General features: G+C 35.9%; 6 protein-coding genes and 1 pseudogene across 6 annotated transcripts; 3 read left to right on the forward strand and 4 right to left on the reverse strand.

The window, feature by feature from the left end:
* Positions 1-12956: 12956 nt before the first annotated feature.
* Positions 12957-13923, forward strand: LOC121255732 (NADPH-dependent aldehyde reductase-like protein, chloroplastic). The gene has a single exon (XM_041156221.1). The coding sequence runs from the start codon at positions 13097-13099 to the stop codon at positions 13898-13900; it is 804 nt and encodes a 267-aa protein (XP_041012155.1). The 5' UTR covers positions 12957-13096; the 3' UTR covers positions 13901-13923.
* Positions 13924-28901: 14978 nt separating this feature from the next.
* On the forward strand, positions 28902-30725 carry LOC121256528 (probable galacturonosyltransferase-like 9). The gene has a single exon (XM_041157369.1). It carries the CDS (start codon positions 29292-29294, stop codon positions 30450-30452), a length of 1161 nt encoding a protein of 386 aa, XP_041013303.1. The 5' UTR covers positions 28902-29291; the 3' UTR covers positions 30453-30725.
* Positions 30726-30857: 132 nt separating this feature from the next.
* LOC121256529 lies at positions 30858-32108 on the reverse strand (annotated as a pseudogene).
* Positions 32109-35022: 2914 nt separating this feature from the next.
* LOC121256530 (germin-like protein subfamily 1 member 1) lies at positions 35023-35801 on the reverse strand. The gene has a single exon (XM_041157370.1). The coding sequence runs from the start codon at positions 35769-35771 to the stop codon at positions 35076-35078; it is 696 nt and encodes a 231-aa protein (XP_041013304.1). The 5' UTR covers positions 35772-35801; the 3' UTR covers positions 35023-35075.
* A 1366-nt stretch (positions 35802-37167) lies between these two features.
* Positions 37168-42365, forward strand: LOC121256531 (protein WVD2-like 7). The gene is made up of 8 exons (XM_041157371.1): positions 37168-37503; positions 37709-38371; positions 38487-38894; positions 39067-39131; positions 40135-40228; positions 40373-40444; positions 40631-40741; positions 42257-42365. Exons 1-8 carry the CDS (start codon positions 37462-37464, stop codon positions 42284-42286), a joined length of 1485 nt encoding a protein of 494 aa, XP_041013305.1. The 5' UTR covers positions 37168-37461; the 3' UTR covers positions 42287-42365.
* A 1376-nt stretch (positions 42366-43741) lies between these two features.
* Positions 43742-46719, reverse strand: LOC121256532 (formin-like protein 8). Its single transcript, XM_041157372.1, has 2 exons — positions 45393-46719; positions 43742-45296 (listed from the first exon to the last, which is right to left on the reverse strand). Exons 1-2 carry the CDS (start codon positions 46550-46552, stop codon positions 43988-43990), a joined length of 2469 nt encoding a protein of 822 aa, XP_041013306.1. The 5' UTR covers positions 46553-46719; the 3' UTR covers positions 43742-43987.
* Positions 46720-63609: 16890 nt separating this feature from the next.
* Positions 63610-65265, reverse strand: LOC121256628 (two-component response regulator ARR5-like). The gene is made up of 5 exons (XM_041157471.1): positions 64714-65265; positions 64547-64626; positions 64355-64432; positions 64195-64265; positions 63610-64078 (listed from the first exon to the last, which is right to left on the reverse strand). The coding sequence occupies exons 1-5, from the start codon at positions 64862-64864 to the stop codon at positions 63766-63768; spliced, it is 693 nt and encodes a 230-aa protein (XP_041013405.1). The 5' UTR covers positions 64865-65265; the 3' UTR covers positions 63610-63765.
* Positions 65266-72089: the final 6824 nt, after the last annotated feature.

Genomic DNA, 72089 nt, shown 5'->3' on the forward strand with positions numbered 1-72089 from the left:
GCTTAACATATCTCCTTGGTCCGTAAGGAGGTAGGTTGTTCAGGCAGTTTGGAACTATACTAGCTCCTATCCGTTGGCGTTGTGCAGTTAATCCTTGATTGGAAGATAAGAACGTCATCATGATTTTATCCTTAGCTTTGTAGGAGTTAGACTTCCCTGATTTGCTTGGCGTTTTTGTCGGGTTGTTGATGCCTGCGTTCCTTGGTGCAGTATTCGAGCGATCGAAGGATCTGGCATGCTCTCCACCAGGGAGAGGTCAGGATGCCTTAGGCCAACCTGCCCTTTTAACCCCCTTGACCCCCGAGGAGGTAATTTCTTTGGGCAGTCGTGGGCCAGCTCGCTCTTTATTGTGATGGGAGTTGGGGTAAGTGTTCAGGCAACTTAAAGGCCGGACTCGCTCTCCTTTACGGGACGGTCCGAGTGGACTCTGGCTCAACTTGCCCCTACTACCCCGCATGTAGCTAATTTGTTTAGACAGTTTGAGACTAAACCTACTCCCGCTTGTTGACATCATGCAGCTCATTGCTTCGACGCTTAATCTTTGGAGACCTTTTTCATGTCGGATAGCCGAAAGACTAGACCCGCACTCCATTAGGGAGAGGTCAGGATGCCTCAAGTCAAACTTGCCCATTTGATTCCTTGAGGAGGTAACTTCTTCGGATGGTCGTGAGGCCAGTCAGCTCTTTCGCTGATGATGGGATTCGGGATAAGTGTTCAGACAGCCAAAAGGCTGGACTCGCTCTCTTCCATGGGAGGGTCTAAGCGGTCTTCGGCTCAACTCACCCCTGCTACCCCTTGGGGTGAGAATTTGTTTGGGTAGTTTGAGACTGAACTCGCTCCCACTAGTTGACTTCGCGAGGAAAGTCAGGCTGGCGCTGAGCCCACTCTTCTTTTACAGCGGAGTTCGGGGTAAGTATTCAAACTACCAGAGGCTGGACCCACACTCTTCCGTAGGAGGGGTAGAGCAGCCTTAGGCATGACTCATCTTATTGAATCCCACAGGGAGGTAAGTTTTCGGGCAGTTTGCAACTGGACCCGCTCCCGCCTGTTGACCTTACGAGGAAGGTAAATCTTTGTCTTCAGGTAGCTGAGGACTAGCCCGAACTCCGTCGCGGGAGGGATATAATAGTTTTAGGCATTACACTCATCCTTTTTGTACCCTGCGGGGGAGGTAAGTCTTAAAGCTATTTGCTTAACACATTGAAAAAAAAAAAGCAACTCTTTTGGGCAACGGGGAAGCCTCATACGCGGCAGCTCTAGGAGTGAGGCTAGCTCAACCGTGAGTGCGCCCCACCCGGGACTCACTCACTGCAAGCAACCCAATTCTTTCTGTTTCTTTTAAAAGAGGATTTCATAGGTGAAACGAAGGCTCTTGGGGTATACCGGAGGTGAATTAGAGAGGCAGGCAGCCCTCGTAGTCCTTCGGTCGGGGAGGGGAGGGGTTCTATAGGAACACCAATATGTTACAGAAGTGTAAACACTCAAGTAATTTGGACATCGATATAGTTAGTCCATTCTCTGCCGCAATAGGGGTCGAGGTAAGTTGTTCGGGCCACCTGGGGAGCATGACCTGCTCTCTGTTGCGGAATGTGTAGAATAGCCTTCAGCCTAGTTCTCCCTTTTGGTCCCGTAGGAGATATGCTATTTGGGCAGTTTGAGATTAGACCCACTCCTGCTCGTTGATTTCTCAGGAACTATAAGTGTTGGGTCAGGCTGGCACTGAGCCCACTCTTTGTTGTGAAGGAGTTGGGGTAATTTGTTCGGGCCATTGGAGGGCAAGACCCGCTCTCCATCGCAGAAGGAGTAGAGCGGACTTCAGCCTAACTCTCCCCTTGATCCTGCGAAAGGTACGCTGTTATGACAGTTTGAGACAGTACTTGCTCCCGTCTGTTGACGCTTGCAAGGAAGGTAAGCCTTTATTTTAGGCGACCGAGGGTTGGCCTGCACTCTGCTGTGGGAAGGATGAAGCAACCTTTGGCTTACTCCTCCTTTTGGTACCCCCGGGGGTAACTTGTTAGGACAATAATGTGGCTGGTTCGCTCCTCGTTGTGATGGGGGTCAAGATAAGTTGTTTGGGCCACCGAGGGGGATGACCCGCTCTCCATCGCAGGAGAGGTAGAGTGGCCTTTGGCCTAGCTCTCCCTTTGATCCTACGGGAGGTACGATGTTCAGGAAGTTTGGGACTGGACTAGCTTCCGCCCATCATCTTGTCAGTGTTTTGTCGATAACATGAAAGTTCAAAATAGATGTGTTGCATTATCCTGGAAAATCATGTCTTTCATTAAATAATAAGAATTTATAGTAGTTAAATAACGCATTACAAAAGAAAGGGAAATAGAGCCTTCATCTGAAGAGCTTTCGTCCGTTCTATGTCTGCCTCTGGGACCATGCACCTTCCCACTCCCCCTTGAGCCCAGCAGGGTGAGTCGTAGACTAAGGCCTGTCAGGGCTCTCCAAACGGTGCATGACCTATTCCTTCCTGGAGGTGTCGTCCGAGGTAACCCCATCATCCTTCTACTTCAATTCCTAGACGTAGCATTCCCTCGCTAGGACATGTTCATCTCGAATTTCTCCCACTCCATGGAGAGTCGGAAACTTCATCTTGAAGTAGTAGGTCGATGTGACGGCCTGTAAGCTGTTGAGGGTGGGCCTTCTAATGATGGCGCTGTAGGACAAAAAGGTTTTCACGACTAGAAAGTCGACCATGATTGAGGTCGTGCAAGGGCTCCACCTGCAAGGACCGACAAAGTGATGGTTCGCACAGGATGAACCCTGTTCTTGAATAAGCCCTTAAGCAGCGTGGGGGTTGGATGCAGGTGGGTAGCATCTATTCCCATCTAGGTGAAGGCTTCCCAGAACAGGATGTCCGTAGAGCTCCAGTTGTCAATGAGGATTATGTGGGTGGTGAAGTTGGCCACCAACATGGTCATCACCAGTTCATCATCATGAGGGTACAGAACCCCTTCTTCGTCTGTCTCCCCAAAGGAGATGACCAGAGTCGTCATTGCCCTTCTGTGCTTAGTGGGGTGGTATTCTGCCGAATACACCTCGTGGTACCAAGCCCGCCTGGCGTGTGCCTTTTTGCTAGAGGAAGAAGTGCCCCTGCCTGGAAATCCGAACCCCTGAGTTGAGGTCCCCCCACAGTGGTGAGCGGGGCCGATCTTGCTGCGACCCTCGTGATGGTGGTGGTCGTCGAGGGCTTTCTTCCCTTCTGCGCCGATCAACTTGGTCCACTCTCCTTTCCTTTGACCTAACCATTCTTTCCTGTTCCGGTCTAAGGGCGAGGGGATAGTGTTGCCTCATCCGCTCCGTATGCTCCCTTATCCCTTGTTAGGAGAAGCAGTCATCGGTGTTGTGCGAGATGAACCTGTGGTATGTGAAGTAGTAGCAAGCAAAGCCTCAGTCCTCGTCTTCACTGGCAGTGGAGGTATTGGCCTTGTGGATGGCGAATGCGGGTCAGTCGAGTCGAGGTCTCGATCCTCTTGTCGAAGCTTCCTCCCTTATCTTGTCTTGGGAACTCTTCTCCTGCTTCTCATGGGCCTTAGCCTTAGGTGGGGCCCTTACCTTCCTCTACGCTCGTTCTAGCTTCTTTCTTGGCTTCGTCAGAGCCCGAAGAGTGTCCTCGGCATTGATGAAGTTGTCACTGATCCATGAACTCCCACAGCGTCATGAGAGTCCTCCCCGCCAGCTCGGCCATGAACTAGGATCGTGATTAGACCCTTCCCAGAAACACCACTAGGGTTATCTTCTCATCCTGGTCGTTGGTGGCCATGCACTCCTTGTTGAATTGGGATAGGTAGGTCTTCAGGCTTTCCTCCTCTCCCTACTTGATGGTGAGGAGGTATGCTACTAGGAGCCACCTTTTCTGACTCAACATGAACTGGGTCAGGAATAGTCAGGCCAGCTCGCCAAGACTGTCTACGGATTTGAGTGCCAAAGACCTTAACCATACTCATGCTGGCCCCTTTAGGGTCAGCGGGAACGACCTGCGTGCCACTTCGCCCAGGAAACTATGCAACGTCATGTGAGCCATGAAGGTTTCCAGGTGCTCAAGGGGGTCCCTCCCTCCATCGTACATTTCCATAGTTGGGACCCTGAACTTCAACGGTAAGGACACGACCATCACCTTTTATGTGTAGGGTAGACCAGTGCTCGTGAGAAATTGGTCCACCGACGACGGTGTGTCTACTTTTTCGGCAATCTCTTCATATTTCCCTTGAGATTGCAGAGCTTGCCCTGCATGTTCTTCCTCTCCTCTTCCACGTTTGTCCCAGCTCCCGTGTTTCGGGACCCCAAGTGCTTGTTATCTCTAGGCTCCACTCCTCGTTCTGCCCTCGTTGAGGCTTTATGAGCTCCTCGTTCTTTTTGCGAAGTGTTTGCACCTCGTCAGTCAACTTTGTCACCCAGTCTTCCATAGCTTTCAGCCTTACTTCTATGGCTTCCTCTGCGTCTCTTCTGAGTTGTCTGAAATGGATTGTCACATGCATACGAAGTACACGCATGACCTATAACGATCTCACAGATGGCGCCACTGTTAACTTCATGTTTCGTACACCTTTGGTCTAGGTTCCAGCAACTCGGGTCTTTAGAACTAGGCCTGTGAAAATAGAAAAAAAGGCAACTGGGACGGGTGGCATTGGGGCCGGGGAGTCTCTAATGCCAAAGTTAGTATCATCTTTTGGAAGTTTGTAAATAAGTAAGAGAGTCTAGGGATCAGAGCGAGGTTTCTTGTACTTGGGAGTTGCTATTTATATCGGGAATCTGGAGGACAGATCACTTCTGTCCCCGTAGAGTCTGTGTCCTTCATACTATTCCTTTTGTTAGAGTCCTTTAATGAGGCATGACTTTGTGACGGCGTCATTAATATGGCATGTAGCTCGGAAAATACTATCATTAATGCAGCGTGGTTCCCCGATTTGCCTCACCCCGCTAGCGTCCTGGTTCGTCGATGTCTCCATGTCAAAGGATCAGCCCTTACTTTCCACCCATTTACGCGGACAGGTACTCAAGGGTTGGACATTGTTCGAGGGGTCTCCAGGTCGGTGAGTCCCATCCCCTACAATATGCTCCCTCATGGTGGTTACGTCCAGGGGAGTCTACCCGTGGGCTGGGCCGAAGAGTCTACTTGTTTTGAGCTGGGCCTTCGCTTCTTGATCATTTAGTTGCCATTCTCAGGCCTGCTAAGATATGGGGGAATCCCTTACAGGGTCAATGAGAAACTAACTTGGGTCATAGAATGAGAAGAGAAAGATGGAGCCACTACCATATTGGATTGCAGCAGATGCCCCATTTTTCTTGTAGGTACTCAAATCACTTGGTTTGTACTTAGCTTGGGAATAACATGTCACTGAGAGATGGCACTTGGATGATGGCACCCAAATATTAGAGCTAACGATGTAAAAAATTACAGATAAATTTTGAGGGGGAGTACTGATACCAATCACACCATAGTACTGAGCCTCAACGTAGTTCTTTACAACAACAATTTCTGTGTTCTGGAGGGTCCCTTCGTCATCAACCTCAATAGCAATTTCTGGGTTCTCATAGATCGAGCAAAGAAGGGTGGAGTCATCGCCAATAATCTTCAGCTGAGCAAAGAGACTATGAGGTGGCTCTTGATCAGCTTTACGCTTGGCGTACATGGTGCAGTCGAGCTCCTTCGCACTGAATGCAGCTTCTCAATTTAATGAGTTCTGGTTGTGCCAGGTTCGTCTGTACCTTGCTGACTGTAGCACTTTGACGGGACAAGAGGTGAGAAGCGGCAAGGAAGTTAATGGAGATGAGGAATCAGATTGAAGAGGTTGAGAAACTAGGGTTAGGGATTTTTTTTTTTGTTACTAGGAGAGTGAATGACGCCTCCTGGCCATGGAGGATGCCATACGAGATGTGGCCCTTTCCCTAGGTATACCTTATTTCCCCTAAAACGACATAGCTAAGTTGTGGTTGAGCGATTTCCCCTTATTGACGCCGGATCCAAATAGAAGATTATTTTGACGGCTAGCTAAATAACGGAAGTTAGAGATTGAATATAAAATAAACTCTAAGGTTAAGGTTTTAATATAAAATAAATCAATATCCATTTCTGAAGCCTACAAGTCAGGCTTAAATAGCTAACGAAAAATGACAAATCAATAATTAAGGCAAAACAATAAAATATGGAAAAAGATAATTATGATTAAGATCTAGCTAAGAATTCGGAATAAAATCGTTACTAAAGATAAACATTACCATTAAAAAAAAAAACTAACCAAAAATGAAAAAGTTGACATTTCGGAAGTATTAAAAAAATAAAAAAAAAAAAAGTCTAACTTTGGGGTAAACAAGGTGCCCACCAAGCGGAGCATGGTAACTACGACATGCGCGCCGAATAGAGCTTTTTAGATTGGGGTCATATGCGTGATTCTCACACCTGTAGCCAAAGTTATAGATAAAATACGGATAACGCCACTTATCCTCGCCCAACCAAAGGATAAGTCTCATCGCCCATTCGAGGGATAAGTCTCCTTGTTATCGAAGGGATAAGTCTCCTCACCCAAATCTACCGTTCCTCGCCTAATTCTTTATCTCTTCCCACCAGTTTTGCGTTGGTCTACCTTATCAAAATAGTCAGTCTTTAACGTTGCATTTGTCAGCTGAGCCTTATCAGCCTCGGATTCAACTCAGATCCCCTTGCATTAGCCTCCCCTGGTTGAAAAGAACTCCCCGAGTTGGAAAGAACTGACGCCGGATCAGAATATAATATTATTCCGACGACTAGCTAAACAACAGAAGTTAGAGATTGAGATTGAGAAAAATTGAAAAATAGAGATAAACTCTAAGGTTAACGTTTTAATATAAAATAAATCAATCCCCCTTTCAGAAGCCTACAAGCCGGACTTAAATAGTTAACAAAAAATGGCAAATCGATAATTAAGGAAAAATGATAAAATATGGAATAAGATAATTATGACCAAGATCTAGCCAAAGAATCTATAATAAAATCGTTACTAAAGATAAACATTACCATGAAAGAAAATTAACCAAAAATGAAGTTGACGTTTCGGAGGTAAAAAAAATAGCTATTTTGGAGTTTACAAGGGACCCACTAGTAGGAGCATGTTGACCACAACATGCATGCCGAAGAGAACTTTTCGGATTGGGATCATATGCACGATTCAGACACTTATAGCCAAAGTTATAGTTAAAGTACGAATGTCGCCACTTCTCCTCACCCAACTAAGAGATAAGTCTCATCGTCCATTCGATGGCTAAGTCTCCTTGCCCAAATCTATTCATCGCCCAAATATTTATCTCTTCTCGCCAGTTTTGCGCTGGTCTACTTTCTCGAAGTAGTCCAATGCTTTTAACGTTGTATCTGTCAGTTGAGCCTCATCGGCCTCAGATTCAGACTCAGATCCCCCTGCATCAACTATTCACATGGGATAGCGGTTTAACCGCCCTGACATCTAGTCCACTGTCAATGAAGTGCAAAAATATGCCAAGTTTTACATTAAAAATTCTGCAATGAGCTAGCTAAAATTCTAAAATCTCAAAAGTAGGACTTTGGGCTAAAGTGAATGGAAGGCAAAAGTCATATTTGGCGTCTACTGTTTGGGAGTTAAAAGTATATTTTATTTAATTAAAATCATTATCTGCTTCTCTGTTTTGTCTCGCGTAATTCATTTATGGTGCCTTTCTCTCACTTTCTCTCGCTTTCTCTTTCTTTCTCTCACTTAAAAATTAAATTATTAATTAATATATAGCCAGTATAATTTCAAAATATAAAAAAATAGAAAAAAATTATTATTATTAAAAAGATAATATTTTATTATTATTTTAGTTAATAGATAGATAATCTAATGTGAGATTCTCTCTTAAATGACAAAGACAAAAGGCAATATATGTGATTTTAATCTAATTTTACTTTTATCTTTGTGTACACCATTACTAGTGCTCTTAGATATAATAAGATTGAAGTAATAGACAAAGGAAAATAAAAAAGTCAAACATAGACTAACATTTTTGTTAAGGATGTGTTTCACACCACCAACCCCACGGATGACACCTGCAGCAACGAAGAGAAGACACTGGTCGCCCTGTGTAAACCCTTATACTTAAGTCAGTAGCAATATAAGAATAAGTATATAAAAAATAGAGATCATAATAGAAGATGTTACCTTCACCGAGTTATTTATAGAAAGATGTGGCGTGGTGGCAAATAACTTTGATCGCCAGTCCTTTGTGCTAATCCTTCATGATCCATCATTTAAACGGAGAGGATATCTCCTGTTTTGTAGGAGTTATGCAAGATATTCGTACTCTGTCTTCAGCCTCATCCCCATTCTTCGGGGTTATCTCACCCATAATTGCGGTTGTGAGTCCTTTACCTATAGGGTTCTTAGCCTCAAGCCTTCTACAAGTCTTCCCGAGCATGCGGATGGGCTCGACCTCATATATGAGCTTGGCCTTAGACGGGCACTCAGCCCAGGGGTCTAAATGTCCCCTCCACTTTTCTTGTCTTTTTCTTGAGTCATGCTAGGTTGCCGCCCAGAAATGACCTTTGGGCGTGCCGCCTAGCACAAATTTGCATTTTTCTTTTTATATTTTTTTAACATATTTAAATATTTTAAAAAATAAAAAATAAACCAATACACTAAAAGTCATTTCCTTAATCATTGAATAAAAAAAATTAAATACATGAGCGGTCAAAGTGAGGGATAAACTCAGACAACATACTAGCACTTCCTTTTTTCTTTTTAACATCACCCTTTGATACTGGGATTGCGGGCAACAGACATGGCAGCTTTAAGCACACAAGATCTGGTGCAAAATCTTTAGTACCCCCTAAAAACTGGTTGAAATTTTTAATAAAGAAAAAATTTATTCATCATTTATTTTTTTATCATCATTTCATCATCTTATAATATGGCATTAGATGATAGGTTTACAAGTAAAATAAAATAAATAGTCTATAATCATATATTACCACATCATAAAATGATAAGAGAATAATAAAAAAAGTAACTATGAGTAACATTACTTTATAATAAAACGAAAATGCTATTCTAATTGATGGAATAGACCGATAGAGTATATATATTACTATTATTATTAAAAAGAGAATTATTAATAAATATATATTTAAAAAAATATTTTAATATTTAAAAGAAAAGAGAAAAAACTACAAATACAGTAATTCCTTTTATCAATTGGCTTTATCAGTTCAGTAGCAGCGTCATTGGTAAAAAGTGTGACCTTAGGTTTAAAAATAGAGAACTGCTTCACACAGGTCAGGCTGGTTTTCTCACAAAAATAGCCCTTCATTCATCTCAAGCCACGTAGGATAAAACACTCTAAGGGAAATACAACCCACCACAGACAATCACCTCATACGTGCTAGCCTTCTCTTCCTCAGCACCGTCCTCCACCTTTTCTTCCTCGTTGGTCTCTCTGCCCTCAGCCCGACGCCATTGCCGACACAAGCATCTCAGTCCGACGCCGACGCCGATGCCAACTCAACCATCTCAGTCCGACATATCTCTATCGCTAATCTCCCCCATCTCCGTCGATCATCTCCATTAAAACCCAATCAAACCAAACTCCACAATCAAACTAAAATCCACAATCAAACCAAAATCAACCCACAATAAAACCATAATCCATTCAAAATTACTGTGAAAACCATCTCACCCATAATCTCATATCATCAAGTATAGAGAATAAGCTCAAAATCACTGTGAAACCAACGCAAACCCGCAATCTCGGGTTGAGCTTCGACTTCGAGCCTCATATTCACCTCCTCTGAAATCTCCCTCACCGGGTGGAGGGGGCGCGGGTCGAGGCTTGGGACGGGCGTAGCTACTGTATTCAGTCTCAAGGGCCTCATAGCGATAGGAGGAGGGCTCGGCGTAGGAGGTGTACTAGGGGCGATCATAGTTAAAGTCATCGGAAGGGTGGAGGAGGAGAGAGGGTAGCAGGTCTCATCAGATGGCAGGAAAGGCTACCATAGGTGAGCACGATGTCGTAACCTCCCCCATACGATGCAAGGGACGAAGGGGGTGCTAGGATTTCTGTGATTGAAATCAGTTTTCTGATGTTTGATGGTTTATGATAGATATGATGGAAGGCATACGTGTAATTGTATAAGTGGCAGACTGTTTTTGTGTGAAAACCAGCCAGACCGACTCTAAGGATTTCTCTTAAAAATAAGTATATTTTTTTAACGTTAAATAAATAAATATATATATAAATTAATCGGTAGGGTAATTTTTTTTTTTTAAATATTAAAAAGAAAACAAAATACAGTGAAGACACATTTGACCAACAATCTAACAGTTTCCTGACAAAAAAGGTCACCTTTGAATTGTGACATGATTTCTTCTATAGTTACCAAAGATTTGTCCCAAAGACTTGTTCCGACTGATGTGACATGCCACATAATTTACTTAATATTAAGAGAGAGAGAGAGAGAAAAGAAAAGCGTGATTTGAAATCAGATGACCTCGAAACCCATATTGCAGATGACCCCAAACCAAACTGACGGAATCCCTCTCCCTCTCTCCGTTCGGCACCGACCTTCACTCCATGCGGTAGCAGCCCTCAATTTCCGGCATCATCTGGTAGCTCCCCTCCATCCGGCCTCGCTTCCCTAGGAATCCAAACGATAAATAACATTCCTTCCCTCTTGTGGTCGCTCTAAGAAGTTATTACCAAACATATTAGGTAGAATATTAAAGATAAAGATTTACGGAACCCAGACCACCGCGTGGGGCTAAGGGCTTTTCTTTTCAAATGAACTTTTAAAGATGTTGCTTTTTACATCTTAACTAGCACTTTTAGTAATCTTATTCAGAGTTCCATCGCTAGAGGGGATCCCCCATATTTATTAACTACATAAAAAAGCATGGATTTCTTTCTTTGGAAATTGTTGTTAGAAGTACTCTTTGATAAATATTGCCCCCATCTAATATTGCATCTGGAATTTACTCCCATCTAATATTGCATTTTTTTGAGATATAATTTCTTCATTCTCAACTCTTTTAATTTGAGCTCTTTGTATTTTCAACAATTAATTTTGATTTTTTTTTTCTTTTGAGATAGAGAAATTGTCATTCTTAAAGAGTAAAAAATATAAAAATATTATTGCATTTTACACTCTTTACAATAGCCATATGTCATTTCCCCCCAAATTTATTAACTACATAAAAATACATAGATTTCTTTCTTTAGAAATTGTTGTTAAAAGTACTCTTTGATAAATGAATGCAATGTTAGTGGCAACAGACTGAGACTTCTCAAACTCAGGTACTTTTTTTGTTGTTTATGGTTATTACATATTGTATTGATCATTGTTCAGATTAAATGGCTATAGGATCAACAAAGTCAAGTTTAGACACATGCACCAGCTTTTTTTACGACTCCTTCAACTGCTACGGATTATTTTGGTAATGGATGGACTGCTCCTTCCTCACAGGTACTTCAAACTACATTATTAGTTTAACATATTTTTTAGTGTGTTGATTCTTTTGACATATTTTTTTTTATGCCACTCACAAGACATACCTGATCAAGTATATACTACAAATTATTATGATATTGGATCGACTGCTCCATCTTCACAAGTATTTTAAACTACATTATGGTATAACATATTTTTAGTGTGTTCGTTCTTTTAGCATATTTTTTTTTATGCCACTCACAATACACACATGATCAAGTATATACTATAAATTATTTTGGTATTGGACAGGCTGCTCCTTCCTCACAGGTATTTTTTTTAGGCTCGATTTAGCTATCGCTTATAGCAGGATTCATATCTTAGCAAACAGAAATCCACAGAGTAATTCAAGGGACAATTCATGCAAGAAAAATTAAAACAAAGAAGAAATTCCATTATAGATAGATATAGAGTAACAACCTCGGTTTTTACGTGAGGGAACCCAGACCACGGCGTAAATGGAGATCTACACCAACATAACAACCAACGGCGACGGTAGGCTCAGTGGTGAGGGGGTTGGCCTCAGGCTTCAGGGGGTTCAACAGAGGGGAGGCAGCAGAGGTCTTAGGGTTTCAAGCTTTGGGATGGAGCGACGATGGCTCAACGGTGAGGTTACAGTCACAAATCCGAGGGATGGAGGTGATGGTGGCAACGATTCAACTCAATGGTGACGCTCCAGGCCTTTGGGAGTCAAGCCGTTTCTTATTTGAGAAGGAGGGTGGAGTCGTGGCCTTTAGTGAGGGAGGGATGGATGGAACGGGATGTACAAAGATAATATGAGAGGATGACATTTCATTGAAGGAATAGAGGAGATCTACAAGAGGATGACATTTTTGGTAAAGATCTGAATGGGATGAGATACTTTTCTATAGAGTAGATTTGTTTTGGGAGGGACGAGAGGGATAGAGAAAAACGAAAGAGTACAAGAGACCAATGTTTTGAATACCATACCGGATGTCATACCGGTCAAAACACTGGAATAAAATATTTTGATTCCGGTACCATTTTGGAATAGTCAATATATAAGTAAATTATATATAAAAATATATAAAAATTATATTCTAAAATAATAATCTATATATGAAGAAATTATATATAAATACATATATAAAAATTATAAATAATCTAATCTGAATTAGAGGTTAAAAAATAAATTTATAATTTGAAAAAAAAATTAAAGACTAAAATATTGACAGATACGAGATGATACAGACTGATATTTAAGTCGGTACAAAATATATATAATATCTGTACTGAATTAAATTTTGACTATATCGGCCAGTATCGTATTTAAAATAGTAAAGAGACCCACAAAAGAGTACTTTTTTGTTTTTAAATTCAAGTTGATTTTTTCGTAATTAAAGGAGCCACGTGGGACTCTCCACAACATTCGGTATGCAAAATTCGGGAGTCTTCTTCGGAGGCTATAGCATTTCTGTTGTAGAATCTTAGGTATGCAGTGACGCATAATCAGTGGTGATGTCACTGATGTGAGGCTTGGACCATTTATGCGACCACGGTCCCTTTATTTCTCCACCTACATACCCTTTCCCTTGTAAACTCCAGAAGAATCAAAATCGATTTTCAATTTTCACCGAGGGTTGCAGAATCTCTCTAATAATGTCTGGGGAAATCACGAGGAAAACTGCTTCCCCTTCTTCGCGACTCGATGGTCGGGTTGCAATCGTAACCGGTGCTTCGCGTGGCATTGGCCGTGAAATCGCCGTCCACCTCCACTCCCTCGGTGCAAGGGTTGTGATCAATTATGCTTCAAGCTCAACAAAAGCAGAGCTTCTAGCATCAGAGCTCAATGCCTCCTCAGCTCAGCCTCGATCTGCAATTGCAGTTGGAGCAGATGTTTCGGACCCAGATCAGGTAAAGCTGCTATTTGAAAGAACCGAACAAGAATTCGGATCGCAAATCCAGATTCTTGTAAACTGTGCTGGGGTGCTGGATCCAAAGTACCCAACATTAGCCAATACAACGGTGGAGGAATGGGATAGGACATTTAATGTGAACACAAAAGGAGCATTCTTGTGCTGTAGAGAGGCTGTTAATCGGTTGGCACGTGGAGGGGGTGGAAGAATCATCACGATATCAACATCGGTTGTGGGATCACTTCTACCAGGGTATGCAGCGTACGCAGCCTCCAAGGCAGCTGTAGAGACGATGATGAAAATAGTGGCGAAGGAGTTGAAGGGAACGGGAATAACTGCGAATTGTGTAGCACCAGGGCCTGTAGCAACCGAGTTGTTCTTTGCGGGTAAAACCGAGGAAACGATCAAGAGGTTGGTGGATGGCTGTCCTCTCGGCCGACTCGGGGAACCCAAGGATGTGACTCAGGTTGTGGGATTTTTGGCGAGTGATGCTGGGGAGTGGATTAATGGCCAGATCATTCGGGTGAATGGTGGATTTGTTGTTTAGATTAAAGCGTCTTTTGCTCTCCAGTGTTTAAATTTTAATTCACTCTACTTACTTTGTATTAGTATTATTGTATATATATTCAGCGCATTGTAATGTTGCCGGATGCTTTCAACTATTTTGATCTGAATCCCCTTTTCGGCAGGAGAGAGAGAACTTTCAAACAATCACTATGGCGTGAAATTATTTTTGGGCAGGAGAGAGAGAGAGAGAGAGAGAGAGAGAGAAGTCCGCTGGCTTTGATCACAAGAGCGAAACGCTTGCCTGCTAGATTCTCCTTTCCCCGATAGCGTCGGGTGACCTGAAAATTTGCACACAATATTTTGTTAATGGAACCTAAAACAAACAAAAAGAACAAACTCATTGACATTATGACACACATCCTTTCAAACCTATGTATATTAATTTGCATAAAGGATTTACTAACAAAGCTCAACAAAAGAATAAGCTCAATAACATGCGCCATTCCAAGCCATCCATCCTAAGTTCCTAGCATTTTTTTAGGTACATTTTTCTACAGGGAAAAAAAGTCACAAGGAAATCGTCATAATTGAGAGAGAGAGAGATGATCAAAATAAAAGTATTGGTAGGACAAATCTGACTTCAAACTTGGACATGTTAGATCTGCCATTATGCTCAAGCAGCTATCCAAAAAACTAATGATGAAAGGCTGAAGCGAATGCATATTGAAAGCAAAGACAATGCGAACTCAGAATAGCTTTAATATCATTTACCATGAGCTACGAAGGAACTCATTGGCCTTTTTCTTATAAAGGCAATGAAACCCTTTCAGCACAATCTGGATAACACCCATGGTTTCCCATATCATTTAATGTTATTGTCAAAAACAGCACCATGTTCTCCACCCTGTACAAGACTCCCAATTAGATAAACACTGATACTTGAATAATGGTATAATGTTCCTACATGCAAAACTTTATTTCCTCAATTCTAAGCCTTATTGTGCTTTGAAACTATATGTTGAATTCAGAGAGTTATGATACAACCTGGTCCTTTCATTTCGTGATGCTAATAATGCTTAACACTGTCCAGCCATGAGCATAGAGCAAATAAATAAAACTGTCCAGCCACGAGCATAGAGCAAATAAATAAACCAGCACAGCCATGTAACTCACAACTGTCCAGCCATGAGCATAGAGCAATTGTCGATTTTATATTTCCCACAGTTTATAGAAAACACAAGAAAATGTTTCAAAGAGTACAGAGTATAGGATTCCTCCAAAAACATATTAACCAATGTTATTTCAGTAAGCGACCTACATGATTAATGTGAAAACTGAATTCTAAAAATTCATTATATCAATGTACCAGTTACCCAAACAAATATCAAGAGTGCTTCATTTCAATGCAAACTACTACTTTGCATTATAATAATCAACTAAACCCAGCAGAGAGTAATGACCATCATATGAAAATTGAACCTTTAAATGTTTAGCACACTCATACAAATTCATTTTTTTATTGGTACATTTTATGTTCTATAGACCCTGAGATTCGTCCACCATTACACAATTGATATCCAAAAATGGCCAATGACTTCAATTACATATATCTTATGCACTCCTCCAACAAAACACTATCCTGCAAACTGTATGCCCTGAACCGTAGTTAAGTGAAACACTTTGTCCACAATATGTTAGTAATTTTTTAATGGTTCCACAAACTTCATGGTTCGGCCGGTTACAATCCACAGAATTGCAAACCTTTATGAATTCAACTACTAACTCCAACAAAAAAGCTAGCATAAAATATTTTCCAAGATTTATAATAACACAAATTATATCATGAAAGAATCCAATTTTAAGGTGAGAGTTTCACAAATACAACTCACATGTAAATTCTATTCGCATGCAGTATTTAGATAAAATACAATTCTGATCAACATTTTTGTTCATAGATATAACATTCAGATTAACTTTTCCAACAATTAGATGCCATTCAAATTAGACCTCAAGTAATTTGGTTACGATTATTAATCTTATTTAGACGTTTACAAACTGAAACACAAAAATATTGTCCACCATATTACACCTTTTTTGTTTTACAATCAAATACATCATTATCAAAAAAATAACATTTATCGGATTTAATGTAAAGTCTCAATAAAAGACTCAAACCACATGGCCTATACTGTAAAAGGACTAGTCAATGATACAATTGGATTCACATTGGAACCTTATAAAGAGTAAAAACTTTTTCTTCCCAATCAATGTGGGATCTCATTCACTACCTACCCTTATCTTTATCATATGGGATATCACAATCTATCTCTCTTAAATTCCCGACGTCCTCGTCGGGCCTGTCCGTTGTAGATAGCACGGTTCAAGTCTCACATTTCTGGTTAGGATAGGTTTTGATACCATTTGTAACGTACCAGTAGAAGATTCAAACCACATGACCTATTCTCTAAAAGGATTAATCAATGATACAACTGGAGCCTCATTGAAACCTTATAAAGAGCAATAATTTTTCCTTTCCAAACAATGTGGGATCTCATGCACCACCAACCCTTATCCTTATGGTATCACATTTAAAAAAAAAAAAACGAAATTTTTAATATAATTTCCTCCTATATTCCTTTGTTTATGATCAACCAAACAGAACGTAAGGATTTATAGCATAAAATCAAATATAAGCCTCTCAGACAAGAAACAAAAATATATAATGAGATGTATATTGATCAGCTTTTAATTTCGACTTCCAAGCGTAGAAGCTGTCAAAGTAATATAAGGGTAAATCCCAAGATCGAATTCACAGGGACAATGAGAATTTAGCAAACATTTCATTTTCGCAAGACCACATTTTACCGTTTGTAGTGACACGAAAGTTTAAAATGATAAGAAATGAGTAAACTAAATGAGCTAACTATGAACAAAAATAATAAGAAAAGAAAAATAAGTTTTAGAAATTAACCACTAACAATATTAACACCTAAATGGGGCTATTTACTAAGGCAGCGTGGAATGAATTATGAGAGAAATTGTCAGGAAGCTCAAGCATAAGTAAAGCTGAAAATAAAAGTGAATCTATTTTTCTAAAATTGCTAAGAATCAAGAGATTTAAAGAAAATGTGCGGAAGTTGACTTAAACTTGTAAGAAGCAATTAAACAAACAGTTGGGATGCAATTTTCGCCCACTAATTTGGTGATGGATTTACTTCTCTTTTCATTTTCTCTCAACCATTTTTTCGTTCCTAGAAATCATGGTCGGATGATATAGCAATGAACCACCATTTTTATTCTAACAAAACTACTTGACAAATTATATGACAATCATAGAAAAGTGAAAGAAAAACATCAAAGTCATGTTACTTGTTCAAGTATCAATTGTGCCTTTACGTCTACAATTGATCTAAACCAAGAACAAAGAACTCTAATCTTTTCTACATGCACATTAAAATATAATCCATCAAGTTAATCATCAAAATTACTAAATATTGAAGAGAATCTAACCCCAAATAGTCATGAGTTACTCATTGAATCCCAAGCTAAAAATATAGCCTATCATCTCTAGATTAACAAAATGCTCAAGAAGATTAAAATCTAACATCACTAATTACTGCACTAAACAAAAATTGCAAAATAAAAATACTGTAATCTCCAAATGTGTTGAAAACCCAAAAGCCGAAGAAGAAGAACCAGCAGAAGGAAATAAACCCGAAAGAAAAAAATATCTCCGAAAAATATATGCTGAAGAAGAAAATAGACAGACGAAAACTCCAAAAAAAAAACAAACAGCGCACGAAAATTTCTTTTTCTTTTTATACTCTCTGTTTCGCGTCTAAGCCTTCCCAGCTGCACGTTTCATCTCAGCCCAGCACCATGCCGTTTCGCATCCATTTTCGTGCGTTTTGACGTGCGGTCCAGGTTCGCGTGAGTGGTCTCCTCTGCGTGCGTTTTGCTCCAGCTCGCTCGCGTTCCACTTCGTGCGTTTCATCCTTGCTGCTGTGCGTTTCTGCTCAGCACCCATTTCTCTCCAGCCCAGCATCGTATGTGAGCTGCTCGATCCAGCCCAGGTTCTGTACAACATCGAAACCACGCAGTGTTGCACGTCTATCCCTTTGTGTTTCAGCTGCTGGTCTGCCCGCGTGAGTGCATCTGCGTGGATTGAGTTTTTCTTTGCCTTGCAGTACATTTCCGAGTGCGTGAGTTGAGTTTCTTCTTTTGATGTTGTTGTGCCAGTTGGGTATTTCCAAGAATACCCATGTATTTTAATATTTTTTCCTTAATGCCCTGCAACATAAATAAAATATGAGGAGTAAAATTTTTGGAGTATTAATTTTGATGTGAACTAATTACAATACAACTCCTTTCAAGTGCAAAATATCAAAATTCAATATTGAGTCAAGAACTAAAAATTACTACATAATTAAGTGCTTCATTCATATTTTGGTTAAACAAATCATTCACTTTAGCAGCTTAATCACTTAGTTTTTGACACTTTATCATATATTAAAATAAATAACTCTTACTCGTCAGCATGAAAAACATTGTAAGCTAAAATATCAGGAAGATAACCTTGAAAAATATGAAGAAAAAAAAGATGCATCGATTACAATATAAAACACTAATCTCAACAATTGGAAGCTGAAAATATTACCAGAATGAGCAAAAACTAGATCAACTGGGGAGCTTACATAGAGCGGAATCTTGATCTGTTAAACTCGAGCCGCAGAAAACCACGGGCATCGAACGAGATCAGAGAACCCAAATTCACATGAAGAGGAGGGGGGGAGACAGATAGGGCTGAGCAAAAATCTGACAATCCGACTCCGCTCCGGCTCTGCTCCAAGTCCGCTCCGACTCCGACAAGTCGGAGTCGGAGTCGGAGTCGGAGTTTTTTCCCTATTGGAAGTCGGAGTCGGAGTCGGAGTCATTGAAGAACCGACTCCGACTCCGCTCCGATCCGCCTCCGACAATCCGCCTCTGCCTCCGACTTGGTCCTCCGACTCTGCCTCCGATTTTATACATATTTTATAAAAAATATATGTGTTTTTCTATATATTAATCATTTAAATTTTATACAACTATATCTTATATAGTTAGTTAAACTCAATAATATACTAGTTAAATAATATATTTATACTATAATATATAGACTAAATTGACTAATATATAATAATAGTTTAGTATATGACTATATGTAAATATCATACTATTACAAATTTATAATATTACTACCATGTTACATGTAAGTTGTAACACTAAATTACTAATGTATAAATATAATAACATGTAATACTAATGTATATATAATATACTATAAACACTAAGATGCATAATAACATCAACATGTAATACTAATGGATAAACACTAATCTATAAATTTAGAATAACATATAATACTAATGAATAATAACTAAAGTATTATTCATATAAATTTTATATAACAATATCTTGTATTAATTATATTTTTTGACTTAATAAATTCTCAACATATTCCTTTTGATAAATATATTAGTAATACTGATATACATTAGTATATTAATTAGATTTATGGTCTAATACTAATACTGTTAGTAATCCACTTTAACTAATACTAATATTTATACTAATACTATTATAGACTATAGTTATAACTTATAGTATTATACCTACATTAAATCACTGATTCACTATAACTTATACTAATATAGTTATGTTAAATCACTATAACTAAAACTAATGTAGTTATACTAATCATTATAACTATATATAGTATTAATATCACTATTAGTATAATATATAGTATTAATAATAACTAATACTAATATAACTATTAGCATAACTAATGTCACTACTAGTATAACTAATACTAATATTAATATACTAATACTATTAGTGTATTACTAATATTTATATATATTAATATATATATCAAGTATAAGAGATTAGAGATTTAATATATATAATATTAAATCACTAACATACTAATAGTATGATACTATAGTATTAGTAATTATACTATAAGATATAGTAATAGACTAATAGTATAATATATTAATACTATATTATATATAAAATAGTAATACTATATTTTAAATCTTCATTTCATATACGGTGCTTTTTTTTTTTAATATTCATATATAATAATATATATCATATATATAATATAATTAAAAATAGATTCATAGTAATTATAATAGTATACTATAGTAACTATACGGTGCTTTTTTTTTTAATCTTCATTTCGTATACGGTGCCTTTGTTTATTGTAGTGATTAGTTGGATGTGGATATGGAATCATGGACAATGGGAGTACATGTAAAAATATGACTTTCTTTTTATTTTTTGAATGTATGTTAGTATGTTACTTGTTTTATTTAGTTGTATTTTTTATTATAATCAAAAGTTTAATAAGTTTGGATTGTAATTTTGAGAAAATTGAAATTTGAAAAACTACAGTTTTTTTTTTAAAGTGGGTCAAATATGAAGTTAAAAAAAAATTTAAAAAAAAAGTCAAAAAATCCGACTCCGATCCGACAAGTCGGAGTCGGATCGGAGTCAGATTCTCTACATGTCGGAGTCGGAGTCGGAGTCGGAGGTCGGATTCGACCTCCGACAAAGTCGGAGTCGGAGTCGGAGTCGGAGGTTGGGCCCTCCGACTCTGAAACTATCGGTGCTCAGCCCTAGAGACAGAGACAGGCGGAGAGAGAGAGAGAGAGAGCGTAGTTATATTTTGATTACAACAAAAGGAAAATGAAAGAGTAGAAAGCATGGGAAATGCGTCCGGCGGTTGGTGATTTTTTCTCGATAAAATGTCTTTGATTGGTAAAAACAGTAACTCGCAAAGTATGACTTTACCTTTTGATTTGATTGTAGCTCATAGTCTCACCTAAAGGGTTTTAGATAGTCTAATGCAGCTGATTTAACAAAAAATTAGTCATATTTTTTGTTTTATATATACTTGCAAGGTGGTATGTGCAAGGCACGTATGCCCTAGCGCCCAATTGGAGAAATAAAAAATGCCTACTAAAATATAAGATTTTTTTTGCAGGAGTAGATAATAGTAACAATTCATTTAAAAAAGTGTTAAAATTAAGTCAAATCTTCTAAATTGAATACATCATTATCTCATTACAACATATATGAAAATTTGGGAAAATTTCATGAAAGTTAAGTTAGTAACGTTGAATTGATGACAAAAATAAAGATGAAAGCTCTTCAAAACAGATTATGAACAACACCTAATTAAAAATAAGAACAAACCTTTGTTAGTTTGTGGAAAATAATGAGCCCACTTAGAGCACTAGCATTGGACTCATCAAATGAGTCCAATCTTAAAAATTTGATGATTTTAGCTTTAAAATCTTGGTATTGAATTCACCATATACTCAAATGTCAAGCTTTTAGCTATAGTATATTCATATTCATCTTCAAATTTGAAGATTCACTATTCACACTCTATAACTATTATTTTATTTATTTAAATTATTATTTTCTAATTTTGAGCCACAATATATTTAAGTTAGGAAATAATAATTTAAATATCAAATTAAATTATTAATTAAAATATAATTAATGTAATTGTAAAATATGAAAAAAATAAATTAAAAATATTATTATTAACAAAATAATATTATATTATTATTTTGATGAATCCAATAACTAATCTAATGTGGAGTTATGGATAGAGATTTTTTAATTTATGAAAAATATATACTTTTTATTAAATTTTGAATATAAAAATGATGAATCTAATATTAATACTCTAAAATTGAACGATAACCCTCTGCCTCCCTTTTATATATGCAGCCCGACAACAAGGTTGTGTTGCAACGGTATGCCCCTTTCATAGATTTCAGAGCAAAGTTACTATTTGAAACGTGGATCAGAACAACATAAAGTAGGATTTAAAATAATGTGGAGTAGTGTTTACCTACTTTGCTATCTTTTCCTGAGTTCCTCTCATCTCCGAAATGAGCAAAGGCATTTTGATCAAAACTAAGGACACGCATAATCTGCAAATAAAACAAAAAAAACACTTGCTGATCATCAGGAAAAAAAAACTACCACTTTTTTAATTCATAAATATATATCAATTAACTGACCTTGAGTATGAGAGCAGCTGAAAGTAAAGACTCAGCTTCGGTTGTCAAATAGCGAGGAGCAACATTTACGTGGCCCAATAAAGAATGAAAAGAATGAAATATTCTCAAATCAGGAAAAGAAAGAAATATTTAAAAAAAAAAAAAAAACTCATAATAAACATTATAATTTTTACAAATTTTTATATAAAATATAATAAATAATTTAATTTTTTTAAATTTTAAAATAAAAATAATATTTTATTCAACTTTTAACTCTATTCAACCTATCTAAACCCTCCTAAATGATGTCATGACCAATATAAAAGGGCACTGCACTAAGTGATTCCGCGGTATGGTCAATAGTTTGTGAGAAGTTGAAGACAAAAACCCGCATTCCAAGACACGAAATCCTTAGTTCGACAGTTCTCAAAGACTTCCAGAGCCTCTGCCAATTCACCATGCCACATTTGACGTACTTATTGACCAAGTGATTACGGAGGAAAAGAGAAAAGGGGAGAGAAGAGACCCTTTGACGAACTTGGTATGAATTCCTCTTCCGTGATATATGAGTCAGATTTTTCGGCATATCTACGCAACAGAGTAGAGTAAATTTCTTCCTCGGTTGAGTTTTCAAAGCTGTCCAATGCAAAAAACTTCGACAACATCGAACAAAAGAAGGCAACCTTGTGCCTATAAAGAGAAGAGTTTGGACGGGGCATCTATGTCTAGACCTCATGCTCCCGCACGCTGGCATGGCCTGTTATAATGAAATGTAAAACTTGGAATTAATGGGAATATAAATTGTTCACTAACTGTGCCCATTCTGCATGAATAGTTAATAAATATCTGAATACTAGAAAGAACCTTTCACCTACCATTGCAAAGGCTGGCGGTAACGTAGAACGTGAACGAGCTTGGAAGCGCTGCCCATATCTTTATCTGTATCACAGTCTGCTGCATTATAATGAGGAGGAAAAAGCTCATATACCATTTCAAACTGATAAAAACTGTAATATCGATCTGTCCGTGACTTCCGCGGCGCGGAGGAGATCACAAACGGGGACAAAATGGGCATTTCATGAGAAAACGAGGGACATATTTGGAAAAAAATAGTGAACGAAAAATAACTGTTTCAGTTATTCGCACTTATTTAAGCAAGTAGATATATAGAAGGAGGAGAAATGTGAGGCGGACTCGGAGGCCTAATGCCAGACGTGGCCCACCCACCCATAACACAAGTAATTCCCATTTACACACAGGAAAGTGGAGAGGATGGGCCCATCGTAGGGCCTCCCAACTTGTCCCACCACTGCGCGGCGATATTTAAAAAGTCACATGTAAGACGACAAGCAACACCGTCGGTCGGTCCGTCCAACACTGCTGACACCATCTGGTTCCGTGCTTTGTTTTAGGCTTTTAGCGTATCTCCCTCAGCCTCAGAGCATCCAATGCCAAATGCCATTACCCACATTTGCACCGACACACACACACCCAACTACTCCCTCCAATACTTTCATTGTGCGCACCTGTTGTCGCTGGCTGCACAACTCTTTTATTTTTAATATCCTAAAAAAATCTATCTCCCCAAAAAATGCCAAATTACCTGGCCTCAACCCGCCACACGTGCACTAGTTTTAGTTCAAGGGTAGTGATTTTTTTATTATTTTTTTATTATTTATAGTGTATTTATTTTTTTATTATTTTTTTAAATATTTTTTTAACATATTTAATCATTAAAAAAATTAACATATATATAATTATACTAATAATTATTTTCTTAATTATTAAATAAAATTAAAAATTAAAAATTAAAAAAAAATTAAATATAAAAAAATAATAAATAAATAAATAACAAGAAATAACAATCCTATCATTTTCCTTAATTCAAACCCCTGATGCTCTAGAAAAATCATGGCCGTTGTCCTCTTCGCATGGACACTCGAACTAAAACAGACATTCTGAAAGGTCTTTGATTTTATATTGAAACTGGGTCAGTCATCGGTGAATATGAACGGCCAGGCTGTTTTTTGGAACCCGTATATACATGTCATGTCAGAGGGAGGGAATCCATTTTCAGAAGCCATTAGCTGTCTGGTTGGAACTTTAATTAGACTTGGGATGGGATTATATTACAATGACTGGATATTAATTGCTTTGCCAAACGGGGAGGCGTTGGAGAAGTAAAATCTCTCGCTTTTTCAGCCTTAAATTTATTGCAAGTTGGTTGGTGCACTTTATTTAAGTCCATCCAACTCCAATCCATTACTCTTTAATTATCTCAATACCTAACTCCATCTCATTTCCTCGTTTTTTTTTTTTTTTTTCAGAAGAAAACAAAAGGTTAACTACCAATTCAATGCTGCTTTTTTTATTTTTAAGATTGACGATGATAGATAGACCCATAGATGGATGCATGGTAACCGGTAGGAATGTAAATAGGATTCTTCGTATTTAACCGTATATGTGATCCATTTTTAAATAGAAAAATGATACTCTACCTCTTAAATTAGTCTCTTTAATTTAATTGTTTATATATATTTTTATATTTTTATTTAATAATTAAATAAATGACTATTAGTATATTAATTTTTTTTTATTTTTTAAAAATCTCTAAAGATATTTAAAATATATATATAATTTACACTAAAAACACACCAAGTGAGTAAATTTGGATGACATAGTAGCACTACACTTTAAATATGATATGATATTTTTTGGCTATAGGTTATGCAAGATCGCCCATTTTTTTTAAAAAAAAAATTGTGTAAACATATGATTTATAAGAAAAAATAATTTTTTAATAATAGACCTATTTTTTTTTTCAAATAAATGTATCTATCATTACTTTTTAAATATTATTATTTTTTAAATAAGTTTGAATAATCGTGGATTTGGTAATAACTCACATATTTAATGAGATTATACGTCGTTTGAGTTTAGTTTTTTCTCTTTTTCATTTCACCTATTTCCCACTATTCTATCGCACCACCTCTTGTGTTGATGGTCATAATGGCCAGACTAATAATGGAGACAACTATTTGTTTTATCATTGATTCTCTTTTATTCAAAGGTTTATTAACGTGTGTAATTACTTGTCAATCTATAGTTTGTTGCTCAAATAAGACGACTGTCGTTTGTTTCAAATGGTTGAGGCAAAATGTAGAGTAGACTTTCAGTATCATATTAAATTGAAAAATTTTATTCTCAACCCCATGTAGAGGATATTTAATAAATTTTTTGTATGACATAATTATAAATTATAAATATTATAAATAAAATCTTACGATTTAAGTGATGTTAATTATGTGCTCCACACACAGATTTGAAAATGAAATAACTCTATTAAATTATCACTTGTCTAAAAAATATGAAAATAGATATTTTTAAATTAAGTACATAACATTATATTATTGAGAATGCAATTATTTAAAAGCCGTTTAGATTCATAGATGAGTTGAGATGAATTGAGACGGTTTTAGATGAGTTGAATAAAATATTATTAGAATATTAATTTTTAATATTATTATTATTATTTTGAGATTTAAAAAAATTGAATTATTTATTATATTTTATGTAAAAATTTAAAAAAAATTATAATAATAATATAAGATAAATTGAAATGAATTTTTAATCTAAACCGGATTAAGAGTCTTTATAGTTCACATTATATATAAATATATATATATATTTATATATAGTAATCTATGATTATCATCTGTCGGTTCATGTTGAACCCTCTGTTCCAAGCATGGAATAACTAACAACCTTATATTTTATTTTATTTTATTTTTATAGTCCAGCACCACCTTTTGCTAATACACGTGTAAAGCAACACAGGTCAGGTTTCTTAGAAGGGTCATGCTAGTTATAAGTGTTTTGGTTCTTTTATTTTAAATATTTTTTAAATAATTGTAATTATCAAGAAAAAAAATATAAAAAATACAAAATTTTATTAATAATCACTTCTTTAATCATTAAATAAAAAAATAAATTAAAATATATAAACAATAAAACTGAACGGTAAATTTGAAAAGTTCTACTAACATTTTCCTTATTAAAGTAAAAGTGGAGAGAAACAAATAATTGAAACAATCAACGATTCTAATCGAAATAATTCCAATAGCTTAGAGCTGCTGCTGCTGTTCGTTTGTTTGTTGGATGGATGGAGACGGAAAGCCTACTTCATCGACCATTACACGAAACCATATTTTGATTATTTCATGTCTTCTTATCTTTTGACGCACTCAACCCACGCCATGACTTCTTCTCAGGTCAACAAAAACTAGAATATTAAAAACAAATATATGTTATTTTAAACTGATTTAGCACAAAAATTTAAATACGTTTAAACAAATTCGACGTATATGGTATATGAAACTGTGATTATTAAAGTAAGTAACGGTAAATCTTATCAAATATTTTGTGTTGTTGAAGAGATCAAGAAAGAGACTGTTCAGCTAACATGTATGTATATATAGTAAGATGTACACGGATCAAGATTTTTTTATAATTTCTTTATTTAAATATTTTTCATTTCAGATAAATATAGATTGGATTTACCTATGTTTGGGTAACACCAAATTATTTTTATTCAATTTTTTCTGTTTTATTTCTTGAAATCGAATTTCAAACAAATTATCACAATTTTCAAAGGATTATTATTTAGCCTTATGATTTTGTCTCTTCGTTTTGACTATTCGTGTATTTTATTTATTTATTTATATTTTTAATAGTTAAGAAAATGACTATTAATAAATTGATATTTTTAAAAAAAATTATTTAAAAATATTTAAAAGAAAAAAAAGAAGTATAAATACACTGGTGGTATCTTTGAGAGGGCAATATTATGTGGCTGAGGAACATTCTCAAATATTTTCAAATATTCTTGGTATCTAAACGTTTGTTTTATACTATTCACAATTCATATTAAAAGAGTTATTTCATTCACGTAAGTATATTATTTACATCACATCATTTTAATGATGACAATGATAAGATTTAATTTGTAATATTTAAATTTTAAAATTTATTTTTTAAATTAGATTATATTATATAAGTATTTTATTAAAAGTATTCTGTACACAAACATGTATTAAAATAAATTTTTTCATATTAAATATTATGAATTTTATTTGTGATGCATATTTTAAAGTAAAAAAACTACAAATGATTTGAATAGGAAAATATTTATTTTTAATTAGAAAATAATTTATTTAAGTCTAAAACGTAAAAGTGTAAATTTAAATTGAGAGATGAGTTAAGATGATTTTAGATAAATTAAATAAAATATTTTTAGAATATTTTTTTTAATATTATTACTGTTTTAAAATTTTAAAAAATTAAATGATTTATTATATTTTGTATAAGAATTTGATAAAGTTATAATAATGAGATGAGATGAGTTTTCAATCTAAATTAAGGCTTAAAAAGATGTAAAAAAAGAGAATTTTACTATTTATAAGCCTTATACATCACACACAATATTTTTTTTATTTTTTTATTTGTTAAGATTTTTTTTTATTTATTCTTTTTAAAATAATTAAATTTTTTTATTTCTTATTCATAGGGTAAGAGAAAAAATTAAAAAAAAAAGTGACGTGTAAAGTTTATAAATAGAATTGTTTTTTTTTTTAAAAATACATTTTGTGGCGAGTCCAATTTCGTACACGCTGGCAGATCACGCGGGACGAGGACTCAGTGGCAATGTTGGAGGAGAGGGAAGGTCAGAGCAGAGAGACTGACGGGAGATGTCAACGTCATCAATGGAAAACAGAGAAATAGCATCCATCACAGCTGGCTTCATTGGACACGCAGCTGGATTTTCATTATTGGTGGCAAAGAATATTATTACTTTCTTCCCAATTAAAGTGCTGAGCTGTTCCACACTTTTTTTTACTTTCTTTTCATGCATTCACCCCCTTCTCCTGCTGCCACTTCATTACCCCCTGTCTCGCCTACTGTTTCTGTCTAATTTCCTACATCAAATATTTATATTAATTTCTGTCCTTATTAAAATCTACAAATAAGGTGAGAAAACTCATAAAATTAAATATATAATTTTTTTAATTACTTTTTTGAAATAAATGAATTAATCGAAGCATCGCCGAATCCTGGAGCAATGCCATAATCGTAGTCGATTAAATCCATGCCTTAATATTCCTTGTCATTGACAAACTTTCCAAAATTTTTCTCTGTCCAGTTGTCTCTAGACTCTCTACAACCCGTGCTCTTCTCCCTCCCGGTTTCCACTGCTCATTTCACAAACTGATTTTTTAATTTATTTCATTTAATTATTTTAATTTTTTCAAATTATTTTATAAGATAAAATAAAAAATTTATTTTTTTCAAATTTTAAAATAAAAATAATATTAAAAAATATATTTTAATAATATTTTATTTAATTTTTTTTTATCTCATCTTATTTATGAAAACAAATAAGATTCTAATCGCCCCATCCAATTAAGCGACCCGGGATAGTGAAAACAATATATTTATTTTTTCTGCTTATGAAAGAATTATTTTCAAACTATATATAAATTTTTGGGTGTGGACACAATCATTGTGCCTTGTAATTCGACCCATCACCTTGGATTTGTAGCTATTAAATTACAAAGCCCGTGATGGAATACAAACAGAACGAAAAAAGTCATTAAATTTAAAAAAAAAATGTGAAAAAATATATTTTGATAGAATGGATGACAATAATTTAAGAAAATTAAAAGATTTTGGTTGGATATTGGGTATTTCTCATATATAAATTATAAAATATGTAGATAAATTTATTCACCACCTTAATTAAAAGAAGAAATAAGAATAAGTTTATCTTTTTTAAGTGCTATCACTTATGTCCAACAATGCTGACAAATTTTTGTCAAAAAAAAAAAAAAACAATACTAACAAATTATAAAATAAAAGAAAATAAGAAAATGAATCCAAGGAAAAAACAATAGAAAACATGGACATGGACCGTAAGTAAAAATACCATACAAATGGCCTATAAATCTCTTTCATAAAACAGTCACTTCTGTCTCTCTCTCTCTCTCTCTCTCTCAGAGAAAGGGAAAACCGCGTTTGTTTGAAACGCATCAAGAAGAAGAAGAAGAAGAAAGAAAGCTTACCAAGGCGTGTCGAGCTTTTCTTTGATCTTTCTCTCGCCATTATTATTTCAGAGGCATATTCCCATTTGGCATTGACCCGCCTTTGCCGTTCCAATCTCCAGAACCGTCTCTTTCTTTTCTCTTCCACTCAGATTCAAGATCTAGCCCTCCCGTGTACTTCGTTTTCAAGAACTCCCAGCCTAGTAAATCTGCAAAAGATAGCCCATTTCTTCTCCTTGTTTTTTTCTCAATCCAGCTGAAGAGATAAATGATTCCTTCCCGACAAAGCGCCGACGTTTTGCTCATCCTACTTTCGCTTCTCTTGCCGTCGTTTTGTCTGGGTATCAGGTCATTTCCGACTCGGGTGGTGGACGCTGTGAATGGGTTGGGACTGGGGCCCGACGGTCTGTCCCGCTTCGCGGAAGCGCCGGACTACCGTAACGGAGCAGAGTGCCCCGTGTCGAGCAACAGGGAATACGACTTGTCGTGCGACACATCTCTCGTCCATATCGCGATGACTTTGGATTCGAAGTATCTACGTGGCTCCATGGCGGCAGTGCACTCGGTTTTGAGACACGCTTCGTGCCCGGAGCATGTTTTCTTCCACTTCATCTCGGCCGAGTTCGACCCTGTGAGCCCCCTCGTCCTGAACCAACTCGTCCGATCAACGTTCCCTTCCCTTAATTTCAAGGTCTACATATTCCGCGAGGACACGGTGATCAACCTCATCTCCTCGTCGATTCGCCAAGCCCTCGAGAATCCGTTGAATTACGCCAGGAGCTACCTGGGTGACATTCTCGATCGCTGCGTCGAACGGGTCATTTACCTGGACTCGGACGTGGTCGTGGTCGACGACATTCGCAAGCTTTGGGACATCCCACTCTCCGGGTCCCGGGTCATCGGCGCGCCCGAGTACTGCCACACCAACTTCACCAAGTACTTCACCGACTCTTTCTGGTCCGACCCAGTCCTCTCCCGGGTCTTCGGCTCCAGAAACCCGTGCTATTTCAACACGGGCGTGATGGTCATGGACCTCGTGAGGTGGAGGGAGGGTAATTACAGGAAGAGAATCGAGAATTGGATGGAGTTGCAGAGGAAGAGGAGGATCTATGATCTGGGTTCTCTCCCACCGTTCTTGCTAGTATTTGCCGGGAACGTAGAACCCATTGATCACAGGTGGAACCAGCACGGCCTCGGCGGTGACAATGTTAGGGGCAGCTGTAGGTCGTTGCACCCTGGTCCGGTCAGCTTGCTGCACTGGAGTGGGAAAGGGAAGCCCTGGGTTCGACTAGATGCCAAAAAGCCCTGTACTCTCGATCATCTTTGGGAGCCATACGATCTTTACAGAGCAGAGGATCACACCGTGGGTTCTTCATCTCCGTCGTCGTCGTCTTCGCCGTTACCTGGGTACTGGGGTTATTTCTTATGACGATTCTTTGGTACATTGTTTGGTTATTATTTTTGATAGATGTGTACAGATTGATGGGCCTGTTTCTTTCTTTTCTTAGTTTTTATCTTATTTATTTCTCGATTTCATTCTTGTGTTTACCTTTGAGATTTCGATTCCCATTGTTTGGGTTCCAAATTCTTTGGAACAGTTTTGGCATTTCCATTTCTTTGTATGTAAATTGTAGTAGGAATTTTGGAAGCATTTTGTGGGTGGGAGGACACGAAACAACAGAGTTGTTCTTTGTTCTTTTCATTATAGTTTCCCAATTTCTTTTTTTAATATAAGCACAATTTTATTTTTGTGTTATAATTTTCGTTTTGGCAAATGATAATAGAGTTACTGAACACAAAATAAAGGATAAGTTTGGTTCTCGCAAATTCTCTCCAAATTCGAACCTCATCGCGTAGAGCCGTATTATTTGATGCATGCAATCAAAACATTTCATTACAATCCAAAATATAACTGCAATGGTAAATATCTATACAAATAGAACTAAACCTCCCTCCTTTCCTGTGTAATGCATAAAAGATGGTTGAAGCAAAATTAGGCAGTGGGAATGACTTTCTTGACGATGCCCTGACTGATCAAGGCCTTAATCGTTTCCTCTTTCTGCTGCTCCAAACTGATCAAGGCCTCTTGCAACTCCGCCTCCACTTTCTTCCTGCCCTCGGCCAGCTTCTCCTCCAGCTCTTCTTGCGTCTCCTCCTTCATCTTGTTGAGGGCGGCGGATATCTCAGCCCTGGCAGCCTTCATGATGGCTGCGGCCTGCTCCTCCAACTGCTTCACCTCCCCTGAGGTGTCCTTCACGCTGTTCAGCTTTTCCCGAATGGCGACGTCTCTTTCATCCATGAAGTTGCCAAGAGGAGTGAAGTAGAGGTTGTCAAGAGCGAACCGTAGGAACAAGAACTCGGCCATGATGATGGGGAGAGTGAGGTTGAAGTCGAAGAGAGCAGCTTTTTCAATCTCAACGGCGAAGGAAGGAGGGGCAAGGGCGAGGTTGGCGGCCATGAGGGAGAGGGACGTGAGAGGGTAAGGAATTGGCAGGGCTTAATTGTGAGTTTGGGGAGTGGGGATTGGGAAATGAAGAGTTTGGGTTTGGTTGTGGTGGTGGAGGAGGAGAGGGAGGTAGAGGCCGTGAAGAGGGGTTTGGAGGAGGGCCAGAGGCCTTGATCATGTTGGCCATGGCTGCTGCTGCTGACGACTGTGGCTGTGGTGGTTGATGGAGTCTTATTGATTATGGAAAATGTGTAAGGTTTGTTAGATTGTGAGGAGACTGAGAAATGCTATCACATTCTTCGCCACACAGCTCGCCGTCCCCATTTTAATTTTTCTTCTGGCCTGACAAAGAACAAGTTTGAGAATAGATTTTTTTCATGATATTATTGACTATTTGTGGGCTGTGTTTTGTGCGATTTACTTGGGGGAAAAAGAAGAAGAAAGAAACAAAGATGGTTCCAGCACTTTTATGGGGTTATGATTGAATTGATCACAAATTCACAGTGCTTCAGAGCTAAAGATGATAAAGTTGAGAGAGTAAGACACAGACGAAGCAATTTTAATTGCTATACATTATTTAGATACAAGTACAGGGAAAAGTGGGGTTCACGGGGCCTTTGTCGTGGCTGAGAAAGCTGCCTCAGCTTTGTCACGGCGCCCCCCCCCCCCCCCCCCCCCCCCCCCCCCCCCCCCCCCCCCCCCCCCCCCCCCCCCCCCTTCAACTATTTCCAACCACAGGATACCCGGGCATTTATATTATACTTTGTGCCAGCTTTCTTTGTTTTCTCGGCAAAGTGTGTTTAATACCTGTGGACTTTTTGAGGTGTGAATTTGGGACTAGTCAATATCTGTCTTTATTTATTTATTTATTTTAATTTTTTTTTTCATACCTTTTCAACCCCCAAGTGGCATTGCATTATATATATATATATATATATATATATAAATAAAAGAGTATTTGCTTCATCAAAGTCATCTTTAAAATTTAAAAAAAAGTATATATTTTTCATAAATCTAAAATCTCTCTAACCATAATCCTAATCCAATATTGGATTAATCAAAATAATAATATAATATTATTTTTTAAAATAATAAGTTTTTTTAATTTTTTTTTTCATATTTTGCAATTAAACTAATTATATGTTAATTAATAATAATATTTCTTCCTTCACATATTTCAAAATTGAACATAAAAATGAAAGTAAAAGGGTATTTGGGGGAAGTGAAAACCATGGAAAACGAAACCTAAAAGCAAAGTAATTGAGGTAATTTTTACAATAAAATTACTTTTAAAGATGAAGAGTATATCTTCCAATTTGAAAATATATTTAAAATTATTGTAGCTCATAGTTCAAGCTTTTATTTTTTGAAGAAGTTAATGTAGATCATTTTATCTACATTTTTTCAAATTTTGAAGATGCATTAGTTTTTGAAGAATGCCATGAAAATGCTACTTACCCTCAATGTTATTGTTCAAAATTACCGCTCGAATATTTTAATTTTTTTATTTTATTTTAGTTAGTGATTATTAGTAAAATTTTAGAATTTTTTTAATTTTTTCTTAATAGTTAAGGATGTTAAAAAATATTTATAAAAAATCATAAAAAAAAAAACTACACATTTGTGCTAACGGTATGCCGAACGGTAAGTGCTAGGCGGCCAGTTAGCACCACCTATATATATATATATATATATATATATATATATTATATATAAAGTAACGTTAGGTACAAGCATCAAATAGAAAAATCTCATACAAGCGAATCCTACTAATAAAAAATAATTTTTTTACACTTTTTAGATGAGATCTACTTTTTTATAAGGACTTGTATGTCATTTTTTTATTTGAAACTTATACAAATCATTTCAATATATATATATATATATATATATATGAGTTTTTCTACTCCTTACATCACACACTTTCGATGTGAATCTTTAGTTTTTATTTTTTTTTTCTCAACAATATATAGTTGTAGGACTGTTAGATTAAAAGTTTTCTAAAAAAAAACACGAGTAGCAGTGGAGATGCTACACAACCCCCATTGGAGAAGTTAAAAAAAAAAAAAAAAAAAAAAAAAAGGCGTTTCTAATTTTAAATCTAGATTTCTGGGCATGGCCAAGAGCAATAGAGACAAGTTAGTTAAATGTAGTAATGAAAGAAGAGTTTTATTATGTATAAATAAGTTTACATATTAATATTATTATTTTTATATTTTAAATTTAAATTAATATTATTTTTAATAAAATTTATTTTTTAATCAATTATATTAAATAAATATGTGTATTAATACACAGTTTCGCTTACAGTTTGATTTTTTTAAAATGAAAATGGTTGGAGGTCGTGTCTTGGGGAACTGTTGTGGGTTGGATGAGTATATCCACTTGCCCGTGTCTCTACGTTTAGTGGCAGCGTGGCACGCGCATTGAACATCCGAGTGAGGCAAGAACAATACGACGAGTGGCTGAGTTTATCTTTCACCTACTACTCCCTTCTAATAATAATAATAATAATATTATATTCTTAAATTATAGTGTGTAGAACTATGTTATATATCATTTAAATTATAGCATTTAATTTATAAAATTTAATTTTAATTTTTTTAAAATCAAATTAAATCATATAAATATTTTAATAAATATATTATTAATACCGACTTATAAATATAATTTTTTTTTAAAAAAAAACCCTCTTCTTATTTTTATTTTTTAAAAATATATTACTCCTGCTAGTGATTTCTAGACATGTAGTGGACTGGACATGATGGCAGCCTTAATATTTCAGTATTTCCTCCGGTTCAGTAGTTGAATTTTAACTGTGCAGGCCGATAAACAGATTTTCATTTTCCTTCTACTTTGAATACAAACATATTTTAATCATTAGTGTAAAAATTCGAAACCACTTTCATTAATAATAAAGATTGAGAAAAATATCATATGCTTTAAATGGCCACAAAAAAAACTTTCATCGGTTCAATCATTTGTCATTCTAAACGGGTTTTCAATGAGTCCCACTATTCTACCAAACACAAACACAAAAATATTCGCACAACATTTCATAGTTCTATATAATACCTTTTAACGGGACGGAACTAGAAAATCTAGTTTGGGGGCTAAATTAAGAATAAATAATTTTGAGAGGTTAAATACTAATTTTTATATAGTCTATTTTATAAAAATACATTCTAAAACTTAATTTTTTTAAAATTTCGAGAGCCCAAGCTTTTAAGGTAGTTCCCTGTCCCTTAACATCTTTACAGATGTCAAGCAATACAATTGGATTGAGTTTTATTAATTCGTCACATGGGATGGGATCTGTTCGTCTTGCCAAAAACAATTGACAAATAGTCATCGGGTCCCATGCCCAACATTCATTTGGGTCACATGCCCAATGTTTCATTGGACCAAAATAACTGGAAATCAGTGAATTCATCATGATCAAGGGAGCAAGATCCGCAGTTGAGAATAGGATCTACCAGAAAATGTGTCAAAGATTGAGCAGTTTTTAATTGAAAACAATAGGAGATCATAATTTGGTAATCCATTTCCCTCTCAATACATTGCAAAACCAAATAAATAAAGATTATGACACTGTGAGCAGGCATCTTATTTGCATAAGCAAGCATAGTCAACCTCTCCGAGGTTCTTGCGAATTCTTTTGACATCTTGGCCATTAATTTGAAATGCCTTCTTCAATACCTCATCAGGAATTCCAGGTTTGGATGCAAAAGTGGCTACCGATGTTAGTTCAAAACCAGGGCTCTGGCTATTAAGCCCAGACAAGGACAGTGCCGAGGTCTTTGAGTTTGCATTATAGAGAAAATGGATCAAACCCTTTGGGAAGACAAATGAGTCACCGGGCTGTAATACTTGCATATGTGGACGGTCGGAGGTGTCTACAAAGCCCACAGTAAGTGGTCCTTTGAGGCAAATGATTACTTCCGAAGCGCGTGGGTGCACATGAGGCGGGATGATGCCACCGGCCGCTAGGTCGAGTCGAGCCATGGTCAGGCCCATGGTGTTGAGCCCAGGGAAATTAACAGTGTTGGCCAGTGTTCTACTGGACCCGAACAGATTGCTACTTGTATTTCCGGGCTTGGATAGAATGGACGTGGCAAAGTGGGAAGCCATTGCTTGATTTGGGTCAATGCAGGGTGTACTATCTGCAAAGAAAGATTGTGGGCTTTTATTATCTGCAATACAGTAATCTTGAAGCGGATCTTGATCGGATTTGGATAGGCCCAATAGAAGAGCCAATCCGAGGAATAGTTGGAGCAAAGGGGAACACTTTGCCACGTCCATTCTCTATCCAAATGTCGAGTATGGGGAATGTGTTCTTTGAGAAGTAAAGACTATTAAAGTGTAATCATGTATATATATAACAAAGATTAGAGAGTGATGTTTGGGAAACTTAAGATTTATGTTAGGAAGGTGAATGAGTAGCTTAAGAGCACTTGAAGAATAAAAATGCAAGGCAAGTTATGCCAATGTGATCAGTACGCAATCTCCCACACAAGTTGACAAACGTTAGTTTTTGTACCCAACCTTCTAATGTCCTTTTTGTCTAATTCAGTCACAACCCCCATCTAAAACATTGCTCGACACAACTTTCAATATATGAATGAAGATTTTTATTCAATCGTAAGGTCCAGATGAGGCATCGGGTAGTCTCCATAATTTAATTCGTAGAGAGATGTGAGTCACAGACACACACACTCTCTACTACATTGCTTTTTTAGTGGGCCTTCATTCCCTACCATCTCATGGCTTATTTGTTCTGTTCTGTTCAACTTCAATGTATTATGGGGTGATCGTGTCTCTCTGTCCCTCAAGCCCTGGTGAGTAAGAAATCATGTGAAGGAATTTTCATAGAAAATGATGACAAATTTGGTTGTGATATCTTTGTTTAGTTGAACCTTTCATTATTGAGCCAACCAACTAACTTAAAGGCTCTTAAACAAGAATCCCGTTCCCTATTCCCTAAGCTATGAATCCTCCATAAAGTCTTGCCCATGCTACAGCACCTTTTTTCTTTTCGTCAAATCATGTTTTCTTTTTCAAAAGGTTAACTTTCTATCAAAGTAGAATTACTGTTAACGAAAGAAATGGTAAAAGTTGTTTGTCTTATTTTATTATTATAATTTTTTTAAAATTAATTTATATACAATTTTAAAATATAAATTATTCATACAAACTAATATAAATTATGTTTAAATAAATTTTAAAATTATAATAATATTATTTAATCCTTTTTTCTTTTCACTCTTATTTATCAAGGAGACTGCACATTTCCACTCAAGACTGCAAATAAAATTTCTTATTTTTTTAAGAGTTATTTATGCAAGCTCATATAATTATGTTTAAAAAAAAATTTTAAATTATAATAATATCGTTTTTCAAAATGATATTTTTTTTTCTTTTTATTCACATTCATCAATAGACTGCACACACAATTTTCACTCAAGACTACAAATAAAATTTCTCTTTTTTAAAATTTTCACATAAAATATAATAAATAATTATTTTTTTAAATTATAACACAATAATAATATTAAAAAATAATATTTTGATAATATTACTCTAACTTTTAACTTTTACTTAAAAACTATCTCTATCTTATTCCGTACCGCCCCTAAATCATCTTTGGAAATATAATATGGGGTCAGCTGCCATTGTTCTCTCTTCTTTTTTGTTGTTAATTGGATTATCATTTAGGGGGACCTTCAGAAATCCCAGAAACAGACAAATTTGTCATTACTGGATAAAGCTGGAAGCGGTAATTGAATTTTTTTAGGAGGAAGAAGAAAAAAAAAAACAGTAGAATTTTGGAACACAACACATGGGGCATGTTCTCTTTTCTTCATTCCTGGTCTTTCAGTGAGATCTATTGAACTGATGGTATGTCATGCCAGTCACAGGTCATGGGTAAACACAGTTTGTGTCTTTGCTGTGGTAGCTCTTGAGAAATTCAACCTTGAGTCAGGACATTGAGATGGGTGAATCAATAGTGGATGTTTCCAGATACGAAGATAAGGTACCATAACTTATCCTTAAAAATCTGTGAAAAGTGACCCATTTGTTCCGTATTTATTTTATTTATTTTGTGGCTTATTGATTGTTTCTCCTCTGTAGTTTGCTAATAGTCCATACTCCATACTGTTTGTGTTGTTGCGAGTTGTCAGTCTGTTTCTTGCTTGAAAATATGATTGGGTTTTGGCTTTTCTTTGATATATGAACAGATGGGAGAGACGGCTGCCTCAAAATCTGGCTTCGAAGTGTCGGTTTCCTTTGGTAGGTTTGAGAATGATTCACTGTCTTGGGAGAAATGGTCGTCTTTCTCACCCAACAAGTACTTGGAAGAAGTTGAGAAGTGCGCAACACCCGGATCAGTGGCTAAGAAGGCGGCATACTTTGAAGCCCATTACAAGAAGATTGCTGCTCGCAGAGCTGTAATAATAGATCAAGAAAAGCAAATGGAAGACGATTCCTTGAGGTCAGAGAATCAACATAGCGGAGATCTGGATGGTAATGTTAGCGGTGCTGGTTCCGAATCTGGTATATCTAATAGCCACAGCTCGGCAGAAGTTGTTATGCAACAAACTGATTTGATCGGTGAGGTCATTAGCACCCATGTGGATGATCTGAAGGAGGATCCTGCAATTAGTTTAGAAAGTCAAAGGTCAGTATCTGAGGGCGTGAGAGATGAACTTGGTAGCAGAGTAGATAGCCCCAAGTCAAGAAAACCAGAAAACACTGTTTTGGTAAAAGAAGAAGAAGAAGGAACTACTTCGGTTGAATCTCAAGACATGAGGCAATTTTCGCACAAATGCAACAATGAGGTGGGAAAAGCTCCACAGGTTAAAGAAAACACGGTGTTGGATCAACCAAAGGAATCTAAGAAGGTGGAGTGATTAATTTCTCTAATTGATTGATCTTTGTTGGCAAACCTAGATATAAGAAAACTTAGGTTGTTACGTTGTATCTGGTGGCTCATGATTCTTAGATTGGTTTGTACAGGTTACCTCAGCGAATAGGGAGAGAGATGTGACAAGGGTAAAGAAGAAAGCAGGATCACCTGTACCTAAAGCATCACATATTTCCACCCCTAAAGTGTCAAAGCCTTCACCAACTTTCACTGCATTATCTGCGTCACGATCTTCAACAAAGAAGGGAAATGACTCATCTTTACCAAGGAACAAAAATCCTTGTATTGGTGAAAGAAAGTTTGCTCCTACATCTCTACACATGTCCCTTCGCTTGGATCCTACAAATTCTGATCCAACATCACTTCATATGACTAGAAAATCCTTCATTATGGAGAAAATGGGGGATAAGGACATTGTCAAAAGAGCATTCAAGACATTTCAGAGAAGTACAAACCAATCGACATCTTCTGGCGAAGAGAGATCGTCTGTACCAAAACAGGTTTATCACATTATAACGTTTGCCTAAAAAAGAAGAAAACCTGTTTGTTTACTGGAAAAGGAAGCGGCGAACAACTACTTTTATCTTTGCTGTGAAAAGGTTACAATTGACAATTCTAACATCAGATTTCCATTTTGTGGAACATTTTGTTATTTCAATTCTTTTTGACCAGGTGCCTAGGAAGGGGACAGAACCAAGGGTTTCAACTTCTATGACACCACAAAAGGAAAATCGAGGGTAATGTTTTGTCTTCACACTTTTTCCATCATGAATGTATTTACCATGGCATGCTTGTTTTTTATAGTTTATTTACCATAGCATACTTCAGTGAATGTGTGTGTTTTGTAGGTTTTGCTTTAATGTATTTTTAACAATGTTTAGTTCTGTTACTTCTGTATGTTCTCTATCTCCATCTCATTGTTGACTAGTGTTATTTCATCGGATCTAAACAAGGTAGCACAAATGGAAAAAGTGAAACCCAACTAGGTTCTTCAACTTTGTATGTGATTGGTAATGTCCAATAAGTGGATACCTGAATGCCGAGTATGGCTTAGAATAATATATCCTCTGAGATGTATGATGATTTGTTTTTTTGGGTCATTTGAGGCATGTATTTAGCTAAAAAAACATCACCCATCTCCATATAAGACCCAAGCACAATAATTGATTGTCAAATCAACTGTAGGCACCACCACTTCCTCATAAATGCAAGGAGATCCAATCCCACTCATACAAAAAAGAGATCCAATCCTAACAATTTTATTAGGAAAATACTTTAGACACAAAGGAATTATACAAAAGTAAACCTACAACTGATGTGGTATAAAGTTACTTTTATTGTAAAGTAGATCTAGCGGATCTCATAACACCACATCAGTTTATAGGTTTACTTTTGTATAATTTTTTTGTGTATGTAGTAGTTCGCATTTTATTAATTACTATTTCCTGTAGGGATTCCCTTGGTCTAATTCCATTTCTTATGATGAAAGTGGGGTAGGTGTAAAAAGAAGATTGAGGGGAGAAGGTTATAAGTCCCTTGTTGGGGAATACACAAATTTCCATGCTTTATTATGCCTTTTCTTTGAAGTTTTGTTTTTGCTTTTGTCCGTAATTCATCTTATAAAGTGGCTTATTCCCTGAAATGTTTTGCATTAATAAATTATCAGGGCTGGGTTGATTTTTTGAAATCTTTGAATTATCTCTATGGAAAATTGAATATTGCACGGTTTTCCTGGAATAGGTTACTAAAAGCTGGTGCTGCGGATAAAAAAAGTGCTAAGCCGGCCCCTTCTTTTGGCTTGAAAAGGGATGAAAGGGCAGACAAAAAAAAGGAGGTACACATTGAACAACCCCCCCCCAACAACACATGAAAAAAAAGAAGAAATCCTCTATTACGTGCGAGACAAAATCTTTCAGTATATCGAATATACAATGTTAAACAAATATCTTGTAACCTTTTTTAACCAATTTATTTTTAGATTTCAAAGAAATTAGAGGAAAAACCAAATGCCAAAGAGGCAGCAAGGACTGGCGTTCAATTGAAATCAAAGGTACACTTGATTTATAATGACTTCTCTTTAGCTAGGGCATGTCATCCCCTATTGAGGAATATAATTGCAAAGATTTTTTCAAATGACCATTTCTATGAGCAACTATTACCAGCATTTAGTTCACAGAGCAATAACTTTATTCAGTGTACATAAATGGCATGTCTCAACTCCATCTGCCTGACACAGGAGGACAAAGGGGCAGAGATTAGAAAGTCAAGACAGAACCTTAATTTTAAAGCCACTCCATTGCCTGCCTTTTATGGGGGACTAAAAATGTCGAAAAGCATTTCAGATAAGGTATTCCATATCTCTAAGCATTTATTTTTTTTCCCTTTTTTCCCCTCCATATTTTAGTCAGATAAGCATTTCACTTTATTTTTATGTCAGTGAATTTAATCTCAAAAGTCGATTCGTTGCTTAAGTCAACAAGTACTAGTCTTCCACAAGTTATTAGTTGTAGTGGTAGATGAAGCAGAGAGGCCCATGGCTATCTTGCTTTGCTATTGAATATATTCTGTCAAGTTGGTATCCCATAAGTTATCACAACACAATTACCATGATGGTTTTTCACTGTTTATCATTTCAATTTAACTTCTCTGTTCTTTCCTCCAAAATTAATATGCATTTGTTAGAATTACTGGATGGGAGGAGTATGAGTATATAATCATTTGGTTACATAACCAATCAAGCATTAGAGGTGTTCCTTGAATCTGAGTAGCAATTTTGTAGAACCATAGAAGCATGGCTTCTACGTGTTATTATTCAGAATAAGTTTCACCCCTTTCTCCTGAATTCTAGATAATTTAATTAATGATCTATGAGATAAGAAAATGCCCTATGTTTTATCATCCACTTTCTAGACTGGAAGAAGTATTTTATCAGCTCAAGCTGCAGTACCCTAGGTTGTTTGGATTTGGGTATTTCAAGGCATGTGCATCTCGGTGTGTGAGAATGGTGTGTGAGAATGTGTATGATCTGTATTATACAGAGGCGATCACAGAGAGTCCCAAATGTCTTGTCCTTTTGAGGCGTCACATTGTTAGTGCATCTCCAGGTTGTGAGACGAGGGTATAAGAACCATTTAGTAGCACTATATGGCCTGGGAGTACTGGACTGCAAAATTATACCGGTTCTCATAATGAGGACATCATGCCTTTGAGTGCGAGAATTTTAGTACCCTAGATTCTGTAGATTTGAATGTGAAAGTATTGCATGTACATATATTGAATTTGCTTCTTTAAGATTATTTATTAAATACACCCAATCATTTTAGCTGTATTGTTAAGAATATAATACAAATAATTGAACCTACCTATTTCCATCATCTTAAACTTTTGGGACAAGTGATGATTTTACATGGTAATAGAGCAGAGGTCTTGAGTTCGAACCATGACTCTATATTCTTCCTAATTTAATTATATTTCTACGTGCTTTCGGGACAAGTGGTGATTTCACAAGTACCAAGAAGCATTATTCCATTAAGGTCAATGCAATTATTACCTCTTCATAAAGGAACTCCCAAGCCTAATAAGCCAGTAATTATATGTTCAGTTACTTGAGATCAAGTTTGAAAAGATTGGGTATATTTTTTTAGGAGTCGTGGGTTATTTTTTTCTTGTGGGAGAGTGTGGGTGGGGGGAGACAGAATTGGATATGCAAAATGAGAACTTAATCTGTTTTTAATGAGTTGTGGCTGCATACGTGAAGTTGATATTGTCCTCAATTTTTCTTCACGTGAATGATGCAGGAATTTACTTTTATCAAGTTATTTTTTCTCCTTAATATGTGAAATTACTTTGTCAAATTGTGCAGGCAGTCTTAAAAAATGAGATTCATCGATGAGCGATGTTCTTGGGAGACTCACTTCTGCTTTCGAAGCTAAATACTTGGGTGGATAATGAACTATATATATATATATATATATATATATATATATATATGAAGAAATTGCTTCTCATTAGGGAATGTTGCCATAATATGTTTACTTGGCCAAAAGGCTCTTATGAGAAGGCGCAGACTGCATTCCTGAATGGCCAGAAAAGACAACCCATATCATCAATCTTCTTGGGTCGCAACCACCTTCCATTGACAAATCATCACACCACTCTCTGGCGCATTCTCTCTCAAACCAAATGTAGTTAAAGCAAATAGATAAATAAAAAGATGTGCATGAACCGTCAAACCGTTAGAAATGTATTAATTCTTGTAGTTGGTTGCCATTAAATTGTTCTGGCACTCTTTAGTCTTTAGTGATTTTGTTGAATCTATATGATTTTTGCTTCTTATTACGATATAGGACTGCTTGTACTCCCTAAATATTGACTAAAGTCTAAGATTATATGAGTAATGATTTATGGATATATGTTTTTCATTTTCTTTGGTGAATGACAATATATAAGCAATATCTGTCTGTGAGCTGCACGCAGTTCATTCGGACTGTTTAAGGTGTAAAAGTAACCTAGTATTTACCTGGTGGCCGCAGAGGAATTGGCCCCAAATAGCCTTATGTACGGACTTGCATAACTAATTCTCTACATCCTTAACAGTGCTTTAGAACAACAATCACCTTAAAAACGATCCCCTGATGTAAATGCTGTTCAACAGCCACCAACGTTATCGAAATAAAATGTTACCTTCTATCTAACATTGTACGTTACTGTATTTGCAAGTAGTACAAAGAAAACCTGGACTTACTTACGGTTCTACCACCCCTGTGGTTTTGCAAATTATGTCCGCTCTCTTGGTTTAAAGTTTTACATTAGGAATATTTTCCCAACACTTATCAGCCATAAATTATCATATGCACAGGTACTGCCTGTGATATAATTACCGCAATCGGCAATACCCATATAATTCTTTTGTAGTGGGCTTGTTTTGAGAGTGAGATGAGAAGAAAATTTTGTGAATAAGAGTAAGATAGTTTGTGAATAGCAGCGAGATAGTTTGAGTTGAGTACTTTTTGGGTTTTGCGAAAGGAGAGAGAAAAATTTAAATAAAAAAATATTATAAAGTTAAAACATTGTAATAATATTATTTTTGTTTAGGAATTTGAAAAAGTTGGATTTTTTTTTTTTTATTTGAAAGTTTGTAAAAGTTGTAATGATTAGTTTGAAAATTTTGTATTTGAATTATGTTTGGGAATAAGATGGGATGATGATGAGATGAAATGAAATTAGATGAGAATTTTGTGTTTCACATCCAAGGCCCCAAACTTGATCCAAGATCATCATCTTCATCTTCTTGATCATCATCACATGAAATAAGATTAGATGAGAATCAGAGTTTCCTGATATCGATCATCATCATCTTCTTCTTCTTTTTACGTGAAATCTCTGGCCTTCCAATGACTAGATGATTTAGACAAGAATTTGGTGCATCCAAAAAAAAAAAAAAGAAAAAATCACTTGGGCTGTTCATTTCACAATTCATATAATGTGTTATCTATATGCAGTGAACAAAATCCTCCTCCTACTTCCATCCACCACCCCACAAAAAGAAAAAGAAAAAGAAAAAGAAAAAGAAACTATATGATACAGGCCTAATTCAAAAATCATCTGATTCACTAGAACTACTCCTTGACTTATCTGACATGAAATTTTCCGGCAAGTTTGGGAACGTCACTGGGGTCTTCGATGACGGTGACTTTGGTGATGATGATCCCAAAACTTTTGTCGTTGTCTTCCTCCTTTGCAGTTTTCGTGCAATTTCAATGCAGGCCTGATCAACCATACCAAGAAAATCTTTTACTATAACAAATAGTTGAAGTGGGGATGCTCCCTTGTCGTTTGATGCTCCTGCTTGATAATATTCTGTTGTTCTCTTTACAAGCTTCATCACCCTTGTTTCTTCTTCTCTCAACACCTGAAGTTCTTCTTCTGCCTCGTCAAGAAAACCTTTCATCTCCCTTGCAAACCCTCCTCCTCTATCACTGGAACATTTGGACACGAGTGCTCGAATTTCTGCTGCTCCTGCTGTGAGTGCTGAGTTCATACCTGTGAAGGTTTCAAAATCTATAGTTGCTGCTTTCTTTACATTAGAGAACTCAGCACTGAGGCCTCCCACCATTGGTAATCCGAGCATTTTATATTCCTTCTCTCTTTCCTCCTTTGTTTTTGAACTCTCAGGATTAGAGTTGCTGTTGCTGCTGCGACTCAAGCTATTATTCCTGCTTATAACACACCGCTTTCCCTCAGAGCGAACTACTTCTTCCACAACAAAGTGGAGTAAAGTGGTCCTTCCATCGGTACTTTTAACATCGGAGAGCTTTCGAAGAGCATTAAGGTTGAAGGCCTGGGCATTCCCTCGGGCAGTACCTGCATTCATGCGATTGCCAGCCTTAAGGACTGCTTCTAAAAGTTTCATGAAGAGACCTCGTGTTCTAAGCTCCTTGCATCCCAATTCGAGTGTTTGTATAGCTTCCTTAAGGGGTAGAATCTCCGAGTCGTAGTTCAATCTGAAAAGCATGGCATTAAGGCGAGCAAAAGCCGATGGGACAACTTTCAGAAGGTTGTAGAGGAAGGACTCAGCATCAGCAAGTCTTGTGGAATTTCCATCATATTCTAGGATCTGGGATTGTTCTTCCTCGGTTGGGGCAACTCTGACCAGCTTTTCAAGAGTATCTGTGTCGAGGCCTTGGCCTTCAATAAGTGCATCAAGGATTCCTTTGCGAGAGATTGCTAGAGATTTCAGAACAATTGCAGTGTTCTGAGACCTTCGAGGGTCGAGGATAAAAATCTGTGCCGGTGAATTAGACTTGAGATTACTCCGATCCATTGTGTTATTGTTTCTTTGAGGCGATTGTCGGGTGGTGGCAACATATCCAAAGAGGTGTTCCATAAGATCTCCATCATACCTGAATTTTCAAATTTGAAATCATTGAGAGTCAGCATAATCTAGGAAAGGCGATTACATATAAGGTATTGAATCCAAACGTGAAAATTAAAGTTACCTAAAAGAACCAGCATCGATTTTGTCCCACACCATGGAATGATCTGTGTTAGTATTAACTTTATCCCAATGCAATGGCTTCATTTTTATCTGACCATCTCCGGTTTCAGATGAAGACTCCCCTGTTTTATTGTCACCTGGCATCGCTTTTGGTGGTGCTGGGGGTGGTTTTAATGATGATTTCAAACTACCTGCCTTCGTTGGTGGAGGTTGTGGTGGCGTGGAATTTTTCTTCACTGGAATTGGTGGAGGCGGTGGCGGTGGCGGTGCAGGGCTTTTCATGCTAGCAATTGCTAAGGAAGAGGATAAAGGTGGCGGTCCACGAGGTGGTGTCGGTGGCGGTGGTGGAGGAGGAGGACGAGTTGATGGTTGAATTGATGGTTCTGGCTTGTTAACATCCTGGATGATGGCCATACCTGCAGGAGTACTAGTTGGGTTCGGATCATCCACTTCTGGTACAACTTTAACGTGGGAAGTTGAAGACTTTCCTCGGAGAAGAGGAACTTCTTGTATAGGTTCAGACTTCTTCCTTCTTGGATCTTCCTTAACCTCCGTCCCTCTTTCATTTTCTAGATTATGTAATACCTCTTTTTGGAGACTCTTGGTGGAGTTTTTCCCATCAAGTTTCCTCCAATAAACCACATCCAAGCCGTTTTCATCAACAACGAACCCCTTAAAACCCCCACCAAACCGCGTAAACTCATTGCCTGGCAAAGCAGGCGGACCTTCATTTAAAGCAGTACTCCCATTCTCTCTTCTGCGTCTTGTAGCAGCACGCCTATTGATCAGAAAGAAGAGTAACCCGGAAAGAACCAGAGTGCTGGCTGCGGTAGCGGCTACTGCCTTTACAATCTTATTACTCTTGCTTGACGACGATGGTGGTGGGGGTACCGATTGAGGTGAAATTGACAGAGGAGATGGCGGTAGTGGTGGCTCTGGTGAAGAAGTGATCGGAGGATCGGAGGGAGAACTTGGTGCAGGGGCAGGAGAAGGAGCTTCAGAAGAAGGATAGAAAGTCTCGAGATTTTGGGGAGAACCGAATTGGCAATGGGAGAGAGGAATGGAAGAAAAGAGAAAAGCAAAGCAAAGGAACAGAGAGAGCCATGGCTGGAGAAGCATCACAGCCATGATGTTTACAGGATATGTTTGCAGGCGATACATAAAAAACAGAAGCAATTCTATTTTTCTGTAATTCTTGGGTGAATTGAAGGCTTTGTCGTGTACATTTGGGATTTGGTGGCTGACAAATTCAAAAGAAAGTGTAGTTAGTTGTTATCCCATTTATGTTTACCTTTTGCAAAGTGTGATGCCAAAAATCACATATGCTATCATCATATTGAGGATGTTTTGAATTCACTTTGAGAAAGTTTTTTGAAATATGTTTCTATTTGAATTTTAAAACGTGGTGGGTTCCATCAAAAATTTGTTTGGGAAGAATATTTTTGTGATTTTTTGAAATTTGTTTCTATTTTTTATTTATAATTTAAAGAGAAGAGATGTTTTAAATGGATATTATAGCAAGAAAATTTCGAGAATATATATAGAAAATAGTCTTAGATAATGACGTACTTCTATATCTTGAGACTTGGACTGGGTTTTGAATGATGAATAGTCTTTTATTTATTTATAGCATAGTGCTTGGCGGTGGATGGAGTGGTTTGACATAGTAAAAGTTAATAAAGAAAAATGATATATAAAGTCAGAAGGAAGACTTCATCAAATTTCGTAGTTTATTTCTCTCTTTGCAAATGAATGTGGCTGAAAGTATGTTATTATAATCCTGACGCTATTTAGATAACCTAGAATGGATTCAGAAAAAACAAAATCCATTTTCTTTTTTATACATATATGTAAAATGGATAAAATATAATGCTAGGTACAACTTTCATACAATTCTTTTGTAAAAAAGTGAGTCTCACACTCACACTTATAAATAATAGTTTTTTTTTTTCAGGTAAATATATATATATATATATATATTTTTTTTTTACAACGATTTGCGTGGAAGTTCTTTATACTAATCGTTTCTTTCGGACAAACGAGTTAGTTTTGTTTGGATGATTAACTCATCTCAATTCATTATTATAATTTTTTTAAATTTCAACATAAAATATAATAAACAATTCAATTTTTTCAAATCTTAAAATAATAATAATATTAACAAATAATATTCTAATAATATTTTATTATCTCAACTCAACTCAATTCATTTCATTATCTAAATTCCAAACGCAACCAGACTGATTCCTTCCAACCAAACCCAACCCTGCAGGGTAGTAGTGGCTCACCAGATTGTTGATCGAGAAATTCGGCCAAGTGCACTGACGTCGGTGTCCGGGGCATTTGACTTCACCTACCTCTTATGTAGCGGTTGAAACTAGGTAATACCAACGGAAGCTTCTTAAACTAGGTAATACCAACGGAAGCTTCTTGGGTTGGCTCGGATTATTGGTCGACAAATTACTTTTCATCTTGTTTAAATCAGTCATTTCATCTTCAATTTTGCTTAAATCAGTCATTTGTCCATGTCAAAGTAACTTGTTCTATCATCAGTTTAAATGATTGTCGTTTAAAATATATCACATCAATAAATACATCAATATATACTATTGAAGTTAATAATAAGAGTCGAACTCCTCTACCGCTGGCCTGCTGGGTTAAATTTATATATTTTTTTTATTTTTTTTATTTTTTCAACATATTTAAATATTTTTTAAAAATTAAAAAAATCATACACTAAAAATTACTTTCTTAATCATTAAAAAAAAAACTTAAAAAAAAAATTAAATATACAAGTGGTCAAAATGAGGGATAAAGTGAGGGACAAACTAATATTTTTCTAATAATAATAATAGTTTTAAATGAACGTTTGATCATAGAGATGAGACATAAAATTTTTAAAATTTTTTATAATTTTCTTTCTAAATATTACTTAAATTTTTTAGGGTTGGATAGCAAATCTCCGGTTTTTGCCACTAATCTTTTGACTCTGCTTGGGGTAGGCAAGGGCATCTGCCAGCATGCTACAAGTGTTGGGGGGACAGGGGACAGGGCCCAGGCTTGGTCCAAGCTAGCCTGGGTTTTCATCCGTTCGCTCGGCCCATTATGTATATTAAAACAAAGATTAGATTTGTAATAAAACGGTGTCATTTTGTATTAGGTTTTGTTTTAAACACAAGTCCCCCCACACTGCACCTATCTCCTCTTTATGTTTCGTCTCAGTTGGGTCTCTCGAGCTCTCTCCCTCTCATCGTATCCCCAAACCCCAAGTCTCTCTCTCTCTGTAATATCACACGCCGCATGGTGGGCATGGAGTATCCCTAAAATTTGAACGGGAAAACCTGCCCATGGGGGTGGGGTTGAGGCTCAAGAGCGTCTCGTCGAGAGGTGCAAGTAGCACCCTTAACTTAAATACAAAATAATTTTTAATTTCAAATATTTAACTTTCTCATTTAATCAGTACCTAATCATTATTTAAATACAAAAATCAATGCAATTTTTTCAAACTTCAAAACAAAAATTATATTCAAACAATTTCTTAACTTTATAATATTTTTGTTCAACTTTTTCTCTCCCATTTTCTAAAATCTAATAAAATATCTTAACTTAAATCATTTCACTATTATTTACAAAAGTGTTACAACAATAAAAGATCTCACAAAAATATACCTACAAACTAACATTGCTTCATATAATATATTAGATCTATTTTACAATACAAATAATTTTATAATTTAATATACTATATCAACTTAAGTCAGTTTATATGTTTACTTTTATAAATTTTGTTTATGGCTAAAATATTTTTCTTCATGGAATTTTGAGATACTTCAAGTGTCAAAATCAGCCCTTACTCTTAGAATAATATGCTAGGTATAAGTTCTAAATAGATAAATATTTCTTTTGTAAAAGAGTGGATCACACTTAAGAATAATAGTTTTTTTTTTTTTTTTTACACTTTTTCAACGTGCAGTCAATTTTTTTATAAATATTTACACGAAAGTTATATATTTTAAACTTATACAATTCATTTCTCTTCCTCTTATAGTGTCCACTCAGACTTTTAGGTACCTTTAGTCAATACACTGCACTATGCAATCAACCAGGCAAATTTTGGTGGCTGACAAGTATTGCAATCGAATGCCCGTGTTTTCGCCGCTTCGTCGATGGGAGCCAACTAAGACTTCTTTCTCTTCTGGAAAAATCTGTGTTTCTCATTTAAGACATGAATCAGGACATGCTGGGTATGTCAAAGCTTTCGCAATCATAACAATTCTTTGCTGTTGCATTGATTTTATGAAAATGAATAGTTATTGAGAATACTTTATTATTATTTATTATTTATTTTTTATTATTATTTATTATTATTAAATATTTTATCATTATTTTTTTATTATTTTTTTACTATTATTTATAAAATACTTAAAAATACCTCACTACCTAAACGTAACTTTAAATGATAGTAATTTTTTAAGAAAATGCATTTTTGGAATAGAGTTTGTAAAAGTTGCTAAATGGAATTGAAAAATTGTTAAGAATTTTTTTTTTGTAAAGATTGTTTTATTTTTGTGAAAACTGCTTTTGACTCTTATTATTTTGAGTCATATTAAGTTAATGCCAAGTTATACAAAATCGTCCATCCAATCCTGAATGAACTTCCATCTCTCTTTTAAGTTTCTATCCGACTTGAACTCTGATCGGAAGCCGTTTATCCTAATGGTCTAGTTGGGTTGGAATATGATGCAGGTGGATCCGAATTAAATAATGCTAAACTATCAGATTGTACGTTGATGGTGCTGAACTAACTCGAGAGGAAAGATCAGCTTAAGGATAGCAGGAAACAATGATTTTTTCTTGATTTGGGACAATTTTGAACACGTGATGGTATTTTGGTCATAACTTTGACTACAGGTATCAGATTCGTACATATGACCCAAATTAAGAAAGCTCTTTTCAGCGTGCACGCTATGGTCACCTAGCCGCTTGGTGTGCATGGTTTCTGAGTCCAAAATCAACTGTTTTTCCCATCAAATCCTTAATTTTCGATAATGTTTTGCCTTATATGGTAATATTTTGTTTCTCGGTTAAGATATGACTTTGAACCCGATTTTTGCAATATTTTTGACAGATTACTTCATTAATTACGTATTTATTTTTGGTGTATTTATTGGGATTTTGGTATTTTTGGCATTTTTGGCAAAATTATGATATTTTCGGATTTACAGTTTATTTCAACCCGGCTTGTGGATTTGATTGAACGATTTTGAAGTTTTGATAATTTTTAATTAAAAATAGAGTTGTTTCTCAGTGTTTTGGACGAATCTCTTGTCTTCATTGTTTCGATTATCTGTTAAAAGTAGTAGCCAAAATTAATATAAATTATGTCCGGCGTCAGAACAACACTTTGCTCCTTCATCATATGTCTGTTTTTAAACGTAACGGTGTTGTCTGTTATACTTATTTTATTAGAAAAATAAAATATGTATTCGATTCAATTAAGTTGGGAATGGAACTGTTAAAATTTTTTTTTTTAAAAAAATTAAAATTAAAACAAATAGAAATAACTAAAAGTCGGGGTGGGAAAATGGTTTGAAATGATCAAGTTGGGACAGAACAACTTTTGAACAAGTTCCTTTTGGATCGTACCAGGTCAACTTATCTTGAAATCTGAAGAGCCCAAATTGTAATAGTTGGTTGTTCTCAGGGTCATGAAGGGTCAAGGGTTTCGGAGTAGGTTGGGATTAGGGTTGGATTGCGACTTTGACAAAGTCGGATTGCCCAACTTTGACGGAGTTGGACTGTCAAACTCTAACCAAAGTTGAAGGCCAAGTTGAGCTCCAGCTCCAAATCGGAGTGGATTCTAACTCTAATTGAAGTAGCATCCAAACAACATCAAAATATTCCAAACAATATCCAAATAACACAAAGCATACGAAATAAATAAACAAATCAAAAGCCTTTTCCAGCATCCAAACGACATCAAAGGATGGATTGAAAAGCCTTTCCCAGCATCCAAACAACATCAAGGGATGGATTGAAATGACTTTTCGAGCATCCAAACAACATTAAGGGATGGATAAAAAGGAAAGTTTCATGGCACGTCGGCAGAGACGAGATCTAGACTAGGGAGACAGAGAGTAGTGGTATGTGTTGTGAGTAACATTTTAGTGAAATGATTTCACAATTGACAAAGACAAAGGAAGAGAGAAAACAAAGTTCGAACAAAGTTGTTGTCGAGACTTGAGTGTCGGCAGAGGAAATGTTGAAATGCGTAGGGTTTGGTTGAAAGAGGAGATGAATATATAAGAAGTATAAACGACACCATTTTAAGAGTTAAAAAAAAGTTCGCAAAATTCATAGTCTTGTATGCGATGGGACTTGAACGCAGGTTGCATGTTGCAAAACACATGCTTGTATCGTTATGCCACTCAACCACCTATTATTAATTTTACAATATTAAATATATGAAGTATATGTTAAAGTCGAAGTTTGAATGTAAAACTTTCGAAGCAACTTCGACTCCAAACTCCGAATTTTTCGACTTTGTTGGAGTCTGAGCAGACATTGATCGGAGTTGGAGCCATTGGAAGTTTTGCACAGCCCTAGTCGGGACTCCTTTTTTGGTAGTCGTGATTATTATTATTTCATTAATGGGATATTAAGTAATGCTAGATACAATCATAGATTGTGTAAGAGCCATATATTTATTTTGAAAAAGAGTGAGGTATACCATTAAAAAAACTTAATTTTTTTATATAGGTCTTATATTTACTCACTTTTTAAAAATGAGTGCGTAACATTTGTGTACTCTATGACTGAAAATATTATCTCTCTTATAAGATATTTCCTTCCTAAACATCATTAAAAAACATAACACTTTTCAATTTCAAATATTAAACATTTTTATCTGATCATTGCATAATTATTACAATTTTCTCTATCTCTCAAACAAAACACAAAAAATAATACTACTTCTTCAAATTTTAGGATAAAAAAAATTTTTAAATAATTTTTTAACTTTATAGTATTTTTATTCAACTTTTTCTTTCTTTTTTTCTAAAATTCAAATCATTTCACTACTATTTATAAATATATTAAGATATTTTAAGTTTCTAAACATGCTCTAGTCTGTATGAAAGAACTCACTCGTTGTCCATATAGAATACGATCACCAGAGAAGAGAAGCCGTATGTACAGATTGGGTTAGATGTTGTTTGCATTGTACCTTGTCATTGTTGTTGGTTTTGTCAAGTTGTTACTACAGCTAATTGTTTTGTATCTTCATGAGCTGTTGTGTTTTATCGATGCAGAGGACAGACAATTTAGCCAGATTTTCGGTAGAGACTATCTTTATGTAGAATGGATTCTCGAAGTTGAGCTCCATTTTCTCCGCAAAAATGAAGCCATTGCTCTGATGAATAATAGGATTTCTTTAATTAGTTAGTCAACTGTAGGCTTCCTTCGTTTAAATATTTTGTTCAAAGTGGTGTGTGGGAGATGTATGTCCTCTGCATTTTTAAATTAAGAAAAATTTTAAATATAAGTCCCATACCCTTGCACACAACTTAAAAACATATAATTTTATTCTTTTATTTTCATATTTCATATTACATATTTTACAATCTACGACTCAATTTGGATTGATAAATACTCTCAATCTATCACATCTTATCATTATAATTTTTATAAATTTTTACATAAAATATAATAAAAAATTCAACATTTTCAAATTCTAAAACAATAATAATATTAAAAAATAATTTTTTAATAATATTTATTCAACTTTCATCTTTTATCTCAACTCACTATCCAAACCTAACCTAAGATACATGCAAATGGACATATTATTTCTTTCAATTAGGCCGATGATACATTTGTAATTATTTTATAACTAATTTTAAAATCGATTAATATAATTATAATACTTCATTAAAAATAATTTCAATTTTAAATAATGGCCCAATATTTGATAGGAGGTTACAAAAAAGGGTTGTAAACTTATTATTATCTTAAAGTCTAAACGTTAAGAAGAAGAAGAAAAATAGAAATGTCGGTATTTTCCCCCCCTCTCTCTAAAACCCAAAACCCTCCCTTCTCTCTAAATCTCTCAAACACCAGATCCGGCTAGAGGGGGTGGGAGCTTTGGCTTCTTCCGCCCTCCCTCCTCTGTCCGATTTCTTTTCCTATATAGTGTTTTAATTTTATTTTTGTATTTTTCAGGCCAAATAAGGGAGAATCGCTGTTCGGGACCTTCCGATGTCTATTAGCCAACACATGCCCCACCTAGAAGTTGCCCAGCCGTCGATCTTCAAGACCACCGAAAGCGGAGCTAGAGTGGGGCGTTGAAGCCTTGGAGCTCGTAGGCGCATGGCCCTCACGCACCACCGATGAGCCTTCTACCAACGCAACGCTCGGCTTTTTTAGGGCCTCTGACTCCGGAAAAACCAAGATCGACCGTTAGTGTTCCTTCTAGAAAGACGCTTGCACGTGCCACTGCCGACTCTTTATGTGCTGTACTTCCATTTTTTTGCAGTGTTTTTCTTAGTGTTTTTCCATTACCTGGTGAGGTGTTGAGCCGCTGGATCGGATGCAATCTAGGGCAAAAGCTAGTCGAAAGGGGCGGGCGATGCTATGGCCGATGGTCGTGTGGCCGGTGCTCATGTGTAGGAGCCACTTGCATAATAGAGGCTGGTGTCCATGCAAGAGCTGGGTGCTCGTGCTGTCTGGGCTCGTGAAGCCGATGTTTGCATTGGGCGTGCCGTCTGAGCTCACGCCGGTGTTAGTGGTGGGTGGCGGTGGCAGAGAGTTTTTATGTGTTTTTGTGTTTCTTTTGCTGTTTTTTTTTTGTAATTAATAAAAAAGAAATAGGTTATTAGACTTGGTGTTCATAGCATCAGTGTCCCATACTCCTCCTCCCTGAGAGGATGGAGGGGGCGAATGCTTCTCTTCTTTGGAAGAGGGGTCATGTAGTTCTGTTTTTACAGAGCGCTTTCTCTGTTAAGAGAGAGTTTTTTAGAAGTTAAGATAATGTCCAGCACAAAAGAATTTGTGTGCGGGGGTGCCCAGAGCAGATGCTTAGATTGGCTTATAATTTGAATTTTTCCTTTATTGATAAGTCATAGTTGTAATTTCGGTTCATTGAATGAAATGAAGTTTGCTTTCTAAAAAAAAAAAAAAAAAGAAAAGAGACTAAACGTCAAAATTATATCATGTCATCTATTTTTTTTTTTTTTTTTTTTTTTGTCTTCAGTATTGAATGAGAGTGCAATTTTTTTTTTTAATATTACTTTTGTTAGAAGTTAAAAGTTAAAAGTTAAATCAAATATTGTGAGAATATTATTTTTTAATATTATTTTTATTTTAAAATTTGAAAATTTTGAATTGTTAATTGTATTTTGCATGAAAGTTTGTGAAAGTTGTAATGATTAAATGTGAGGAGATGAGTTGGGATGAATTTTGAATCTAAACCTCCCCTAGTGAGTTGAGTTGAATAAAATATTATTAGAATATTATTTTTTAATATTATTATTATCTTGAGATTTGAAAAAAATTAAATTATTTACTATATTTTGTATAAAAATTTAAAAAAATAATGATAAGATGAAATGAATTGAGATGAATTGACAGATATAAACAGAGTCTAAATATTAGTCAAGGCGTGAAGTGGTAGATGTCCTTTACTCCTCTAGTAAAAGCCTATTGGAAGCCCACTACTACACTCAGCCCAATGGGCTACACAACTCTTTTCGAAAACCGAATATAGATATGTGGACAAATGTTAGAGGGATGTATGTCAGCCATGCACAAGGCCGGCCACATATTTACTTCATAACTTGAGATGTTTAGTAAAAACTAGATGTTTTCAAAAGTACAATAAAACCACAATTGCACGGGGCATTTCCTTGTTTACAAAAAAAATATTTTTTGAAAAATCTGGACTATATCGCCTTGTTTACTAATGAAAATTATAAAAAGAATTTAATAAAGTCTTGTTGATTATTTGTGAATAAAATATAGATTTGATGGGTGAATAGTGACTCTCCGACTTTGAAAATTCCTTTAGAGTTAATGTAACTCAAAGTCTAAGCTAAAGGTTTTTAACTATTCCAATGCAGGTTATTTATACAAAGCTTAGCTATATTTTAGATTTTACTGGCATTTGGCTAGTCCAATACCAATGCTTCTAGAACATTTATTTCCTTAATTAAAAAAAAAGGCTTTCTTCAAAATTTAAATTTGAGAACTGAAATTTATGCTCCCAAAATCCACTTCTATAGGGGAAGTTTGTCCTATTGTGGAATCAATTCTTTCAACAATCAAATCACTAATCTCAATTGAGGAATGAGTAATGCTACTCATCATCCTAATTCTCATCATCCCATATATGACATTAGATGATTGGAGACTATTTATAATATTTTACTCGTGAACCAATCTTCTAGTACCATATTATGAGATGATGAATATATTTTTTCTTCAGAAAAATGATCTGTGCAATTCTTTTAGAAAAAATATACCTACCTAAAAAATTTCACAACTTTATATTGGATTATTTTTTTCCAAATGGCTTGCAAAGAACTCGCAGAAAACTTTATATATTTTATATTTGTATCTAGCATTAATAAACCATCTAAGATAGAGGACGACCTTTATTTGAGTATAAGAAGATAGTTTTTAAAGTTTTTGTTCTGTTTATGCATAAAAACACACCATATTTTTAAAAGAATAGAAAATTAATTTTAATTGTAACTTTAATGCGGCACTATCAAATTAAGATAAACACTGTTCTGCAGCTACTTCGGCTATCATAGCAAAGGAAGTGTTGAGTTCTTAATTTGCATTTTAAGGTTGTTTTTGGTTGTTGAACCAAATTCAATTTATCTCAAATCAATTATTGATGGAACCTACTACATTTTCAATTGTCTATAAAAAAGTTAAACTTATTTCAACCTACTTCATACATTTTAACCTAAAAAGTTAAGCACATCTCAACCTAAAAAAGTTAAACCCATCTCAATGAGACCCAAAATATACTACTATTCACAACTCAACCCAACCAGAGTTCATCGCAAAGGTGGAAAATCTAGTTGCCAAGTCACCTACTAGAGAGAGTGCGTAGCCATCCACTTGCTCGATTAGGATCTCCAACTCCCCCTCTCGACCCTCCATCTCTCAAATTCCCTCTTGGCGTAGAAAGAAAATACACGCCTAGAGCGAACTTCATCCTCCAAGTTAGCACGATCCGCCATGATTACACTGCCAAATCGTTGACACCCTACAAAGATAAAACCGAAGAAATTAAAAAAATAAACGATTAAAAAGATTAAAAAAAAAACAGAGAGAAGTGAGAGAAGCAGAGCCAGAGGTACCTCAGAGAGGGAACTCCTTAGCCGATTAGCTATGCTACTAACGACTTCATCTCTAGCAGGACTAGAGGAGGTGGAAGCACCTCCCTGCACCTCCCCATCATACCTCACCTTAGGCCCATAGTGGGGAACGAGGGTTAAAGCCTCAGAAAATGCCACCACTGAGCCCTCTCCAATCCTAGGGCCTTACCCAAATCTCCCACCAAGCGAACAATGTCGGCGTAAGCAAGTTCAACATCCCCCAGACTGATGTCCTCACTTGCGAGACCACCCAAAGGAACACCTTCATCTCAGGGAGAGGACTCAGTGTCATCCCCAAAGGAGGAGGGAAAAGGAGAGGGGATAGAAAATGGTCGCCGCCAGCCCCCAGGTCAAGTGAAGGAGTCTCTCCCCTCTAGATGGTCATGGGCAAAGAGTGGGGAGTTGAACTTTTACCTTCACTCTCTTCTTCAATTTCTTCAAAATAGGAGCGTCGTTGCCCTTCTCTCAGCCCTGGACACCACGATCACCTAGGGCACCATCTTCACTACCCTAAGTTCCTTCACGGGTTGCCAGATCAGCAAGACTCAACGAAAAGCAGCGTTCACATCCATATTGACTTTGCCGCTTTCCCTTGGCAAATTAGAAGGTTTGAATGTAGAGAATTCAAAGGTTAGGCTAGACACCGAATCAAGTTGTAGAGAAGGGAGATCAAAGTCGAAAGCGGTCGAAAGGTCAGAAAAGGCTTAATGACAGGTCAGAAAGGGCTTGACCCATCAAGCCCACGATGCCAGACCTAAAGAAGGCGCACGTGTTGGTGAGCGATTGGGGGTAGAAGGCGGGGTACCCTAAGGTCGGTTAGCCATGGGAGGCACGAACACCTATGCCTACAGACCCCCTCTTTGCCGCAGGAGAAGGGGTATCCATAGTAGCATGGTTAGAACGCTTCAGCGAAGCCTTTGGAGTAGAGTCAGAGGAAGGCTTAATTAGGGGAGATGGCACCACAACCTTGTTTAGGAAGAGGTGACCCTTGACCTTCGAACGGTCAAGCATTACCAAGAAACGATCAACATTGGCGGGTGTCAATAGGTCCTCGGTCCAAAGGTCGTCCTCATGCTCAATCCCATAGGCGGCAGCCATGTCCATTGTTTGGGATTTTACTCCAAGAAGCTCTAATTGGGAATTCCTGGGGCATAGCCTTTGAATTGGAAAATTTCCAACCCATGCCATAGACCAAGAAAACTTTCTCTTCCATTGTTTGGTGTTTGAATAGCGGCTCTCAAAACGGGCCAACTGTTGCTTCCTAATCCAAAAACTGCAAATGTTTCCCAAAGAGCTCCTCAAAGAATAAAATGCCAGGAACTATCGGGCGGTTAAATCTGGGTATTCTTCCCTAGCGGATTCCAAACCTAAACGGAACACGATGCAAGAACAAAGAAGAACCCACCATGTGTGAGAATGAAGTTGCGTAGGGACTAGCTGAAGAAGATCAAGAATGTAATGTATTGGGAGACATAAAGGAAATCGCAAATTATGGGTTAGGGCACAGACATGAAGATTTAACCTTTTTGGCAAACCCTTCTCATCAATGCAGCCATAGCGAGGGAGTTCCAGGACTATTGAGTCTGAGATCACGTAGGTGTTGCGCAAATTCGCCAAGTCCCTGGCAATAAGGGTGGAACGCCACCCAAAACATTCGAAGCATGGGACGTCTTTAGCAGAAGAAGACTCCAGGACATCAGGGGTTTGGGATGTGTTTCGTTGGGCTATGAGGATGACAAAGAAGCAAAGGGAAAGGAAGAAGTGTGGGAGATTAGGGTTGCATATAAAGATGTCGAGATAAGGGGGCTCAAGAACATAAGTTAGATAGGAAGAAATCGAGAAGAAGATGAAAAATAAGGAGTATGGAAATGAAGAGCTGGTGATAACTACAAATCATCATTATCTGACTAAATGACATGACTGAAAGAGAACCTGGCGATGGATACTGGGCAACGTGCGCATGTTACCCAAGTTTAAAATTCATGTCTCTTGATAAGTGGAAACAACAAGTAAAGTAATAAATGGGCCAACGGGGTAGTCCATAGGTCTAAAACTCCTAGCGGGGTAGTCTAGGGTCATAAACGTCCTCAATTGAGTATAGCAAGATATTTATAATTCCTTCATTGGTGAATTCTCCATGCTTACATGTGAGAGGAATTAGCCGGGTAACTGCAAGAGTTAATATTTTTCTGGCCCAAACTGGTGGCCCAAGACTCATCATCCATAAATGATAGCTATTTAAAGGAGTCATGTAATTTAACGTAGAACCTAGCCGCCCTGATTATTAGGGGGGATAAACCCTTACATAATGAATATGGATAACGTGGTGATCAGATAATTTCGATACAGCAGCGATAAGCCTTCTAATTGGTAAACATTATGCAAGGTTAATTAGTTTATAATACTCATTCAATATTCTTTATGCCTATATATAGGGGAAGCAGGTAACCTTCAAATCATTTGATTGAGCATTCTTGAATTATTATTCTTTACTTATTGCTGACTTAAACATCGTAGGTGTCATAGGTACACTGGGTTGTCCACGTAACGATTTGCAGGTTAACGATCACGACCGGTAGTGCTACACGTCCTTTACATCATCCAAGTACGCTTCAGCAGAAGTCAAGTGTAATTTTTTTTTTCTCTCACAAAGATTTAGTCCTGGTGAACAGTGAGGTAGAATGAAATAGTTAAGATGAATCTTAAATAGTAATGAGATATTTGAGTTGAGATAAGATGAATTAGAAATGATTTAAATGAAAATGTTTTATGGTGTTTTGGAAGAGAAATAGATAAAAAGTTGAATAAAAATATTATAAAATTAAAATATTGTTGGTATATAATATTTTAATATTATTTTTATTTTAAAATTTAAAAAAGTTGAATTATTTTTATATTTATTTGAAAGTTTGAAAAAATTGTAATAATTAAATAATGATTAGATAAAAAAGTTAAATATTTAAAATTAAAAAATATTTATATTTATGATATTTAGATATGAGAAGTAATACGCATCATCCCATTGTTCATTCTGCTCTGCACGCCCTTCTGACACCCTCTTGGCATATTTATTTTCTTTTCTTTTCTAGCTGTCACGCTGAATATGCATGTCTCTTAAATTCATTTAGAATTTTTCGCTCCCTCGTGTTCTCCTCTCCATAGACACAAAGCAATACTCTGACTAGAAAAACTAAGAGATCAGAAAGTTGGGGAGATGATAACTGGGAATGATTTCTACAAAGTCATGTGTGCAATGGTTCCTATATTTTTCACAATATTGTTAGTAGCCGTCTTTGTGATTCCAATGCTATCCTTCCACTTCATATCTCTGAACAATCACTAACAAATAGACACCATGTTCATACTAGCCGACACTCTCTCTAAGGTTGTGGTCCTTGTCTTGTGTCTTGCTCTCATTGTGGGCTATCTTCTTCAATGGCAGCTTGGATTGGCTCATCACTTTCTTCCTTGTGGCTACTTTGCCCAACACATTCGTCATGGGAATTCCTGTACACAAAGCCATGTATAGAGATTTCACTGAGTCTCATAGTGTAGGTGGTTGTGCTTCGTCGAAGGAAAAGAGAACAAAGAAGAAAAAAGAAAAAGAGAATCTCTTGTTTGTTGAAAGGAGAGAAGTTAAAAAGAATCTCGTGTTCGTCGAAAAGAGAAAAGTTTGAAGCTGAAAGAGTGAGTTAAATGGGGGAAGAGTGGGTCTAACCTCGTGAATTTTGGGAGAAGCGTAACCTGGTAAATAAATCCGATTTTTTATTTGGTGTGCGTTGTATTAGTTTCAAACTGACTACAGATTTTTATTTTAAATATTAAGATGAGATAATATAAAACGAGATAAAAATACTTAGTTTTAAATCTTACATTTTACACATAATTCAGTTCTAAAAACTACTACTAAAATTTATATTTTTCTTTTTTAAATAAAATATAAAATAAATATATTTCAAAACTGATTTGATTCGTATCAAATGAAATCTGGGTCAAGACAAGACCCATCGTCTGATTTTTCAAACAAAGAAATTTCTTCCCTTTCCGCTCACGTTGAAAACGATGAGCAGAGAGGGTAATTGTTTGTTTATGGCCACTCGCAACTGATGAAAGACGCGACTAAGCTATTGTTTAGATTTAAAGATGAATTGAGATGAATTAAAATAAGTTATAAATAATAATAAAATAGATTGTAAATAATAATAAAATTTATGAATTAAAATTAATAAATAATAATAAGATGAATTAAAATAAATTATAAATTCCATCGTTTCCAAAATTACTAATATTTATAATAATGTTCGATACGACCAAACCGACATCAGTGGCATCAAAAGAGGCGCCCCTTCTGTCACAAGTGGGGTCGAATGATTGAACTAAACAAACACATATGCCACCTCTCCAGACCAGACCAGACTGTATGGTTTTATTGGGCATTTTTGGGCTTCGGCCAGCGGAGCAAGAGGTTGCATAATTGCCTGTGTCCCAACGAGACTGTTGGGAAATATTCTCAAAGGGAAATGCTTATTGAACCCATGGTTTACCGATGTTTGACCGATGATTTTTTTTAATTGTTTTAATTTTTTTTATTTAGTAATTAAGAAAATAAATATTATTTAATTTATGTATTTTTTATAAAAAAAAGTATTTAAAAATGTAAAAAAAAATACTTGAAAGAAATGAAAAAAAAAAACTCTGAAAATATACTGCATCGGTTCACCATCGGTTGGGATTATCGATCCCAATAGTACTATCCATTCTCAAATGCTTTCTAAATTAAAGAATATATAAATACTAATAATAAATTAGAAAGGGAGAATTCGATATTGAGGTACTATGTGATAGACATTTTTTTAGAGTAGATTCTGCTGCCTCTAATTTTAAATATACACTAAATTTCTTGACAGTCTATTCCTAAGATACAACAACGTCGGTTTCCGTTAATTTTCTCGTTAGTGCATACAAAAGGAGATCCTCGAACTCAATATAAAATAGTCAAAATCCAAAAAAAAAGAAATACAAAGAGAATGAGGAAGTATTTCTCCAAGTTTTTTAGAGAATTTGGAGTTAATAAATTTGTGGGTAAGGTTCCTATTTATAAAGAATGAAAGGGCACTTATGAAAAGTCACAACTAGAATGAAATAACATTTGTGAAATGTTACAACTTATTTAAATGAAACGATACATGTGAAAAGTCATATTATATAAATGAAATGATACTTGTAAAAAGTTACAACTTATATTTAATGAAAAGGTATTTGTGAAAAGTCACAACTAAAATGAAGGAACATTTTGAGAAGTCACAACTTCTCAAATATTAGAGAAGATATTAAAAATGTTTATAATTCACCAAAAGACACAACCCTTTATTTAGTTAGAAAGCGGTTAAGATTCATATTCCCAAAAAGTATATATTAGTTCAAATATCAAGATATATTTTTATTTAAATCTAGACAATCAAATCGATACATTAAACAAACGTAATAGTATACATTATTTTTATTTTATATTAAATATTTTAATCATTTCTAAATTAAAAAAATCAAGTATATAACTATAGAGTAATATTAGGTACAAGTCTCAAATAGACAAACTTCATATAAGCGTTTGGTAAAATATCGGGTCTCACTAATAAATCATAATTTTTTTTACACTTTTTTAAAGTGAAATCTACTTTTTTATGAAAATTTATATGAAATTTATCTATTTAAGAATTGTTCAAATCATTTTTGCATAAATAGAAATCACCGCACAATACACCCCCCAAGCCCCACCCCCTCCGCCCATCCCCCCACCTTCAACTCGATGGGGAACATGTCAAACATGTTCACTTCACTTCCTATTCCAATATTCTTTTCTGCAGACAAGATCTTACATAATCTACTTAACCAATCCCGACCAAATCCTTTTCAATCAAAATTTCAACTTTATGTACTGCCTTCTTCCTACCCATTCTGCACTCTCTGTTTTTTTTCCTCTTTTTACGCATTGTACGCGTGGAAGACCACGTGTTATTACTCTAGGGTAATTATAATTACTATTTATCATTCATACCTTATACTAAAACTATTCGTATAAAAAAAATTATAAATATAAAATATGAAAATAAATAATAGTAATAAATTTTTAATTTTAATTGTCTTTGCTAATTATTTTAATATACAATTATTTTTTATTTTATTTTTATTATTTAAATTTGAATTAAAAATCTCAATACATACATTTTAAAAAAATAAATTCAATCAATTAGCATAATTATATAATTTAATTAAAAATAAATTTAATTTTATAAAACTTAACATTCTTTTAAAAGAGTTAATTTTTATAAAATTAAATTTATTTTAAATTAGAGTACATTATTTATTTTTTTTAAAATTATACAAAAATATCATATTTTAAAATTTTTAATCCAATTCAAATAACAAGAAAAATATATATAACTTGTTAATAATAAAATAGAAGGTGTAAATATTTCATTATCCGAGACCCGAAAAAAACCAAAAACAATTATTACCTTGTCTCAACTCATGTACATATTTCAACTTACCGAAGGAAACATCTGACTATATGATTAAAAGATATAGACAATTTATAAAATACTGTCAATAATTACAGTAAGATCTGTCTAATGTCTAGAAATATTGAGGTAGGAAAATTATAATCAAGATCTTCACCAGATTACCATGCATCAATCGGCCTATAAGTTACCGTAAAAATTCTAAATATAAGAATGTCATATTTAGAATTTTTTTCTAAATGGCTGGCTAGTATCGTAATTTAATCGGTTTAATTATCAGTATTAGTGGCTGCAAGTCTGGAACTCATCCTCGTACGAACAAACAAAAATAAATAGCGTAAAAATTACCGTAATGCAAAAAAAAAAAAAATACGTTACAAGTAACGGAGAATTGCAGTTTTGACCAAAATAGGGAAAGAGGAATTGCAGGATTTTCGGCTGTAGGGTAAGAGAGAGGTGTTGAACGATCTTATATCAATCCGCCAGTGTTGGTCATTTTAAGCCGTCTGACCGGGGAATCTAAAGGCGTCGGAATAGAGGACGGTGCCGAAGACGGTGAAATTGGCGACCGCGATGGCGAGTCTGATGAGGACGACGACAACGACGAAATGGACGGCTCTGATGAAGTGAGATCGCAACTCTCTTGTAGCTTTCTCTTGTTGGTGCCTCCGCTATTTGTAGTTCCAAATCTAACCTCTCTCATCATGTAATCCTTCAACCGTTTCACATCCGATAACTTCACCGGTTTCACAAAGAAATCCTCCGCCCCTTCCTCCAAACATCTAAGCCACACAATTTAAAACAATAAAAATCATCGATCACAAGTTGTCCAGAGATAATATCATTGACTGACATAGATACGAACGTTAATGCATGGTTTGAACAAAATTTAAAATACCTGTCAATTCGCGCTATGACGTTCTCGGAAGACATAATCACCACCGGAATCTCTCGGAAATTAGAAGACTCCTGTTCCAACAAAGCTTGCTTTAGAGTTCTGTAGGGCATATGGGCTTAAATTCCGGTTAAGGAAGTTAATTACGTGGACATTTTCTCACCTTGATTTTCTTGAGCAATTCGTACCCGGTCATTCCAGGCATACAGTAGTCCGTTATGATCAGATCCACTTTCAAGCCCTGAAAGTGTGACAAGCAGCTGAAAATCAGAACTTCAAATGCACAGCAGCTGAATTCTATACCGGAAATGAATCTATAACGATCTAATTTATATGCAATTATGTTCAAACTTACATCGAAACCAACTGAGGAACTCTTTTCCTCGTCCAGACCCAAGAATTGCAGGGCTCTTCTTCCGCTATCCACAGCCGTCACTGCAAAATTCGACCGTTTTCCTATTCAGAATTTAATGAAGAAATGAACATTAAAAAAAATTGGAATTTTGGATCAACGGACCAAACCTTTGAAAGAAGAAATCTTTAGCAACTGCTCGATGAACTTCCGGTCGACGAGGCTATCATCGACGGCCAGAACGTGAGCTTCTGCGGAATCAGACGGCGAAACATCAAAGCCGTCTATCCTCCGCCTTGAAACGAAAACGTTCCTCTCCATCTAATCTCCGAATCAGATATATCCACGGAAAAGTAAACTATATATTTCTAATCTCGATTCCTTCGAAGAAGAGCCAAAAACAAGACAAGAGTTCCCTCACTACTTCGGTGGGTAACCTTTTTTATACGCTGTAATGCAAATGTGTGTGTCTGAGCCTCACACACACACGCCCCCTCCCTCTCTCCCTGAGTCCCTTTCTTAAATAAGATCCTTTCTCTCTCTAAGAAATCTCAAATCTGCTTTTTTTTAATTGAAGCCATTAAGGCCGAGATTCTGATATCCACTTCGGTGTGATCTCCAAATCACACTCCCGACATATCGCGATCGTCCCAATCGTATCGCGAGTGATCTGGAGCGCGATATTTTGGTCAATCTTGGAGATGTGTGCCACAGTAATTTGAAGGAATCGAGGGAGCTAGAGGAGTTGACTGGAGGTCAATAGAGGACCCTCGCCGTCAAATCCGTCGGTGAAAAAAATAAAAAGAAAACACCACGACAGACAGAGCGACAAGACGGCTCGGGAACCGGCGGCATAAAAAAGAGGTAAAAAAAATATTTACTGCCGTTTTACTACACGACCAGGTATAATTATACACGTCAAAATGATATAGAGTGAAGGTTAAAATTTAAATGAAATATTATTATAATATAATTTTTATTTTATAATTTAAAAATATTAAAATATTTATTATATTTTATATAAAAATTTTAAAAATTATAATAACTAAATGAAAAAATTTGTTAAATAAAAAGAGGCGTAAATGTTTTTTTTTTTTTTCAAATGACAAGATAATAATATATATTTTTGAATAATAATAGAGTACTACCCTATTACCCTATTATTACTCATCTAATGATGCTATCATTATCCTATATTTTTTCTATCACTGCAGCCTTGCTTGGCAGTAAAGATAAGATAACATGAACAATGCTAGAGTCATTCCTGGATTTTGAGACTACGTTTGGGTATCAAGTGTACTTTAAGTACTCTCACTATTATTTTTTATTTTATTATTATTTTTTACTTATTTTTTTATTATTTATTATTTTTTACCTACTATTCATTATTCTATTATTATTTTTTCACTATTATTCACAAACATTCTCAACACTTCTCAAGTATTCTCACTACCTAAACGTAGTCTGAGTCTCCACTTGTCTCTAGCATGTATTTTTTTATGTTTTTTAAGTTTTTTTTAATATAGATTTTTTTAATAATTTTAAATATTTAAAAAAAAAGTTTAAAATATTAGTAAAAAATTATTTTCTTAGCCACGAAGAAAAAATATTTTTATTTTACTTTGTGATTAAAAAAATATTTTTTAATGAATTTTTTTTTTACTTTCTGATTAACTTAATAATATTTTAAATTTATTTTATTTTTTAAAATATTTAGAAATATTAAAAAAATTATATAAAAAATAATTTAAAAAAATACATAAAAAAAAAAATAATACATGCTAAAACCAACCTGGCCAAAACTGTAGCTCTAGCATTGTCCTATGACAGCATAGCAGTATCTTTTGGTAATCTTGTAAGCGTGGATTACCCCCACCGACCCCACCGCCGCAGAGCCACTGCACGTGCTGCCTCGTGCACCGTATTTTCCTTTTCGGTTTACTTGATACGAGTGTTTTGCTTAACGAATCTGGTATCTGTTATATTAATATATAGTTTAAGCAACATCCGAGTATATGGTGCGGTTGAGCAAGTGATAGATTTTTCTTTAAATATTATTATTTTGGAGTACTCTTTCACATTATCTTTGATATAATTCTGATCTTCACGATCCATTCTTCCTGTCATTTGATGTGTTCAAGTTGCTAGAAATATCATCCACCGTCGTTATAAAAAAGGAAAAATTGGGTAGGATACGGGATACCACCCCAAATATCAGGGCAAATTATGTGAAAAATAACAACACTTTTGTTGCAATTCCGTTGATAAAGAGCGGTAGAATTTGTTTTACGATCAAGACATCGAGATACAAAAAGTAATGCTAAAAATCATACTTTCTGTTAATGTCGTGTTTTGTGATCTGGGCAACTTCACGCTGTTGGGGCTCAAGCCAGTTCCTGCAAAGATGAGGAATGGGGAGCTCGGATCCGTGGTACCTGCGATGCTTAAATCAATTTTGGTAAAGGAGATGAAGAGAGAGATAACTTAAGGAGAATGATAATAAAAGTATATATCAATCTGAACCTCTTCCCTAGTTGTGGGAGGAGGTTATTTATACCTGGCTGGCTGACCCTCATGGTAGTGGGAGTGTCGTTATGTACGGGACCAGGTATCCTTGCCATTTACCTGCCACGCTGCAGATCAGTCAGACCTGATGGCAGCAGTTCCTGACACCTAAGATTCATGTTATAACGTATCGAGGCTCAGGACACATTAAATGTGGTGTGACTCTCCTTCTGGCATGACTTCGGTCAGACATACCCATCTCTTTGACACGTCTGGGCGTCAAAGTTTAGACCTGATGGCGGCTATTCCTGACAGTGAAGATTCATGTTGTGGCATACCGAGCCCTAGGACACATTAAATGTGGCGTGGCTCTCCTCCTGGCGTGACTTTCCCCATCCCATTAAAGTGGCATGGCCTTGGTCAGACATACTCATTTCTCTGACATGTCTGGGCGCTGAAGTTCAGAGTCAGGGGATGTTCCTTCCTGTCGGCCAATGATGGTGTCAGAACATCTTCCTTTCTGTCCTCTCATCAATGTTTCTTATCCAGTTGCTTCTCCTCTTGGGCTTCCTGGGCTGGGTCGTATCCTTGGGCCCGAGCTCGGCCCTAGGGGTTTGTTCCTCTCACATCAGTTAGAGGGGAAGCCTAAATATTTATGCCATAGAAGGGAATATATAAAGAAAGTCACTTTACAGTGGTCTATCCCAAGGCATTAACAACGTCCACTAATACTTCGCCATGTCAGTAATTCCACAGAAATTACAATACACTCATTACACTAGATAATAAAACACATCTTCCTCTCACCCCATTCAGAAGTCCTACGAACACCATCTCCCTGTTGCCCATCGCCGCATGACACCATCACCAGTCCATCGACACCAGTTCCGTCACCAATCCATCATCACCAGTCCGTCGCCCACTAGTTAGAAGATTTACTCAAATTATTTCCTCTCTCTCTCTCTCTCTCTCTCTCTCTCTCACACACACACACGCACCACAAATCATTTTTGTCTGGGCCTTTTTGGCAAAGCACTGAACACGACGCTACTTCCCATTGCTCGGCACCATCGGTGGCAATCCGCAGTTCACTAGTTTGCATAGAACCCTCCAAATCCGACGCACCGCCTCACACGATTCAGACCTTCAAATTATTAAAAGGTTTCGATTCATCCTAAAATAATTAGGGGTTTCAAAGATTGAAACCCCTAAATTAATTTAGGGTTTCAATTCACCCTAAAATAATTTAGGGGTTTCAATCTTTGAAAACCTTTTAATTATTTTAGGGTATTTCGAAATAATTTAGGTATTTAATTTAGTTAATTAATTGTATGAAATGTCTTCTAATTACGTGTGTGCGTGTGTGTGTCTTAATTTTAATGTACCCTGAAAACATGCTAAGCGTCTATTCCAAGTCCTAAGCATGTGGTGAAATTGTTTTAAACTATTGATAGTTTCTTGAACTAAGAATCCAATGGTATAGTTTCTTGAACTGTAGTTGTAATGTGCAATGTGGATAATAGTCCATGATTGGAAAATCATGCTAATGACTATATTTTCCTTGTGTGATCATGGGCATATGGTTATGCAAAACATTGCTGAAAGGATGTAATCTACCCAAGAATACAAGTATACAAGAAAACCATCGAATCAAAGAGGTAAAAAAAACCACCAAACTAAGCCCTAAAACCACCAGGTCCTATCCCACATATACCAAAAACCCCAAAAGAGATTATGCAACACTACAAGCAACATAATGAACTACCCCTAAAGCTAGAAAAAGCACCAAAACTCTTATCTCTAAATTAACCATAGTGAAAATTGGTTTAAAGTTTGCAAATCTTATAGAATCTTATGTAAAATTGATATTTTTAATTTGTATATTTAATTTTTTTTTTATGTTTGATGTTTTTAATTTGGGCATTTAATTTTATTATGTTTGATATTTTTAATTTGGGTATTTCATTTTTTTTTATGTTTGATGTTTTTAATTTGGGTATTTCATTTCTATATTTGATGTTTGATCTTCCAACTTCCAATATATATGTTAATCATTGGATGTTAATTGTTTGGCATGTTGCTATGTTTGCTATAATTTCATATTTCTTGTTTGCTTGAGTTCATGGATATGCCAGCAGATTCTAGTGCAAGCTCTTCCTTCCATGCCCAGGGTAACCCTACCCCTGCCCCTACACTTACCCCTACTCCTACTTCTACTCCTACCCCTACCCCTACGGCACATTGCCTTGCCCCCAAGCCCAGCAAGAAAACTGATTCCATAGTTTGAGCTCATTTAACCAAACTAGAGGGTGGTGACCTCAATAATCCCCAAGCCAAGTGTAACCATTGTGAAAAAATTTATGGATGCCACTATAGGAAATATGACACCTCACAATTAAAGGTGCACTTAGAAGAGCAATGTAAAAAAGTTCAATATTAATATGATTACAAGAGAATAGTCAATCTAGGCTAGAAATTAGACTTCAAAAAATAGTGGATGAGACTAGTGGGGGTGCAACTTTGAGGGGGTATGCTAAGGTCCTAATGAGTGTAGAAAACACCTAGCTCTTATGATCATCATAGACGAGCTACCTTTTCAAGTTGTTGATGGGAAATGGTTCCAAGCGTATTCTCACTACTTGGAACCAAGGTTTAATATTCATTCTCGCCACAAGGTGGTAAAAGATGTAAAAAAATATTTTTTGTCTGAAAAAGAGAAGTTGATGGGTGAATTGGCGAGTCAATTTGTTTGCCTTACCACAGATACTTGGACATCAGTCTAAAATTATAATTATATGTCTTTAACTATGCATTTTGTTGATTGTCATTAGAAATGCCTTGGAGACTGCAATAAAGGAGTGAGGGTTGAATCGAGTTGTTACAATCACAGTGTCTGCATGTGAGGCAAATAAGACAATCTTGGATGGTGAGTGTCTGCATGTGAAATATGTGGCACATATTTTGAATCTTATTGTTACTGATGGTTTGAGGGATTTTCATGACTTGATTGCTCGGGTCAAGATTGATGTGAGATGGGTGAGATCTTCTCCTTCGAGGTTGGAGAAATTCAAGGTTGCTACGAGGTCTGCTGGCCTAACATCCAAGAAGGGCCTTTATACTGATATGCCTACACGATGGAACTCAACATTTTTTATGTTGGAGGCGGCCTAAGAATATAAGCTGGCATTTGCATTATTGGGTGATGAAAACATCCAATATGTTAAATATTCTAATGATCACAGGGGATTGGGAAAATCCGTAGATGATGGTTGGGAAATTATATATTTTTGTATGGTTTTTGAGGCTTTTTTACGAGGTCACTATGACGATATCTGGAACTTTATACTCTACATCCCATCAATTTTGTCAGCAAATATGTAGGGTAAAAGAAGAATTAGATAACATGGTTATGGGTGGTCACATTAGGCTACGGGAGATGACATTGGTTATGAGGACAAAGTATGAGAAGTATTTTAGAGATTTTACTAGGGCTAATATTTTTTTATATGTAGCTGTCATCCTTGACCAGAGATTTAAGGTGAATGGCATGGTATTTGGATTGGGCTTTGCGTACGGGAAAGCATGGGCAGAGTTTATTGCAGTAAGGGTTCGGAAAACCCTTAATAGATTATTTGATGAGTTTATCGTCCTGTGAGGTAGTAATATTGCGACACCTACACCTACCCCCCACCAGTTCAAGAAGTCGAGAGTACAAAAAGACGTAGATTGGACTGGGATGAGAGGTTTGAGCAGACCCCATTCATCCAGAGTTTTGTAGAGGCTCAGTCAGAGATAGACAGATACTTAGCAGCGGAGTTTCTACCACTTTTTATGAGACTTCGATATATTAAGTTGGTGGAAAGTAAATGTCGTGAAGTATCTCGTCCTTGGAGAGATAGTCCGCAGTCTTTTGGCCATCCCTGTTAGCACCGTAGTCTCAAAGTTGACATTTAGTACCGGAGGGTCTGTATTAGATTCATTTCAGAGTTCATTAGTTCATTCCACTGTGGAGGCTTTGATTTGCACGCAGAATTGGATCAAGGGAACTCCAATTCATGTTTCGGATGTTCTTGAGTATGAGGAGGCCGACGTCGAGGAGGAGAGTGGTGATTAGCCTGGATCTGGTATTTATTTTAATTTCATTTTCTAATTTCTTATTAATTAATTTATTTTCATTTAATTGGTATTTATTAATTTCATTTCAAATTTAATTGTTATAGTGATACATGAGACGTCGTCAAGGGCTACCTCCGATGCATTATGACTTTGTATTGGACCCACCATTGCCATGATTTGCACAATTTGTCCTTTATTTATTTTTTTCATTTATAATTTTATATCATATTTTAATATCTATTTATTTTGCTTGTATGTTTTTTAGTTTTTATATTCTCAATATGCATATGCCGAATCCTAATGACCGATCTATACTCATTTACCTTATCTTCATCTCAAATTCTAATTGCCCAATCCTAATCTCATATTGGTTAATACTTTTAATATTTTGTATATTAATATTTTAAATTTTAGTTTTATTTTATAACTTTATAATTCTAATTTATTTTATTTTTAACTTATTAATATTTCATGTTTTATAACTTATTAGCTTTTATGATCTTGATTTTCAGTCTTACAGCAGTCGACACAACTCACCACTCAGTAAACTCATCGCCATAGCGCCACCCCAAATTGATCAAATTGAAAACTTATGAGTTATAATTGTTAATTTACAATTAAGTGTAATGTTGCTGCAATAGTTAATAGTACAATTTGTAATATTTAATATTTTTAGAGGAATTTGTGATATTGTAATAGTTTATTAGTTCTCTTAGGGTCTTAATTTGTATAATTGTAAATTGTAATTTGTAATAACTGAGTGCCTTAGTGATGATTATTACTTAATTAGTTAATAGTTGAAACTTAGTATATAGTTAATAGATATATATATATATATTAATTTTTAAATATATTAATTTTTTTAATTAAATTATGGGCCAAAAATGGTCCAAAAACGGATTATGGGCCCAATGTGACCCAAAAA

The sequence above is a fragment of the Juglans microcarpa x Juglans regia genome, chromosome 3D (genome assembly GCF_004785595.1).
Source record: "Juglans microcarpa x Juglans regia isolate MS1-56 chromosome 3D, Jm3101_v1.0, whole genome shotgun sequence".
Classification (NCBI taxonomy): domain Eukaryota; kingdom Viridiplantae; phylum Streptophyta; class Magnoliopsida; order Fagales; family Juglandaceae; genus Juglans; species Juglans microcarpa x Juglans regia.

What these genes read in the sequence shown, in the direction of transcription:
- LOC121255732 (XM_041156221.1), top strand. Translation starts at nt 13,097, where the DNA reads ATGTCTGGGGAAATCACGAGGAAAACTGCTTCCCCTTCTTCGCGACTC.
- LOC121256528 (XM_041157369.1), top strand. Translation starts at nt 29,292, where the DNA reads ATGATTCCTTCCCGACAAAGCGCCGACGTTTTGCTCATCCTACTTTCG.
- LOC121256530 (XM_041157370.1), bottom strand. Translation starts at nt 35,771, where the DNA reads ATGGACGTGGCAAAGTGTTCCCCTTTGCTCCAACTATTCCTCGGATTG.
- LOC121256531 (XM_041157371.1), top strand. Translation starts at nt 37,462, where the DNA reads ATGGGTGAATCAATAGTGGATGTTTCCAGATACGAAGATAAG. An exon ending in AACCAAAGGAATCTAAGAAG is followed by an intron (nt 38,372 to 38,486) that starts GTGGAGTGATTA and finishes TGGTTTGTACAG; the next exon opens with GTTACCTCAGCGAATAGGGA. An exon ending in GATCGTCTGTACCAAAACAG is followed by an intron (nt 38,895 to 39,066) that starts GTTTATCACATT and finishes CTTTTTGACCAG; the next exon opens with GTGCCTAGGAAGGGGACAGA.
- LOC121256532 (XM_041157372.1), bottom strand. Translation starts at nt 46,552, where the DNA reads ATGTATCGCCTGCAAACATATCCTGTAAACATCATGGCTGTGATGCTT. An exon ending in ATCGATGCTGGTTCTTTTAG is followed by an intron (nt 45,297 to 45,392) that starts GTAACTTTAATT and finishes TTGAAAATTCAG; the next exon opens with GTATGATGGAGATCTTATGG.
- LOC121256628 (XM_041157471.1), bottom strand. Translation starts at nt 64,864, where the DNA reads ATGGAGAGGAACGTTTTCGTTTCAAGGCGGAGGATAGACGGCTTTGAT. An exon ending in GTTCCTCAGTTGGTTTCGAT is followed by an intron (nt 64,433 to 64,546) that starts GTAAGTTTGAAC and finishes TCACACTTTCAG; the next exon opens with GGCTTGAAAGTGGATCTGAT. An exon ending in AATTGCTCAAGAAAATCAAG is followed by an intron (nt 64,266 to 64,354) that starts GTGAGAAAATGT and finishes TTGTTGGAACAG; the next exon opens with GAGTCTTCTAATTTCCGAGA.